The sequence below is a fragment of the Cajanus cajan genome, chromosome 3, assembly GCF_000230855.2.
Source record: "Cajanus cajan strain Asha chromosome 3, NIPB_CcT2T_4, whole genome shotgun sequence".
Lineage (NCBI taxonomy): Eukaryota > Viridiplantae > Streptophyta > Magnoliopsida > Fabales > Fabaceae > Cajanus > Cajanus cajan.
Window position 1 is genome coordinate 71,676,551 of NC_138519.1, and position 60,948 is coordinate 71,737,498.

Genomic DNA, 60,948 nt, shown 5'->3' on the forward strand with positions numbered 1-60,948 from the left:
TGTATTACTTTATTTTTTTTTATATTTCCACTTTTTAATGTCAATATTTAAATAATAGAATTTTCTTAATATAAAAAAAATGTACAATAATTTTTTTGAAAGTTAATTAATAAATTAAAAAAATTGATAAATCATTGACATAAATTAGAATGAAATGAAGATACATTTGTTAATTGTACAAGTTAATTTTTACCAATTAAAAAATTAAGAAATTTATAACATTACAAAGTAGATAGGTAATAACATATTTGTAAAATGGAACAGAAAATACAATTCAGTCATCAATTAAGTAAACAATAATTAAATATGACATAAAATAATAGAAATGAAAAATGTTGCAACTAAATAAAACATATTTAAATTACAATAATAAAAAAGAAAATAAGATAACGTAGTTTATTCAAATGAACGCTGAAAGTCATCAAATTTTTGTTCGAGGTCATCAAGCCTGTTATGTACTCGATCGAAACCTGTGTTAACATTGATGGTCAAATTATTTAATCCTTCTTGTAACCCTTGAATGCCAGTCCATATTTGGGAAAACATTTGACCATCATACTAGACTGAGGATTGTTATGTGATGTCGACAGGCTGCTCGTCAACATGGTCCTCAAGCATTGCATGGTCTTCATCTTCAACATTTTGGCCATGATCATGATTATCCCTGCCATGTAACCAAACCCCGTTGACATTCACGACATTTAATTTTTTCAAGGTTTTTTTATTAAAAAAATGTGCCCATCCTAATTCGACTGCAACATCAATTGATAAGTCTACGTCAAAAACAACCAAAATGCGTGAAATTAAAATGGGGTATGGAAGAGGCATCCCATTGTCCTTGCATTTGACCATGTGTTGCATGATATAATGGGGCCAGTTGATCAAAATGTTATTCTTTAAGGCCCATAACACAAAAATGTCTTCCTGCAAGAGTTGGGAAAAGTTACTTGATCGGGGAGCCAATATATGGACGTAGACATAATGTAGGAGTCTGTCGTTAATGTTAAGACTTCCTACATTTCTGACATTTCGGCCCTGCAGCTCTGATCTAATCATAGATGTCAGTGCTATGTCACGGTCAAACTGCAACTCCTCTAGGATTTCTGGAAATGCTAATTTTTGCCCCTAATACTTCAAACCAGCCAGAGTTAACCAATCAGATGGTTTTATTTTTATCTTTGTTTTGTTCACGTCACTATAGAGGAAACCAGCTTCAGATACTCTCAAGTTAGAATAGAAGACCTTAATAAGATCTTCAAAGAAATCACATTTAAGAGCCACAAAATGCTGCAAACCTTGATATTCTATATGGTGGAGAAAATACAGCCCTGATGTGGCAAAGTAGATAAAGTCCATAACCTTTGGATGAAGGACTGTCCTGTGGTAAAACTCCTTGCCATATTTAATCATCTGATCACGCTGACTGAAAAAACGTGTCTGATTTAGAACTTGTTCAATTTGTGGTAGTTTCGGACCAGCTGCTCTGTCCGAGGTGGCAAGATTTTTTCCTTTTGTTTCTTTTGAACTTCTTTTTCTTGAACCGGATGCCATACCTGAAAATTATATATAAAATAACCAATAACAAATATGATGTTAAACATAAGACATATTCCATAAAACATAATTGCAAGTAATAACATTAAAATGTGTCTTTGACCATTAATAAATACTTTTATAACATTATGGTCAAGTTTACAATGTTTAAACCATTATCAAAACATTACATACAATGCATAAAAAAATACAATAACTACGAATGACAAATCAACAACTTTCACCCATGAACTAACCAAATCAATTTAAAAAAAATATATATATAACTAACCATTGATCTTCAAAATCAACGAATATTTATTTTTAATTTATTTTATTTTTTAATTATTCATAAATATATATATATATAAATTAAATATTAATATTTTCTATCTTCTCACTTATATATATATATATATATATATATATATATATGAAAAAGAGTATTAAATAACCATTATTCATTAACAAATTAATGTGACCAGAACGGCTCGTTTCGAATCTGGAACGGCCGTTCTAGCCTCATTTGTCATGCTAAAATTTGATACCCAGAACGATCCGTTCTCAGACCAGAACAGGTCGTTCTGGGGTTACAAATTAACCCACAACGACCATATGTGAAACGGCCCGTTCCCAAAGTGGAACGGGCAGTTCTGAGTTTGCATATTGCTCATAAAATTGATTTTTGGAACGGTCCGTTTTGGGTTTGCCTGGAAGCGAAAATAGGCCAGCATAATCGATTATGCATGCCACATAATCGATTATGCATGCCATTTAATCGATTATGGGCTTGTATAATCGATTATGTGGCATGCATAATCGATTATGCTTCATTCCTACCGTCCCTCATACATAAAGAAATGAAATGAAGCTTACCTTCAATGGCGCCCCGTCGAGAATCACTGCAGCTACAACACCCTCGCACGAGCACACACCACACACAAAGCTTCCAAGTCTCTTATAAACTCATTTCAAACACTGTGTCATTGAAACGAAGGACAAACACCCGTGAACCATGGCAGAGATTCCTCTGCTGCATGGCACAGTCTCTGCATGCATGGAGGAGGGGTATTATCGTATTTTCTCAAATCTTACGTGGCTTTCATCTCTTTTCTTCGCTTTTGCACGAGGATGGCAAAGCAGCTTCTCCCGCTTTTCTTCGCCTTTCTTTCCTCGCAAATCAGCAGAAACAAACACACACTTTCTTCGCCTTTCGTTCGTCGTGAACAGTAAATCAGCGGAAACAAACACTACCTTATAAAGAAACTAGAGTTAAGAAAATTCCAAAAAAAAAATCTTTCTTATAATAATAACAGATCAAATATTATTTCTAATCGATTAGAAAATTCATCGTCAAATTAAGATCAAATAATTTTCAAAACGACACTTTCATAATTAATCCACGATCTTGTATTCAATACTTATAATCCTAAAGATAGATAATAAAAAAAATAAAAATTAGGGTGCAAAAATAGTAAAGTTTAATTTGTAGTGTAAAAAATAGGATTAGCGGTAAGCATCTTAATTGTTGAAGAAAAAAATAAAAGAGAAAATTAAAAAAAGAATAACCAACAAATAGTAGTTAGAGAGTAGAAAAATAAGAGGTGAATGAAAAAGAAAGTTTTTGGAATAAAATTTATTTAAAAAAAGTATTTAGGAAATTTTTTAAAGAAAAAAAAAAGAGAAGGGAGATGTATTTATTAAAAAAGGAAGTGTATATATAACATGTCTTGGAATAATCATCTCATTTTTCTCTCAATTGTTTAAGGGTTAAACGTTTTGGTTCACTCACTTTCTCATAAGTAAGTGTCTCACCACAAGCTTGAAAGGTGACTCAATCACTACTATTTATTTTTGAATACCTACAAGGATCACAAGGTCATTCTTTTGGTTGCAATGGGATCGGGGAGAAACAATATTAAAGTGAGATTGAAGAAAGAAAAGGATAAACAAAAGGCTAAAATAATGAAACAATTTAGAACATTCTTTTAAAAGTACAAAGGAAAAAGTGGAAATAATAAAAAAAAAAAATTATTATATTTCTGATCCCTGTAATTTCATAAATTTTATCTTTTAATTTTTGTAGTTAAAAATATTTTATTTTAATTTTTATATATAATTTTTGTTTCCTTTTAGTCTTTATTATCTATTTATATAAGGATTAAAAAATAAAATTTATAAAATTGTAAAGATAATATATATATATATATATATATATATAAACTAAAATAGACTATTTTTATTTATAGAAACTAAAACATAAAATTTATAGTAACTAATTAAATCTAAAGAAAATTAGAACTAACTTACACTATACCTTATTCTTTTCTTTCATTCTTTTTATTCTTTTCCTTCTCCATTTTTTTCTTCCTTTATTTCTTTTTCCTTTTTCTCTTTCTTTACTATACTTTTTTTTTCCTCAAAATTTTCTTTTTCCTTCGCAATACAAGAAAACTTTTACCACTTTATAATAAGCTAACTAATTCATACCTTAAAACGGGTACATCAGTTTTAATTCCAAGAAAAAACATATGATGTAAAAAGCTTAGAGAAGGTAAGTAAGAGATATAATTTAATTGATGTAAAAAAAAAAAAAAAAAGAAGATATAATTTAACAAAGTCTGAAGTTAGAAGGAATGTCTAATTTACCATAATCATGTTCAAGCAAGCAAACAAATTTTTAATTTGACTTAGGAATATCATAATATGCAAGTTCTGGGAGGCATACACTTAGAAATAATCACACTCAAAGAAATTCCATCGAAATAATACTCATAAAATAGGTTCAAACATCAGGTTTAGGAGCTAAAATTAAAATGAAGATCAAGAAGAAAAAAAATATTTTTGATGATTATCATAAATGCTCACAAATTAGTCTTGTTTATAAATTATTGTAAATAGGATTCACTACAATTGCCCAAATTCACTTCTAACATGAAAGAAGTTTTTGTTAGGCACAACCTTAGTAATTATATTATATGTGTTTGTTGATTATGAGTTTCAATAAATTAAAGTTGACAATCTTTCTTTTGAAACAAGGTCCCTAAAAAAATGATGTCTAATTTTAATATGTTTTGTCCTAGTTAGAATGCTAAACAAAAAAAAATTTCCGAAAAGTTTATAGAAGTAGTGTTATCACACCTAATAAGTAAGTTTTCAGGTTCAATCACATAGTTTTATGTTTTTGTTTCATCCAAAGGATTTGAATACAAAAAACATTAATTTCCCGCAATATATATATATATATATAGGTTGGCTCAAAACTTAAACATCACTAAAAATAAATCTAATATTTTCAAATCTCATGGCACCCCTTTATAATCAAAATAAATCTAAAAACATTTTGTGGATACATAAATTTACCTATATTAATTTCTTTACCTTGTCTGGTGGAGGAACTTTTAATGGTCAAGGTGCAATTGCTTGGAACCAGAATAATTATGGAAAAGACAAGCATTGCAAAAAGCTTTCCATGGTAAACAATGTGTCCATTTTTTAATATTTCAATTAGTACCGTATCAAGAATTTGAAACTACTTGATCGCATGTTCTATATTTTCTAATGTCTTTAAATTGATAAAAATATATTTTTTTCATAATGGTAAGTTAATTTTATAAAAGTGTCATTTTCAATTGGATGACAAAGGAGAAAAAAAAACAGGGAGATGTGTTTTGATTTATTTCATCAAATTAATGATTTAATGTATAAATTGATTTCATTTAATTTTCTTTTTTACAGAATTTCAGTTTTAGTTTCCTCAATAATACGATTATCCAAGACATAACATCAAAAGATAGCAAAAATTTTCATGTCAATATTTTGGGGTACAATAATATTACATTTACAAATTTTAATATTGTTCATCCACATCTAGTCCTAACACTAACGGAATTCACATTGGAAGATCAACTCAAGTGAACGTTAAAATAGTTATTAAATGATTGTTTTAGTTTATTAGAGACATTATCATATACTTTTTAGTTCGACGAAAATTTTATTCTTTTCCTAAAGATTTCTCTTATAAATAGAAGTAGAGAAGGAAGTAGTTAAAAAAAACATAAATTATCATAAAATTATTCTTCTAGATAGATCTTCTAAAAAGTAAGGTGTTTAAAAAATTTATTCATACAAAAATAAAAGACTGACACAGATATTATAAGTCAATTTTTTACCATCTCAAGATTTCTTCTGTAAAAGAGTTAAATGAAACAAAAGTTTCACGTTTTTGAATTAGAGACATTATATCAAAATGATGAATCGACGTTGATTATAATTCTTAGCTTTCCAAGCTAACGATGCGGATTCGATTGCTGCTATTACTAACGTCGCTTGGGAAAATATCCAAACGAAGAACCTGTTGAGGGTTTTACAGTTAGAAATTGCACACTAAATAACGCAGATAATGGTGTGGGGATCAAGATTTGGTCTAATACTCCATGAACTACCACAGTTACTGAAATGCATTTTGAGGACATCAAAATGGTTAATGTCATGAATCTTATCATTATAGATCAAGAGTATTGTTGTCCATGGAATCAATGCACCAAACAGGTAATAAGATTTTTAATCATTTAACTACAAGTTAATAAACATGGATATTTTGATTTCCAAAACAATTATACAACAAAATACTCACCTAAAATACTCAATGACTATATATTTTTTTTATTTTGAGATCTATCACGTTATTGTCAGAAAATTTCCTTAACTGTTACTTCTCTTTATTTGTGTTTCAATTATATGCAAAGTTCATCAAAAGATAAAATAAGTAAAGTTACCTTCAAAAATATTATTGGAACTTCTGCAACTCAAGAAGGAGTCGTTTTGATTTGTAGCAGTGGTATACCATGTGAAGATGTAATTGTTAGTGACATAGATTTAACATTCAATGGAACCTTACAGCCACCAAACTTGCCAATGTCAAACCCTTAACTCAAGGGAAATCACTACCATTGATAAATTCCCTAATGCCGAATCATCCATATATAGTTTAAAATATAATGACGAATTAAGCATACTCTTCATAGCAATAATTTCTCTTCAAATTTATATCTAAAGAGGATGATTGTCAGTTGTAATTAATCCTTTGCAAAATATCTTTTTCTTAGTTATGAACCTAGTTTTACTTCACAAATAACATCTAAAATTTAATTCAAGTTTAGGATGTCATGTATTATTTGGAAAAACTACATTTTCTTCTTCCGATAAATAATGTTGTTATGCTTCAATTTATTTTAACATAAATAATAATTTCAATAACATTAAACAACTAATAAAACAATTCTCAAAACAAAACAAATGAATTTACAAAACTTTATTGTTACACATTGTTGTAATCCTACAAACCCTTGATAATATACATATTTAATTTTTTTTAGTGGTTATGCATTTAATAATTATTACAAAAATGAAACAAATCAAATAATCCACAAAAAACCATTTAGTGAAAGGAAAACAAAAGAGATGGTCAACAACTAAAAGGAACCATAAAACAAAAATGACATATTATAACGGCAACAAAAATGGATTATGTGCAGTGCCTAAGTGTAAAATTTTAGAAGCAAAAATTAAGAGGGTGAAAACTACAATTTAGATTAAGATAACAAGAGTTAACATTTGATTAAGGAGGCTAGGTGAGTTAGTGACGCAGCATGTATGACTATGAGTGTTGTAAGTCCTCTTTTTTCAAGTCTCATAACTTTTTTTTTAATTATAAATCTAGTCAAGACTACATCTTGCAAGCAATAAGATGGAAGATATATAAAGTAGTTTAAATATTTTTTTAGTCGTCATAAAATTTTTATTTTATGTTTTTGTTCTATATTTTTTTCATATATATAATTTTGGTTCTTATAATAATTTCTCTATATCATTATTTACTGATGATGTGATATCTATTAGAATTAATTATATTTTTCATCATTTATTTTACGTTCATTTTTACTTTTGGTCCTCAAAAAAATATTTGACCAGTAATAGTCTCTAAAAAAAAATCTTGTTTATTATTTAGTCCCTCTAACACCGCCAAAATTTTACCAAAAAAAAACAACAAATATTTACGGAGTGAGATGAATAATAAAGAATAGGAATCCATCGTAAGAAGAACAAGTATAAACCCAAATCCACTCAAAATTAAATAACTAATACAATTGCAACAAAGAGCCAAAATCAGATAATTAAAATCAGAAATCCGTAATGCTTACCTTCTTCCTCACATGTCCCCTCCATCAACAACCCAATTCCGCAAATCAAAGGCAAAGAAGTAAACATCAAAAGACAAAGATAGGGTGACAAAGAAAGAAACATCGTGCGCTGTCAACTTCCATTAACATAAAATTTGGTTAACCTTAAACAAAGTGTGCTTATCAACTTCAGAGCAGGGACTAAAATACGAACAAAATTTTTTGAGAGACTTACGACTAGTTAAATATTTTTCGAGGGACCAAAATCAGAACTCAACATAAAATGAAGGACCAAAAACATAATTAATCTCATATATTGCGATAATTTTTTTTAATATTTTTAAATAATAAAAACTAAAATAAATATATTATAATATATAGGTAAGACTAATATCAAAAGTTTACAATTTCATAAAGAGTATAAAAATATCATTAAAGACTAAAATTGTGAAATAAAAATTTATAAAGACCAAACCTTAATCCCCAACTTGATGTTAGATTCAAATAAAAATGAACTTAGTTTATTTGCTTATTTATTTTGGGGAAAGGGGAGTGCGAGTATGGTGTATCCATCCAATTTTCTTCTTGAAATATGACAAACGTGAATTTTACTAATGTGCAAACATATTAACAATGCTTTGACAAATTTCACTTACAAAGGAGCTTTTGGGTTGGTCCAAACGCCAAGTCATGTGCATCTCTTCTATTAGCAAAGATATATGATGTTCTTGGCTTTTTGACCAAAGTGGGGTTCTTTTAAAAGTTTATTACGCAAATGAGGCTGTTTTGCAAGTATTTACGCCTTTGGGGTTGTTTACAACGATGTCGCTATGGGCAGTGTTTTAAAACCCGGACCGACCCGGCCGGTCGGACCGGTTGGACCGGGAACCGGTGGTCCAGCCGGTTCGAATCTGAAGTTGGATCGGTTATGCAGTCGACCCGTTTCAAACCGGATTGAACCGGTCAATTTTTCGGTTCAACCGGTGAACCGGTGGGTCAAACTGGTTCAACCACTTTTTTTTTATTTTAATTTTTAATTTTTTTAAGAGACCATAAATCACAAAAATAATAATAATAATTGAATCTTTTAATGAAAAAGCAAGGAGTCTTATAAATATAACAATGACTACTTGTTCTAATATATTTGTTTGCAATATATACAACTTAAATAACTTTTATAGTATATTATTAATTTTAAATTATATATTTAATAATGCAATATCTATGTAAATATTACATATATTATTTTGTGATATTAATTGCAAGCATATTATATATGTACATATTATTTATATTTTTAATTTGTATTAATATACCGTTTAACATGTAATTTTTTTATGTATTTTTTTACAAAATAAAAATAAAAATAATTTTAAATAAGATAGAAAAATTAAAATTTAAAATAAGATATGAATTTATTAAAATTTATAAGTATAAAATATATTTAATATAAATATTTTTTAATAAAAATCGAGTCATGCGGTTCAACTAGTGACCCACCGGTTCAACCTTTGACCCACTGACCCAGTACCTTAACCGGTTCGATGACCGGTCCGGTTTTTAAAACTATGGCTATGGGTCATAGCGACACCGGTGGACACGTGGCACATTTTTCTTTTTTGTCTTGGTTAGGCTGGAATGAGCCACATGAGTGTCGCTATGGGCTAGAACAGCACAGTTAATGGACTAACAACACTAATGTAACCCATAGCGACACTCTTTAAAGAAAAAAATTTAAAAAAAAAATAGAAATGTAAAATAAAAATAAAAAATCAATTATTTATTATATATTTATAAAAAGAAAATTGTTTTATAAAAAAGTAATTTTAAATTAAATTATATGTATTTTTTAAAAGAGGCGCTATGGGCCATAATACCACACGTTTTGTATTTTTTATTTTTGCAATAATGACGTTTTATTTTTAATTTTGCGTTTTTATATTTATAATTAAAAGTACAGAAACTAACTAATTTAAATAAAATTATATTATAATATTTTAAATTTTAAAAAAATTGTGGAAAAAATAAGTAAATAAAATAAAAACTTAATTTTAAATAATCACGTTTTATTTTTAATTTTTCGTTTTTATATTTTAATTAAAAAGTACTGAAAGTAAATAATTTAAATAAAATTATTTTATAAATATGTTAATTTTTTAACAAACAGGGGAAAATTATTTATTTTTTAAATATTAAATAGGTGTTGATATGGGCAGCGACACCATTCATTTTTTTTAAATATTAAATAGGTGTCGTTATGGGCAGCGACACCATTCATTATTTATTTTTTAAATATTAGCATTTCATTTAAAAAAATTAATTTTAAATAATCACGTTTTATTTTTAATTTTTCGTTTTTATATTTTAATTAAAAGTACACAAAGTAAATAAATTAAATAAAATTAATTTATAAATATGTTAATTTTTGAAAAAATTGGGGAAAATTATTTATTGTTTAAGTGTATTAATAATAATTTTATAATTTAATTTAAAAAAACAGGGCGTAAAAAACGTAATTAAATAAAATTTAAAAAAATTAAAAAGTGGTGTCGCTATGGGCAGCGTCACCACTTTTTTATTTTTGTTTTTTAAATATTTACATATTAGTTTAATTTTCAGAAATATGTTTATTTATATATTTATTTAATATAAATTTTATTTTATATATTTATGGTTGAATTAATTTATTTTATTTTTATGTATTAAATAGTTAAGAAAGTGGCATTAGGGTGACTTTAATTATTTAATTTTTTTTTTGAAAAATTATTTTGTTATATTATATAAATTAATTATAATATATATTTGATTAATTATTTTTTCAGCGTTTCATATTTAATAAATTTTCATGTTTTGAAGTTTTTTTTTAATAAATAGAAAAAAAAACATACAGGAATAATAATAAAATTTATATTATAAAAATAAAAATAAATAATGTCGCTATGGCCCATAGCGACACTGTGTCGCTATGGCCCATAGCGCCTATTACAGTATATATACCCCTCCCTGCAGTTACGTTTTGTTCACATTTGAAATCATCAAAAGTATATATATACTCCTTCTACAAGTTACGTTTCTTTCTGATTGAAATTTGTGAGTATAAATTTTGTGTTGTTAAAATATAAATTGTAGCTATTTGTACTAATTAATTTTATTTTTTTTTGCAGATATTATGGATCAAATGATTGCTTATATTTACACTGGAAAGATGTATGAAGGTCCTGAAAGCGTAACATTTGATGGACCAAGAAAATGAATGTATATTAAACGAGGTAACACTTTGGATATATTAAAGAGAAGGATTCACAAAAAATTTGGTCTTAACTCAAATCAAGTGATATTATTTGTAAGTTACAGATTTTTAGTTTCACAAGGTGATAACAACATATATTCTTCATTGGAATTGAGTGACGATGATGATGTACAATGCATGATAGAAGCATTTCAGAGCCAGAATGCGATGCCAATAATGGAATTATATGCCGAAATAGGTATGCAAGAATCTTCAACTTTTTCATTAGAAGATCACCTTTGATCACAAGAGACGGAGACGAAGATGAAGATGACGAAGCAGATGAAGACTTTCATGTTTCATTATCATATGAAAGCATTGATGAATCCAATGAAGATGAAATTGATGATTGTGAACCATCTGATAATGAGGTGGAGCCGGATGCTATTGTTAATAGTCCAATGGTTGAACCAATTTCAATGTATCCATCTACTGAAGGTAACATCTAAAAATTAAATTTGTGAATAATTTGTTATTTGTTTAAAATAAATTGTTGAATTTGATTTTATAGAAAGTATTAAAGTCATTATTATTAAAATAGGTGGAAGTCAATTTTGGGGTAATTTACCCCACTACACTAACATCAATTGGAATCATCCAGATGAAGAAGATATCCCAGGGATGGATCTGCGTAATACTTGGTCAATTGGCCAAGATTTATATGTGGGGTTGGAGTTTGAGAATAAAGATGCGGTTAAAAATGCAGTAAAGCTAAATGCAATGAGAATGCATCAAAGTTTTTATGTGGTTGAGTCGAAAAAGACCAAGTGGGTTGTTAGATGTCCAAATGCACATGATGGATGTGGATGGTACATGAGAGCAATTGAGTCAAAGAAATCTGATAAGTGGAAAGTGACTTAGTGGGGTGGACGTCATATGTGTTTGAACATGTCTTTGTCACAAGACCATGCTAAGTTAGATTCTGAGTTAATTGCATCATTTATACAAGGTAAGTTCTGCAAAATTTATAGTTTATATTAATAATAATTTATCTTACTGATTACTAATATTTAATATGTAGGAATGGTTAACCAAGATCCATCAATCAAGATTAGCCTTATCCAAGAGAGAATAACATCTCAAACTGGGTTTAAAATATCTTATAGAAAGGCTTGGATAGCGAAACAAAAAGCAATTGTTAACATTTTTGGAGATTGGGAAGAATCGTATGCTTATTTACCTCGATGGCTCCAATACATGAAAGAAATTGCTCCAGGATCATTTTATGATCTGTGTCATGATGAGTTTTTTGTTGGTAATCGTTGTGATCGTGGTTACCGTCAATTTCACAGATTATTCTGGACATTCAAGCCGTGTTGTGATGCCTTTAATTTTTGTAAACCGTTGATACAAGTTGATGGCACTCATCTATATGGCAAGTACCGAGGTACATTGCTGATTGCTACAACACAAGATGGTAATAACAAGGTTCTTCCTCTTGCATTTGCTGTGGTTGAAGGAGAAACATTACTTGCGTGGTCGTGGTTCTTGTCTCATTTGCGGTTACATGTTACAAATAAAGAAGGGATATGTTTAATATCTGATCGACATCGTAGCATTAAATCGGCCATTGACAATGAGACAATTGGTTGGAGACCGCCAAATGCATATCACAAGTACTGCATTAGGCACATTGCAAGTAATTTTAATACTCGATTCAAGGATGTGAAACTAAAACAAAAGCTTGTGAAGTTAGATACGTATTGTTATTTTAAATTTTTTAATCATTTCTAAAATTTTATTATGCATTATTTATAATTTGTATGCAGGGTATACACTGTGTAAACACATTTTTTATCGCAATTTGCAAAAGTTTTGTGAATCTAGCCCTGATGTTGAAAGGTGGATATGAGCGATTTCAAAAGACAAATGGAGCATGGCATATGATGCAGATGGTCGAAGATATGGTCATATGACAACAAATTTGTCTGAATGTGTTAACAAGGTTTTAAAGGATTGTAGAAATCTCTCTATCATTGCATTAGTTCGGTCGACTTATACCAGGTGCGCTGAGTATTTTAGTAATCGTGCTTTAGCCGATGTTTCATCTGGGAAAGTTTTCGTTTCAAAGTTGGTTGAAGCTTTGCAAAAAAATCAAGAAGAAGCTTGTTCCCACCAAGTTTGTAAATATGATGTGGAACTCCCTCTATTCCAAACATGTTGTGAAACATGTATATTTTGCAATGTCAATAAATCATCCTCAATGAGTCCACATGTGACACGCATAGCTGTAGAAGATAATGTCATCTATAACAAAATATAACAACATATTATTTCATACATTATATAAAATATAAATAAACTAATATAAAAAATTGTAATATAACACTAATAACCTTAAAAATTTTTTTAAATAAAATTAAATTACACAGAATTAAAATAAATCAATTTAAAATAAAATAAAAAATTATTTGTTACACAGAATCAAATTAAATCAATTTTAATTTTAAATAAATTTCTTATTTATTTTAATTTTTTACATACAATTATTTGTTAAATTAATTTATAACGAGTTTAAAATCATTACAGAAAAATAAAAACATTATATAAATAAAATTAAATTATACAGAATTAAATTCAATAAATTAAAATTTTAAATATTTTTTTTTTAAATTAAATTTTTTAAAATGGTATAAGCTATAGCGACTTTACAATCAGAAAAAAATATACTTAAAATAAAATAATTACACAGAAACAAATTATAATATATAAAATATAAATAAAGTCAGTTTTTATATAATTTATTTAAAATAATATAGCCTAGAATAATTACATAATAAAATTAATTAAATTACACAAACTAAAAAAATAAATATAATTAATTAAATTACAGAAACTTAAAAAAATAGAAAATACCTCTCTAACAAAAAATACTTCTGCGGCTCTGCGTATATCAATAAAATACAAATAACCTGACATAATAATTATAATATATAAAAGTAACTAAAAATTTAAAAATAACTAAATAATTTAAAATTAAATTAAACACAAAAAAAAAATGTTTACCTGATTTGGATGCTGGGAGGTGAAGGAGGCTCGCCTGAATGGGGACCAGCAGGTGAAAATACCCTTATATAGGGGTTAAAATATTTTTTTTTACTGTTTTACGCCATGTGTCAAATTACTATTGGCTAAATCCACAATAATTTGACACGTGGCTGGGGTTGTCAATTTTTTTAACCACCGCCACCATTTTTCACGTTTTATTTTTTAAATTATTAACTAAATTATTTTTTCCACATTTTAATTTATTTTATAAATTTCATATATTATATATTTTTCTTTTCTATTTTTTCTTTATGTTATATATATTTTTTTTTTTGTTTTTTATGCTTTTTAATTTTTAAATAAGTGGCGCTATGATCTATAACGACACTGTGTCGCTATAGACCATAGCGCCACTATTTTTGACATTTTTTTTTAAATTATTAACTAAATTAGTTTTTTCTACATTTTAATTTATTTTATGAAATTCATATAAATTTATGGCCTATAGTGACACTGGAGTTACGAAAATATCACGTATCATAGGTGTCGCTATAATCCATAGCAATACTGTTGTAAACTACCCCGAAGACGTAGTTTGTTACAAAACAACCCCATTTTAATAAAAATTTTTAAAAGTGCCCTAATATGGTGAATCACCCAATGTTCTTAGACCCAAGAAAAACCGCAGCATCCAATCAAGTTGTCAACCATAAACTCCCAATCAAAGACCCACCCACAGCACAATCTGGCACACTTATCAAACTTGATCAATTGCAATGTTCCCTAAGCGTTTTCGGGACCCCAAAACAGGTACCTTTCTTTTGTGCAGTACAGTAAATCATTTCAGCAGAACCCATGTTCTGCTCACAATGTGTTTGATGAAATGTATGAGACAGAAACTCGGGAATTTTCGTTTCGTTTCGTTGCATTTTCTTTATATACTCATCTACGAATGCAGGTTTTCATCTGCTGAGTTCAATGCATTCCAAGAAATACCTGAAAAATATTGGGCTGGAAAGCGAAGACTACTACTTTTTGAAACGTGTTGGGACGGGCTTACTTTGCACCTATGCCGTACTTGGGGCACTGTGGCTCTACAATGACAATTCATCACTGGGGTGGTGGAAACCGAAGGAGCATGAAGAAGCAGTGAAGGATTTCATTGCCAAGGGAAGGGTGATTGGAACCAGTATTGGTGCAAAAGTGATGGGTGAGAGTGATAAGGATGGAAACAATAACCAGAAGGAGCTGCAGGGCAAGAATTTTGATGAGGAAGCTCAGAAGCTGCGGTTGGGGATGAAGAATGAGGTCACAACTGAACTTAAGAAGAAGGGTTTAGATGTTGAATGATTTGTACAGTGAATGCCGGTGTCACTCCCCATGAATCATGATACATGAACTGATTGCATGTTAGGAAACTTATGCATGCTACATGGTACGTAAATAACTTGCATTTTTCTGTGTTAGATTAAACATGGAATGATGATAAAAGGGAAGGAATAATCAGTCTGGTCTTCTTTGTTGGTTGGAAGGTCAGTTTGTTTGCCCCAGCAATTTCCCTTGTGTTAGGCTTATAATACTTTTCTTGTGGTGTTTATTTTGATGTAATGTTAGTATCAATCAACTACAGATAATTTTAAACATGAATTTAAAGTAATTATTATCAAAGAAGTTAATAATTTTTAATCATATGACAATTCACACTCGATATTGTGGTAATCGTTTTTTGTAAGATCACAATTGATTTTATAGGAAGCCAATCTAATTGAATTTATTTAGAATGTATTAACGGTGTATCAAAATAAAATCATTCTAATTATGAAACAATTATTGCATGAGTATAAATGGTGTGGGATTAAAGGCTTGTTATTGTCTCGCTTCCCATGTTGGATTAAAGGCTAGTAGAGTGGTGTGGGGTTGATCAAAATTTGTTAAGCCGCCAGAACCTATGAAACCCGAAGGTATAAAATGAAGAATCGAATGTCCAAGGATCAATTACAAGTTTTATCTATTTAAAAAAAAAAGTAATGAATATGGTCGATTTTGGGTCAGCAAAAATGAAATCGTCGATACCCGAAACCAACCGCACCTCCTCAATCTTTCTTTTCCCTAACATTGAAAGTACTTTTTTCTGGCCTCTTCTTGTTTCATCTTCCTGAACTTAATCTCTTCTAGATTTTCTTTTTCTTCTTTTTCTCCACCACTTTGCCACTTCTCCTCCACTACTTGCCTTCGTCTTGTCAAGTCAACTCTCATTCTTGTTGTCACAAAGGGCAACCTTGTTATTGGGTAGCTATTAGGTGGGTTTTTTGTGTCTCAGTGATTCTATGGAGGAGGGTCGCTCTGTTCATTCCCTCTATTGTTGCTCTGCTTTGTTTTACCTCTCCCCCATCGTTGCTCCGTTATGTCCCGCCTAAGCGTGTCTTTCATTTCGTTTTCACAAAGTCGACTGATAAACTATCTATGTGAACCGAAAATACTTATGTTTAAACCTAGAGTGGTGAATGGTGAGTGCTATAAATGAAACTTTATTTTAGTACAGTATGTTAAAATCATTGTCAACAAAAATCGACCCCAAATCACAACGGTTATGATTATCTTACTTTACCACACTAAATAATGTGATCATATTTGACAATAATATATATACATATTATATATATATATATATATATATATATATGAGGAGGGTTTAAACGACACCGGTGTATCTTTTACTAAGTGTTACATCGTTCAATAACTTTATATTAAATTTGAATTTTGAAAATTCAACCGTTAGATTGAAAGTTCATATCTCTTAGATCATATATGTCAAATTTTGTTAAAATTGAACAACAACTTGAAGATAATCAAAGTATTCATATTTTAGTATATTTTGAAATGTATATATTACGTCAATTTTGTTTTATGAGAATGAAGTATCAAATCATCTTAGATTAATATAAAATTTGATATATATGATCTAAGAGATATGAACTTTCAATCTAACGGTTGGATTTTCAAAATTCACATTTAATATAAAGTTATTGAACGGTGTAACACTTAGTAAAAGTTACACTGGTATCGTTTGAACCTTCCTTTCTCTCTCTCTCTCTATATATATATATATGTATATATATATATATATATATATATATATATATCACAATTATTTTATATTTTATTTGACAATGAAACAAGATTTAAATTCAAGTAAATGTGAATTATTTAATGCCTTATTAATAATTAAACCAACATACAATGTAGTTATAAAGTTGACTTAAATAATTTATATAAAATTTTAATTTAAAATTATATTTAATTAATTTATGATGTTCAATCAATTTATAATTTAATTATTTTATTAATATTATATTGACTGTAATTCTTTTTGAGGATTTCTTTAAAATATTATATAAATTTTATGACATAATTATTTTTAAAAAAATTAATAAAAATTAAGTCATACTATTCAATAAATGACTCATCAATGTACCCCCTTAATCCATTGACTTAGTATCTAAATTAATTTGATGACCAGTCGTATTTTTAAAAAATTAGTGAAAGGACGTGCTTCCAAAGCAACTTGTAATTCAGACATCTGTTTTCAGCTTCATTAAGCTAATGGCTACAGCATTGTCGGAAGACTAGAAGAATGTGGAACAACTATAAAATCTGCTAGAAACCTTTCCTCATAAATGATGACCAATGCAAAACATATTATCATAACACCAATGAATGCTAATCCACCTTTGACGTCAGCAATATGATGACAATTTCAGAAACCAAAAGCTACAAAATCACTATATCCAGAACATTCACCTTTAACTGTACCAGAAACTGCAAAAATCGACTTTATCATAAATTGAAGTTCACCAAATATGAACCTCTAGTCTAAGGCCATTTCTAACTAAAATCCAAGCATCATATATATTATATTCAATTAGAAACATAGGTTAGCCACTAACTTATGATTATAATATTCCAATGGAGGGAATGAGAAACGAAGGTTAGTATTGCCTGCAGAAGTTAACTACCAACATAAAAATTTTAATATTCAATTGGAGGTAAACTAAATTCTCAGTCTGTCATCCGCAACTTCAAACCAATCAGATGAGTAAAGTAGTGAACAAACAGACTTACTAGCCAATATTATAACATTATACTCAAAGAAAAGTTATCAAGATACCAACAGCAAGCCAGATCCGTTGAAATGGTAGGTTGAAAAAAGCAACAGTCGCAAAAATAAAGGTTAAAAGACAATAATAAAACTATGGTTTATCTATTCCCCCATCCATAATAACAACTAGTAATCCATTTAAACGGTCCCAGACAAAGAATGCAAATGAATTATTTTAAACCATAAATCAATATTCTCTGTTTCTTAATGCCTGCAAGCCCCACATATCCCAACCAATGAAATACTGGTAGTCTAATAATGAGCAAGTACTAAAGCAACACCTAATAGAATAAATTATAGATACCTTGATTGGTGTCAATGGTTCCCAAAGAAATAGAATATGATCTGTTTGAAACTTGTAAAATCCAAAAGAACACAATGAAAATAATTCCTGGCAATGTTTTGGCCACATATCTTGCAAGATGAAAGTTGACACATCTACACCCCCTATCCTATAAATTTAACGAGATGGAAGCAAATAACATAATATCCTAATTTTGATTTGAAATTTCACTTGAAATTAATTTACAATCCTATATGACAATATTGTTATTATAGCAATCAAATAGGAACCATGAAACTCTCATAACCATACATCACTATTGCATCAAGAACTATTGGCTTAATATTCACTGCTATCTTAACAGGCTTAAAAAGATTTACCTACATTTTCCCCCGATTTAAAACTTGCAATAAATTATAACAAAATCAAATGTTGTAGACTACATCGCTGTTACATCAAGAACTATAACCTTAATACTCTCTGCTACTTGGACGGGCTTTAAAAGTTTTACCTACATTTTGCCCTGATTTAAAAGTTTCATGCAATAAATTATAGCAAAATCAAATGTTGAAGACTATTTTACTCCTAGCTGTGAAGCAATCAGAAATATACTATGCCAATAGTATCATGGTATGAATGCTTTATTCTGCTACCAACATCGTGAGAACAACTGTAACCAGACCGATTTCAACAGTTATATCTTTCCAATGCGATGCAAATATGCAATCTAACAGTGTGAAATACTTTATCTCAAGGAAAGAAACAATTTCATTATATATGTTTTTACACCCAGATACACTTCCATTAGTTACAGCCTGAAAAGAAACTTCTGGCTGTTGGATTTGAATTCTTTAAGCTACTCTTTGCAGACCTGCTTCGCCTATAGCTTCTCAACGGTGTCAAATAGAACCTTAACAAGCCATTGTCAACATTACTCGGTGAATACCTAACACTCCGGTTCCTTTGAAGCATAAACTTCTGTCTTCCATTCAAAACATGGCCTTTAGCCTCAGAACCCCCAATGCCGTAGACTAAACCCCCCATTCTACAAGGATCTCTACAACTAACACTATAGCTACGAATGAGCTTCTGGCTAACAGACTCACTCGCTTGTCCATTAACCACCCTCCTCAGCTTCTGCCAAGACTCTGCAATGGGCTTGTTAACCACATCACCACCACCTAACTCTCCTTCTCCCAACCTATCTTCTCTTCTCCTCTGCACTAACCCCAACTTACTCCACAACCTACCCCACTTGTGAAACTTGTTCAATCCCTTTTGATCATCCCCAATTGCAACATCACGACCATCAACCGTGGAAGCAGACCCCATTACAGTATCAGATTGAACATTATCCAACGCCTTCAAATTCGCATCCTTCAAATCATTCTCAGTGATCAACAGCTTCGCCCCATAGAACAACTCAGTGGTGGCGGGAGAAACCTTAGCATTAGATATCACTCTCAATTCATCAACATCCGCCATTATCGACTTCCGTCGAGAATTCGATCTATCGAAACTCCTCCTCCTCCTATGCCAATCCGAATAGTAATGTTTCGTTTGAGCTGAACCACCAGGACAACATTCTTCACCATTCTCCAAACCCGCTTCTTCTTCTTCTTCCTCAACCAAAACCCTATCACCAACGCGAACCATTGGGGAAACCCTAGGGTACCCTTTCCCTATCAAGTAACTATCCCAAGAAGCTCGAGGAGCTTCGAACGAAAACCGCGAACCATCCAAGGACAACCTCGGATCAGTGTCGCACGATCTTCTACCCAAAGCGGAGCCGTATTCTCCAACCTCCGATTGCGTCTCCCGCATTGTCCTAAACCCTAGCTTCTCGACCTCGACGCTCGCCGAACCAACGCCGACGACGGCGCCAGTGCCGTCGTCGTTGCTGCTGTTACTCTTCGGATTGTGTTTCCGTCGCCATTTCATCAATCGCTTGCTGAATACGGAAGCCGCGTCGCGAAAACTCGCCGCGATGTAGCTAAAATCTCTGCCTGTGTTCTTCTTGCTCCGCAATTCGAGATCTATGAACTCCTTCATCGTCTTCTCCTCTCCGGCGTCATCGCCGGAAACCCTAACCGCGTCGCCGCGGTCGTCCTCTCCGACTCCGACGCCGGCGGTGCCAGAACGGACCGAGGCGCTCCGATTCGGAGGGCTCTTGCTCTTGTCGTCGCGGTGGAAGAGGTCCGACAGCGAGCCACGCGGCGGCGGCAGTGGGACCTCGCAGGACCTGCGGCGGGGCTCCGGGGCGGCGGAGGAGGGAGCGCAGGCGGTGCGAGCGGAGAAAGACTTGGCGCGGCGGAGCTCCGGCGAGTTGGAGGATGAGTCGATGCTGGCGAGGCGCTCGCGGAGGCAGGAGGCACAGAAACCGGTGACAGGTGTGGAAGGGTGACGGTGACAGGTAGTGAAACGGTGCGTTTTGGAAGTCATGAGTGAGAGTGTAGTATTGGGATCATGATAGGTTAGGTAGCGCGTTAAGTGAATGAAAACCACTCAGTGACTCGCTCCATTGCCTGCTTCTTGTCCATATATACTATATTATATAGTCTTTTAAATATTAATATTTGGAAGGACTTTATTTTAAAAATAAAACTAAACTAAATTTGCATTTAATCACACTTTTTCTTGTTCCATATTAATTATCGCAACCCTCAGCTGATTGTCTATCATCCTATCCGATAATTTAATTACAAGGCATGGTTTAATAGAAAATATTAATTTTATTTTGTAACTTTTCACTTTTATCATTATTAAAAATTGTTGTTAGATAAATATTTTCTCTCATCTTTTAAACTCTTTAATTATATGTATAAAAAAAACTCTTTAATTATTATTTGTTAATTTTATATATTTTAATATGAAATAATATCTTTATATCTCACGTGAAAAGTCAGTGATAATTAATAAGGTTAAAATTGATATATCATCACATTATTTTATAAAAATAAAATTAATTAATATAATTTTTTAAATTGATTCATGTGATTCAATTAAAATAATATTATAATAAAAATAAGAGGGAGTAGTTTAAATTCAATTTGTTAATTAACTTATTAAATTTAGCTTATAAATTAAATGAGTTGCATTTGAAATAGATAAATAAATGAGTTGAAGTTAAATTATGAATAGTTCAAATTGTTTGATTTATGAATTGCTTTGACATATAAATATATAGTTGATTTTCTATTTAATTGAAACTTTAAAATTCAAGAAAAAAAAAAGACTTCAAAACTTAGTTACGAGTTCATAATAATAAAAAAAAGTGAAAACTTTAAAGTTTCATAATTATGAATTGGATTTTTTATTTTTTATGTAAGGTAAAGTAATTTTTATTTATACAAATTTTGAATGTAATTATTTTTCTTTGGAGTTATACTTTATACTCTGACAAAACTAATAGAATAAATTATGTTTTGTCTTTTTAAAAAATTTAAACAATTATTGTATCTAAATTTCATTAGTAAATTGGAACTTTGAAAATATAGGGTTCAAAATAAATTTTACTATTAAATCATGTGATTCGAGCTAACAAGCTTGAAATCGAGTTGAGTTTGGATTAAAAAAGGTTTATAATAAAATTGAGTCAAGCTTTGAACTCAGTCAAATATTATCGAATCGAGCTAAAATAAATAAGCTTGACACATTTTCAACTCTATTATTAAGTAAGCAATAATTTGTCTCAAGAATTATTGCACAAACTTAAATTGCAAATAGTTTCCCTCAATTATAATTACTTAACTAGTTCCTAGACATTAAGAGGATTATCTACCGAGCAAAGGAAGTGGTAAAGAAAGTTGTACCTGCCTGCACTCATAATGAAAGTGAAAGATTATTCTAGGACCTTAATCACTTGTGTCAATCCAAATTGGCTTTTTACCTCTTAGTTGATACAACCAAAAAAATGAATTTTGTTTATTTATAATTATTTTTGAATTTTTTGTCAAATTATATAAAAAAATATTATAATCTTAAAACTTAGAACTAAACCTTTTTTGTGGGATCGATAAATAATACTACCTTTGTCCTATAGTAAGTGTCATGATTGAAAAAATAAAAGTTTCAAAAAAGTGTCATGTTAACTTTTCAATGTAATATTAATCACCTATTTTTCATTCGTACCCCTCGTAATATTCTTTAAAAATTGATTTTGTGTTGGTACAAAATTTAGGTGTAATTTTTTAAATATGATTAGTGTCATCTTCTAATCAAGACTGAAGTTTTACCTCAATAATATACATTTACATTTAAGGAACTACACATAAGTTTTTTCTTGTGTTGCATTATTTTTAGTACAGAAAAATAATCATAAAGTTAATTTTGTAAAATTACTATTTAATTTTATCTATTTGATAATTTTTCTTGTTCTACGTAAAGTTATTATAATTATTTGAACCAAACAATTCAAATCTTATTTAAATTGGTTTAGTTAGTTAAAAAAATCAAAATTGGTCAATAAATTTTTAAAATTCAACCTGAACCAATTAAATATGAGTGGTTCAAACAATTTAATTCATAAACACTCTTATATCTCACAAGTTAAAATTATTTTATACAAAAATAGAGTTAATGTAAAACTTAAATATTTTTTTTTTATAAATTAATTTATATACAAACTAGTTATAACTTAAAAAAAAATATTTTATTTTACCTTCTTATATTCTTATTATATAAGTAATTATCCAGAAATTTATCTCAACAAAGCATAACTAACCTATCCATTCGAGTTTGCGCCCAATTTACCATCAAGATTTGAGTTTTACTTGTTGCTATCCTATGAACTTATATCTCAGGTGAGTAAGTTGGTAGAGTTAAAATCGAGTTGAACCGAATTTAAACTAGGTTCAATGAAAAATTGAATCCCTTTTTTTTTTTTTTTTGCCTAATTATTGTAATTAATGATTTATTTTATTCTTGGACAATCATAAATTTGAAAACTACGAATAATTTGAATTATCTGTCATATCAATGTCACTTTGATACCTATATTAGATCATCGAATTTTTTTGGGGGGTTCATTAGATTCTTGAATCTGATTTCATATCATTAGCCTACATATCCATTTCTATATGATACGAGTTCACAATACTCTTTTATTACATAAAGTTTATGTAGAATTCAATAAATGATGAGTTTGACCTCTTATTTAATATATTTTTAATAGTATTTGACTCAACCCTCTTAAATAAGATTTTACATTTAGGTTTTTTAAATTGAAAAAAATAATTAAAATGAAAGATCTACTAAGTATGAGCATTCAAATTTTCTGAAGATTCGTTATTAATTATTATAAAAATGAATACATCTATTTTACGAGATTTGTGAATAAAATCTTTAAAGCAATACTATAACGTTAGAGATTTAAAATGTAATTTGTCATTGAATTAAACAAAAACATTGCTAAAAGAAAAGTCCAAGCAATTAAATGACACTTGAATAGTGTATTCCAAGGTGAAATTAGGGGGACATCATTAGCACCACCATTGCTGTCTACTGCGTGGCATGTTGGGGCATGCGTTGGAACGAATAAGCCCAAAAGAAAGAAGATAAGATAAGGGCTGCGAATTGCGATCCACCAAACAAATCTACGAGGTTGCACATTTCCCAAAGACCTTTTGCAAACTAGATTATTGGAACTTGAGTACACAATGGTCCAGTTGTCCCACTCGCTAGTTCTTCTCATCATACTCATATTAACAATAGAAAACTAGATCATGTAATTTATAGTATTAAAATTGGCTTAAATATGTTTGAATTAGTTGGATTTTCATATTATTATTTTTTTAAAAAAATTTATTTAAATTATTTGACTAATATTTTTTTTTTTTAATTTAGTACTTGACGTTAATCTTTTCTGTTAAATGATGACTACCACATCATCACCTAGTATGCCATGTTAATACTCATGACCACTTCATTTTCCACATAAATTGCCACGTCATATTTGAATTTTTTTTAGAAAATTAGTTTTTCAAACCCCCCTCATTCTCCTCTGCCACGTGCAATGCCTCCTCCAGTCGCGGCAGCGCCGCCTCGCCATTGCCGGATCGGTCCTTCAGGAGCAACACGACGTCGTTTTCCGCGAAGAGGACACGGACGACGACGACAAGTCCCAACAGGACGAAGAATATGAAAAGGATGACGACGAAGAAAACGACCCCTCTTTCTCCGACTCCGCCGCTCTCGTCGTTACCGTCGCTTTCCCCGGTTTCGCCGTCTCCAACGGCGCCCCCGCCCCGATGTCGGCGCCCTCCGCTGTAATACCCAATTTTTTTATCAAGGGCATTTTTATAAATTTTCTTAAAGATAGAGGGTGTTTGGGTAACTCGGAACGGGCTGTTCCGAAAGCGGAACGGGCCGTTCCAAGCACCAAAAAGAAACTAAGTTTAAAGATTGAGAACGGGACCAGAACGGGCTGTTCTGATTTTGGAATGGGCCGTTCTGGAAGGAGAATGGGCCGTTCTGGAAGGAGAATGGGCCGTTCCGGAAGGAGAACGGGCCGTTCCGGAAGGAGAACGGGCCGTTCCGGAAGGAGAACGGGCCGTTCCGGAAGGAGAACGGACCGTTATGAATGAGTATCAGAACGGACCGTTCTGATTTTAGAACGGGTCGTTCTGCTTTTTGGGAACGAGACGTTCCAAATTTAGAACGGGTCGTTCCAGTTCAAAAATTTGCGTACATATGAAGGATTCGGAACAGGCCGTTTCGAATTCAGTACGGTCGTTCCGGGTAACTCAAGTTGCCTATAAATAGGAGGTAGGGGGGGTGAAAAATTATAACTGGAGAGAAGAGAATCCTAGAGAGAGAAAGAAAGAGAGAGGAGGAGAAAAGAAAAGAGGAGAGAGAAAGAGGAATCCAGTAGAGGAGGTTCTGCCAGGGGAGAGAAAAGAGGAGGGAGAGGAGGAGATTCTGCCCGAGTTTCGGTCCTTGTTTAAGGAGAGAGGTGGAGATTCTGCCCGAGTTTCGGTTCTTATCTAAGGAAAAGAGAGGAGGAGGTTCTGCCCGAATTTCAGTTCAGGTTTATCCAAGTAAGGGTAGTGCTTATAAAATTAATCTAGTACATATGAACATGATAGGAATAGTATAATTTTAATATGCTACTTTATGTGGAGATTTTCATTTCACATAGTATAATTTGGATCAATTGATGGTTGTTTTAAATATTTAATTAATTATATTATTATTATATTGACAAATTGGCATGGTTATGATTATGTTTAATTATGGAATATGCTATGTGTATGTGGTTTGGAAAAGTAAATAGGACTTAAAGGAGTAAGGTTATGGTATGGATAGATCTCTTGGTGAGATCAGGATATAATCTTTGGAAAAATATGGAATTTGGGAATCCCATGGTGAGGATTCCAATGTGGAACTTTTCCAAAGATTATATGATAAACCACTTCAGATGTTAGGTGGATTCTGAAGTACTCCTCTAAGTATTCTATTTGCTACCGGTATGGGTCTAGGCCGAGTCATACCGATGGTTGAGGTGGCCTCACCAGGGTTACGTGATGACGTAATCCAACTGTATATTTTCCATGAGAGGTTAGGTGTGGGACATGGGTTGATGACATGTTTTACCGTATCAACACTTGGTTTGGATGGTGTTGAGGCCAACATTTGGTTTGGATGTGTTGGTTACATCATGGATTATACAGTGGTGTGACTTAGTTTTGGATGTGGAATATGTATACATATGGTATGGATTGTATACATTGGTTATGGATTATTTTATTATCATAAAATATGTATACATTGGCATGGACGTGTATACATTATATTTTGGGTTGGTCTATTTTTAGCTTGAAAATGACTTGGTCTGGATAAATACTGTGAATAAATATCTGTTTAATGATATTTTATTATGATGTACTATGGTTGGTTTTATATGTGCTAACCCTTATATTTCCATGATGTGGATTGTGATGATCTCACTATGTGGGGGAGCAGATCAGGTATGAGGCTTTGAGATAGTAAGGAGTCTTTTGGATAGCTGCTTTGAGAAGTGGCTAGGTTTAGAGCTTGACCAGCACCTAGGATGTCTTATTTTGATGTTTTCATAACGTTGTAATTACATTATCTTTTTGGATTACTGTATAACTTTACTGAGGATGATAACTCTGTTATAAAAGATTATGTTATATATTTTGGAAACAATTTATATGTTATTGTATATTTACACTCTAGCGTTGCTGGCTTTTGCTCTATTTTCTTTATTTTATATTATTTTATTTTGGTTGGTTATTGATGTGACGGCCTAGGGTGGGTCGTTACATCCGCCACCACCGTCGTGGTCGCCAACTCCTCCGATCTGAAGCGGCAGCGCATGGACCAAATCAAGGAGAAGAAGCCGCTGGACGACTCGCGACAGCTCTTCTAGCGGCTGTGGATCGACGAAGACGAGATTAAGTAGCCCTGATTCTATATCACATTCTTCAGAGAAAAGAACTGTCCTTTCTTTGAGTCTTCGTAGGGAAACCTGTAGAAAATAAGAGACGAGTAATACTAAAAATTGTGTGAACGTAGCAACTCACTGTACTTTCATTGAATAAGAGATGGCCTTTAAATAGCCATTGTACAACGTACCGAATTAACAAAACGATAACAAAATATCTTATCAAAACAGATCTTATCAAAAAACTATCTTATCTAAAATGAAACAAGCAAAACAGATAAACTAACTCGGATATCTCTAAAATTTAAGATTATCCAACAAAACTCCCCCATAAGCTTAAATTTCTCCTTCTTCTTTCATTCCGAGTAACTTCCTTAACTCCTGAAATGTTGTTGCAGGCAATGGTTTTGTGAAAATATCATCTACTTGCTCTTTACTTCCTACGTGTTCGAGATCCACGCTTCCTTCTTTCACCTTCTCCCTGATGAAATGAAATCGGACGTCGATGTGCTTACTTCTTTCGTGATTGATTGGATTTTTGGCTAACTCGATTGCTGACCTGTTATCTACTCGGATCAACACTTTCTCAGCTTTCATAATCTCCAGTTTGCTTAGCAAGTTTCTAAGCCAAACTGCATGTTGGACACTCCAAGATGCTGCTACATACTCGGCTTCACACGTCTCACTCTTCTCAATTGATCCGATCTCCTCATCCATTGTTTTCTTCCATCTCTCATCAAGTACGGCCTCTTTAAATTTTATATCTTCTGTTCCTGTCAATAAACATACTACATGTAACTCGTCAGTGAAGTTGTAGATGTCTTGCAAGCTCCGAGTTCTAAGCTGCTCAGGTTCATCATCTTCCTCAGAATGCTCATTGGTCCTATCCGAGCTTCTCCCTATCATCTCCGAGCTCTCCCTCTCAGAGTTCGAGCTCCCCGAAGTCTTTTCAGAGTTACTCTAGCTCCACTCACTTTCCTCATCTACTTGGACATCTCGACTTACCAGAATTTTACCTGTAACATGGTTGTACAATTTGTAGGCTTTTGCCTTTTCATCATACCCAATCAAAATATACTTCTTGCTCTTATCATCAAGCTTCGTTCTCAGCTGAGCTGGAACATGATCGTAAGCAAGGCTTCCGAAGATCTTGAAGTGATGTATACTCGATTTTTGTCCACTCCATGCTTCTTGAGGTGTCACATCATCCAATTTTGAATGTGGGCACCTGTTCTGTATATATATAGCACACTGCACTGCCTCTGCCCAAAACTTCTCAGGCATATTCTTCCCTTTAAGCATAGCTCGGACCATATCAAGAATAGTCCGATTCTTTCTTTCAGCTACTCCATTTTGTTGTGGTGAATATGGAGCTGTGAAAAAACGTTTTATACCTTGCTCTTCACAGTATTCCATAAACTCTGCCGATGTGAATTCTCCACCTCTGTCCGACCTCAAAGCTTTAATTTGCTTGTTAGTCTCTTTCTCCACCATGACTTTAAACCTTTTAAAAGCTTCAAATGCCTTTGATTTTTCTTGCAAAAAATATACCCAGGTCTTTCGAGAGAAATCATTTATGAAAGAGATGAAATATTTCTTACCACTGAAGGATGCATGAGAGATCGGTCCGCACAAGTCAGTGTGTATCAGGCCAAGTTGCTCCTTTGCTTTGTACTCGGACGAGCTCGGAAAACTTGTTCTTGAATGCTTTCCGAGTACACACGCTTCACAAAACTTCTTGTCAAACTCAACACCACGTAGTTCGAGCACCAACTCCTTCCTTGATAGCTCGACCAAGCCTCCAAAGTTTAAATGCCCAAAACGAAAATGCCACATCATGGCTTCATCCTTCACGTCCAGCTTCAAGCACTTATTTTGAAGGATGTTCAGCTCCAGTTTATACATCCGATTCTTTTTCATCTCTACTCGGGCTACTAAACGATCATGCTTGTCCTTCAAATAAAGTACTCGATCCTTCATCAAAACCGAGTTGCCTTTCTCCATCATCTGCCCCATGCTTAAGATGTTGCTCTTAAGTTCGGGAACGTAGTAGACATTCCTTATTTCTCCAACTCGTCCATCCTTCTACATATGCTTGATGGTTCCATGCCCTTTTACCGCCACCTTGGAATCATCCCTAAATCACACGAATCCAGCCTTCACCTTGATGAGTTCGTTGAAGAAATTTTCTTCTCCACACATATGATTGCTCGCTCCAGTGTCCAAATACCAGATCGAGTTGTTTAAGCAACCCGAATCAAGCTCGGCCTCTGACTTCTCATCTGAGCTTGGAAGCTCAACTGCTGATCTCTCCATGCAACTCAAGTTTAGCTCAACCTCGGAGGCATAACTCGGACGTAGCTTGGTCTCCGAGCTCTGCGTCATCATCAAAATTCCTACTTCCTCGTCCTCTTCTTCTGTGAGAAGATTCTTCTCTTTCTTTTCACTTCGGCTTTTAACTCGGCAATACTTTGCTATGTGACCGTATTGCCACAGTTGTAGACATTTGCTGATCTGCATTCCTTTGCGTAGTGGCCGTGTTTGCCACACTTATAACATTCCACCTCCGACCTTGGCTAACTTCCTTGGCTACGATCACCTCGTCCTTGTCCACCTCCATGATCACCTCGTCCTCTACCTCGTCCTTGATCACTTCCATGATCACCTCGTCCTTTACCTCGTCCTTGACCTTTTGAACTTCGGCCCTGAGTGTTCCGAGTTCCATTCAAATCAAGTTGCGCCTGTAATGCTTGATCAAGAGTATCCTTCATCTTCCTCCTCCTTTGTTTGTGGGCTTCGAGTGACCCAACGAGCTCTTCCACTGAGAGAATTGATAAGTCCTTTGACTCCTCAATTACGCATGCAATACTCTCGAAATCATCTGTAAGTGATCTCAAGATTTTCTCCATAATTCTACTTGCTGGCATTGGCTCTCCATTCCTTCCGAGTTGGTTAGCCAACTTCTCCACCCGAGTTATGTACTCGGATACTCGTTCCTTATCCTCCATCTTCAAACACTCAAACTCTCCTCGAAGAGTTTGAAGTCGAATCTGTCTAACACGGTGGTTACCTCTGTGCGCAACCTCCAAGATCTTCCATGCTTCCTTTGAAGACGCAGCGTTTGCAATCTTCTCGAAACCTGATTCATCCACGACATTGTACAGAAAATACAAAGCCGATTTGTCCTTTACTCGTGTCTTTTCCAATGTGGCAATCTAAGCCACAGATTGGTCTTCGTCCTCCTCGGGTTCTTGGAACCCCTTCTCCACTATGTCCCATAGACTTTGGGAACCCAACAGGGTCTTCATCTGTAAACACCAATTATCATAATTAGTTTTCTTTGACAGTTGTGGTACGGTCATTCCATTAACAACCTTCGCCATTACTCTCTCCTTTTTTTTTCAAAACACACACAGGCGCACACTGCTTTCCTCTCACACTCGGCACTCAGAGCATAAAACTCTGATACCAATTTGTAGAAAATAAGAGACGAGTAATACTAAAAATTGTGTGAACGTAGCAACTCACTGTACTTTCATTGAATAAGAGATGGCCTTTAAATAGCCATTGTACAACGTACCAAATTAACAAAACGATAACAAAATATCTTATCAAAACAGATCTTATCAAAAAACTATCTTATCTAAAATGAAACAAACAAAACAGATAAACTAACTCAGATATCTCTAGAATTTAAGATTATCCAACAAAATCGGCCTGACAAGGAGGCTAGAGGAAGGAAATTGCTCAAGTGAGCTTGAAGCAACAAGGGCAATGGGTTCAGTTCCCACGCGGGGCAAAACGTTCATAAGTAGAGCTGCTCCTGTAATTCCAGGGAGATAATGTGTTTTTGAATCAGTTCTCAAAAGCAAGAGGCACAAACAACAAAACCTCCGGGATTGAAGCTTTTCATGTCGGGGTGAGGTCAATTGAGGGTTTTGGGTCTTCGGGGTGGCGGTGGAGAACAGGTGCGGGCGGGGAATTGGAAGGCTCCTGATGGATCGGTCCGGTGACTGCGAGGCGACGCTGCGGCGGCTAAGGAGGCGCTCCGCGCGACGGAGGAGAATAAAGGGGGTTTGGGAGACTAATTTTTTAAAAAAATTTCAAATATGACGTGGTAATTTACGTGGAAAATGAGGTGGCCATGTGTGCTGACATGGCATACACTATTGGGTGATGATGTGGCAGTCCGTTTGCCACATCATCATTTAACAGAGGAGACTAAAATCAGGTACTAAATTGAAAAAAAAATATTAGTCAGGTAATTTAAACAAAAAAATTAAAAATAGTAATCTAAAAATCGAGCTAATTCAAGGTAGTTTAAACATAGTTTTAAAAACCGGACCGGTCATCGAACCGGTTAAGGTATTGGGTCGGTGGGTCAAAGGTTGAACTAGTGAGTCACTAGTTGAACCGTATGACTTGATTTTTATTTATTTTTATTAAAAAATATTCATATTAAATATATTTTATACTTATAAATTTTAATAAATTCATATCTTATTTTAAATTTCAAATTTTATATCTTATTTAAAATTATTTTTATTTTTATTTTGTAAAAAATATATAAAAAATTACATGTTAAACTGTATATTAATACAAATTAAAAATATAAATAATATGTACATATATAATATGCTTGCAATTGATATCACAAAAGAATATATGTAATATCTACATAAATATTATATTATTAAATATATAATTTAAAATTAATAATATACTATAAAAGTTATTTAAGTTGTATATTATAAACAAATACATTAGAACAAGTAGACATTGTTATATTTAATAAGAATCTTTGTTCTTCCATTAAGAGATTCAATTTTCATTATTATTTTTGTGGTTTATGGTCCCTTAAATTTTTTTTAAAAAGAAATAAGAAAAAAAAGTGGTTGAACCAGTTTGACCCACCGGTTCACCTGTTGAACCGGAAAATTGACCGGTTCAATCCGGTTTGAAACGGATCGACTGCATAACTGATTCAACTTAAGATTCGGACCGGCTAGACCATCGGTTCTCGGTCCAACCGCTCCAACCGGCCGGTTCGATCAGATTTTTAAACACTGAGTTTAAACATATTTAATTAAGCCATTAAAATTTGATAAATGCTACAAGTATATTAATTCATCTTTATTAGAAATTATGTTTTTTTTTCCTCATCTTATTTAATAAGTCGCTCTTACATTTATAATTTTTTTTTAATAAATTTAACCAATAGTAAAAAGTGTATTTGAAAATTCGTTTGCATTAATGCAAACAGAAATTTACACATTTCTATGCATTAAAATAAGAAACAAAAATTCTTGTCTTTTCCGTTTAACATGGTTTTGTTGATTTTCAATGATAAACCAAACATGTACAATATGTGTGTTAGATAACACATATTAGACAAAGTGTTTCTAGTACTCCTATTAAAATTAAAAAAATTTAACAAAATAAATTTAGCAACACATTCCAACACATTTTTTAAGCATATTTTTTTTATTGATCGAAATTCTAAAATTTTGTGAGTACCGGTTCTTATTTAATTATTCTCATGATTTATTAGTTTTCAATAAATTTTCAATAATAGAAAAGTATATATTCCAACAAGTGTATTAGAAAAATGTTGTCCCATACTGACTTACATTGGAGATAGGATAAATGATTTATAATCCCACTAAAAAATCTCAAAGAGATTAATAGTTACCTCTTCTCTTATATGAAGTAGTGCCTTACCCTAATTTAAAACTTCAATTATTAAAAAAAAAAAATTAAAAAAAAAATTAAAAAAAAAGTGTTGTCCGTACTCATCTTATAACAATTTATATTCTAAGCCCATGTCAAGAGAGGCCCAACCCAATAATAACAAAAGGATAGCATACATGCAGGACCAAGCGCCACACAGAATCCCTTTTCAGAAGGCAAGCAAGCACTATAGTTGTAAGGTCCCCATGTCCATCATTTTATGTAATTCAGTATAAATTACACCAGTTCTAAATCCTTGTACATGAGTTAACATAGCTATTCCACGCTTTCATTACAGGACTTCTATTCTAGTTTTGCCATGTTTGAACGATGAGATAGAGATAAGGAAGAGGAGTGATAAACTTTATTAGAGTGAGTATATAATAGCTTTTGAGGTGTAGTGTATTGGTATGTTTATATATGTGCCTTCTTATAAGCTTATTTGATTTTCAAAACAAGATTCTGGTTTTCTGCAAAGGCTCTAAAAAGATGTTGTGTTGTTGCAAAACAAATTAATGGCTGATTGTTTTTAATTACGACCTTACTGACACATAGTCACATACTAATTATTTTCTGATATATAGCATCAAATCAACTAACAATATACGGTTATTTTCATGCAATCAAAAACTTAGAAGACGAAGTTAAAATACAATAATAACTAGTAAAACCAGTTAAACCGTAATTGTTTACTTTTGGCAATTCAATAAGTTAGACCACTAGTTAAATTCAAGACATAAGCATCACATGATTTTACTTATTGGAAGTTATTTTAGAGATTCAAAAAACCTCATGTTGTCGACCTGTAGCTTGACAATGCCTATTTCCATACACAAAGCACCTTAGAATTTTGGTTAATTTCTTACTTTCTTTTCATATTAAAGAATATGTGCAGAAAAATAGAAGCCTAAACCTAATATACTTGAAATCTTATCACCCCATTGTCAAAAATAACAATCATTTGACTATTAATTGCATCCGCCCAAGAGAAAAAAGCATCTGATAATTAATATGTACAAAGATTTTATGTCTATATCAGAAAACCTACCTGTGCATCTTAAAACAATACATAGAAGACTGATCATCAGGTTTATAGAAATATAAAAGTGATAAATCAGGTATCCTAAAATTAACATCCATAAAACTAAAAAACTATGATTTCTTGCCAATTGTACTTACACGTACCCGGTTCAATTAGATCTTGCATAGATGTCCAAACCTCCAATTCTCCCCACAACAGTAGCAGAAGTTGCATCCACACCTGGAAAAGACAAAATTGGAGTGCACAGTCACTTTTCATTTTTTTTTTTTATCAATTTGGACCAAATTTAGAAAAGTTTTTTAAATTTTTCAATAAAGAAACTCTCAAAAAAAATTCTAAACTTGTATTTAAACATGTTCATAATCATGTAACAAAAATTACATTAATTTGAGTCAAAAGGCATTAATAAAATGATCAATGATACATAACACAACCTGCAAGTAATATGTTCACATCCTTCACGTCTCTGCACAAACATATTGCACTGAGGACATTTCTGCCAATTTTCCCCTTCTGCCAGCTTGAAAACTTGTTATCCAACTCTTTTTCATCCATATTCGTCTTCATTTGGAAATCCTGACAACTCATGCTTCCATGCCAAGGGACCTTACACTGTGCACAAAATAGCCTATGACAAGAGGGGCACTCAGCACTGGTCACAACTTCTCCTCCATCATTCACCAACAACACAGAACAATCCTTATAGGGGCAATAAGTCTTCTCCAACCCAACAAGCAAAGACTCGCACCTCGCAGTTTCCCATCTAACAACAACTTCAGCGGGCAAAATGGCGTGGAAAAACTGAGGCTCCAATTCCACATGACAGTTAGGGTATGGACAATTCACCTTGAGAATGTTCTGGTGTATTTGAGTAGCCACATGTTTGGATATGCAGAGAGTACAAAAAGGGTGGTTACACTTGCCATGTAACATATCAGATACCGGTTTGTAATCAAAACATATACCACAGACGAATGGTGAGCATAGAGCAGTCTTCTCTTCATCATGATCATCTTCAAGGGAGGATTTTTTCTTCAACAAATTTTTAGCAGCTGATAAGCACTGAGGCTTCACATCTGAGTTTTACCAAGATCAGAGGTTAAAAACCTAGCCTAGAAGAGAAAAGACGATTTTTTTAGATACACCATGGTATCCTTAATCAGAAGTTAAGAACTAAAACTCTAGCATCACCAATAATAGATCCATTTTTTAAGTCTCTCAATGTCACTTAAGATTTGAAAAATTTTCCTATTTTTGCTTCAATGAGATATTCTTATATGAATTCTTAGAATAAAAACATATTCTTATTTTTTAAACCACTAGATTGCAATGGGATGACTCTCACATGTAGAATCGGTTCTTAGCAAAAAAAAAAAAAAAAAAAAAGAAGGAAGAAATGAATCCATTATGAAACATGGATAAAGTGGATTACGACCTCAAATTAAGTTTTTTCATAGAAAAAGTTCTTCAATCCTAAGTGAGGTAAAGAAATCCATAAAAACTGCATTAAGAATACAAAATAGATTCTACTATTAGAAATGCTCCGATGATTTTTATATAAAAAAAGGCTTTTAAATTGTGTTATTCACGTCAACATGTAACAACTATAAATTTTATAAAAACCAGTTCTTATATTTAAGAACATAGTTAGAAACTCTATTGAGGAGATGACCTAACCTAGAAAATCAATAAGATCAGCTTAATTGATAGATAAAATAATATACATAAATTTAGTGGTGGATTCTAACCCTAACCTGAAAGAGAAAAAGAGAATGAAGCTAGAAGGGGTAGTTAGTTACCGATGGAATCAAAGGAAATGGAAGGAGCACCGTATTCGGGCTTGGTACGCTTGGTTTGGATGGCGGTGTGAGGGGCGTACTTGCGCTTGAAAGGTGTGGACTCTGTCTGGGATGAATACTGTGCTTCCTTTCCCATCGCCACAAACCCTAGATACACTCTACTCAGTCACCAAGATGATAACTGTAACCGATTGAGTGCATGGAATAATAAGGTTTTTGATAACGTACACGTTGTTAAAAATACAAAGGTTTAATTATTTTTTAAATATAATTTCACGTATTTTATATTTTAATTTTTATAGTTCAAAATATTTAATTTTCATCTTTACACATATTATTTTGTTTTCTTTTATTCTTTATCGTTTATTGTTAAAGAATAAAAAATAAAATTTATGGAACTATAACACTTCAAAAGACAAAAAAAAATATAAAAAAATTAAACATTTTGTGTACTACAAGATTTGATATTCATGTAATGCATAATTTATTTTGATTAGTTGAATAATTTGGTATTCAATTGATTATATAATTAAAAATCGACAACAATAGTTAATATAAAATATAATAATATTAAGATAAGTAAAAAATAATGTTTAAAAATAAATATATACTAATTTGTTATTATAAATTTTTGAAAATTTCTTTGTAAATAATATTAAAATATATATTAATTAATAAGGACGTGAATTTTGTTTTTCTTATAAGTACATGTAAAATTTTTTTGATAATTAGCTTTTAAACCCAAATAATTAAAATGGATAAAATATTAAAAAGTTTAAATATTAAGAATTTGTTATCTTTTGATCGAAAGAATCATTTTTATACCGGATAAAGATTCTTATGATTAAATTCAAATATATTTCTTATATGAATGACAAATACATTTAATCTCCATAATTCTATCTAACAAATATAGTCACCTTCAAAATGATTAATTATTATGTGCTAATTAATGTTAAGAAGAGAATTTTCAAAATAGTATTTATCCAATTTTTTCTCTTATTTTGCAGATTTCTGCATAACTATTGAATTTTGTAGAAATATAATAATCATCAGTAATTATTAAAATATTTTTAACCAAATTTATCTTTGGTATATTTTTTAGAATTATTTTCAATAACAATTTTTTTATAATATTACAAAAATATAATAATGATTAATAATTATTAAAAATTTGTTATGTAAATTTTTGGATTTGACTCCTCTAAAGTGAGAAAATTTTACTTTAGAGAATAAAATACAATAATAATAATTGATTAAAAAATCAACAATAGATATTATAATTAATATGTATGGAATTTATGGAAAACGTGTGTGAATATATCAAAAATTTGTGTTTTATAGAATATAATTGATATAAACAATTTATTTGCTAAAATTAAAAATGTTTTACACAAAGTTGTACATTAATTAAACTTAATTGGTAGTGCGGCTTTAAAATAGTCATAGATTTCTACTGAATAATCAATTAGTTTAGTTAAGAAACAAAGATAAATTTCTTAATACAATTCTGGAAAACACAAAACTGTTGTGAAGGGTTTAGCTTAGAAACTACACATCTCCATCTTTAATTTCTAACCCTGTACGAGCAAAGGTCTTCAAACCCCATGTACTCCTTCTTTTCAACCCTTTTAATATTGAAGTTTGCTATGCCTACTCCACCTGTAATTTGGAAAAGAAAAAAAAAAAAAAAAGTTAAGTCATTGTAAATTTGTAATATACTACTTGGAATGTGAAAGCATGTGTTTTCTCTAAAGTAATTTTCTTTTTGAAGTAAGCAAGTAAAAATGTATGCTCACTATTTGTGTAATTTGAAATGCATTGTGTTATTAACTCATCATCTTATTACCAAATCATGTTGATGAATGAGATGGTGTGGCAAAAGAATAAATTATTATTAAATTTTTGTATAAAAAAAACTACTTTGAAAACTTTTATCATATGAGTATATTCCAACTGATTCAGCCTAAATTCATTGATATTTTATTCATATTTTTTACTCACTATAACCAAAAGCAAGACAAGTTGTCTTTTGTATTTTAATAAAATAATGAGTAAACAGCAGCCACAAGTTAGTAATATAGTACTGATACAGTAGTACCCCTGATCACTAAAAGGAAGAATCCAAAAGAATCTCCGAAAATTGCACTTGCCACTCACAAAAACTGTGAGCGCAAGGATGAAAATGATCAAAGAGGTTCTCCCCAGTATAGCAATAAGCTTTCTCACCAAATGCTGCCCAGAAAGTGCAGCAGCAGTGGCTACAGCTACAAAGTAAAGTGCTGCATGATAATCAAAACATATTAGCAAGTAATTTAATTTGTACTTTTAGTGTAACAACCTCCTTCTTTTAGATTTTAGTTTAATAGTTATCTAAATAAAAGATATCATCTTTGTTGTGGAGGTCGGTCCAACTTATGTTCGATCTACCCCTTTAAAAGATATAACTAGTCAGGATTTATCTAATATGAGTCTTAGATAAAACCGAATTAAGGTTTTACGTTAAAAAAATAGACTTAACACATGACACATGAATTAACAATGACAATAGCCATATAACATAACTACGTAACAAAACTTTTTCGCATAAATCACCTTATATAAAGAGACTCCTACACTATGTATTCACTCTCTTTTGAATATACTTGATCTATATACTGAAGACCTTGTAGTATCACCACAAGAACTTGGTATCGCCATCACCGGAACTGCCACCCCACCATCGGAAACATAATCCTCCACTATATTTCACAACAGTCTGGTATAAAAGTCAAGTAATTTTGCATGACATGACAGCTTATGATAATATTACACTATTTATTCTGTCACTACATATATTATTTATTCTTTCTTTTAACCAAGTAATTAATCACTTGGGCCTAACTATGTGTCTGCACGTGGAAATGATAGAATTACTCCTCTAATTCCTTTAATTTATGTCCATTGATCCGTACTTACCGTAAGGAATCGGGAAACGTTTGAGAAGGTAATATTCCACCACTGACATAGATGCAGAAAATGTCATTGCAAAAGTGGATGTAGCACTTGAAACTTTGGTAGAAAAAAATCCCAATGAGTGAGTTCCAGGTGGACCAACATTAAAATAGTCATACAAGGATAAAACGTACGTACCTGAGGAGGAATTCCTAATCCAATGAAAAGGGGGTCCCAAGATGAATCCTCCACCAAGGCCAAGCAAACCACAAATTATGCCAGCAAGTATGCCACAAGTGCAATATAGAATTATTTGCCGTTCACTCAAACGTGTTTGTTGATCACCCTTTGAGGATATCACTCTCTGCCCTTTGTATATAGAAGCACGGCTTCATATAAAGTTGTTCCAACAGTGACAGGGACCTGAAACACAAGGGGACAAAAAGAAAACAATCATCACCATAATTGATAAGCTAAATTACTAAAAAAAAAAAGTTTAATATTGGTCCTTTCGATTCAATTGAGACTATGACATTAACTCTATGAAAACGTGGCACAATAATAAAATGGCACATACTTGTCATGTGTACAAGAAATTAAAGTTGCTAATGTCAATTGAACAGAAAGACAAGACTAAATTGAACTAATTAAAAAAAAAAAAAAGATTAATTTAGCCTAATTAAGATTATAGCATATGAAAAAAAATTGATATTATATTGGTGGTTCAATGGTTCAGGTTCTGCATCCAAATTTGAAGTTAAGGCCAAATCAAAATCTTGATGTTCAACACTTGATTTCATAACCCCACATTGGCTTGATTAAGTTGGAGAGTGGGAACTATAAGAAAACTTTGATTTCTAGCCGTTAAGAACATCGTTGCTTATAAGCAACCTCCACTAAACCTCCACTAGAGATGCTCTTAATGTGTAGTAGTGTGTACCTGCAATTAGATTCAATACCCAATACATAGCTGAGCAATTTGTAATGTAATTCTGTTTCAAAAAAAAAAGGCATATATTAGCATCAATCTAAGTTCACCAATGATCTTCAATACATGCAATAAAATGAAAAACTGATATACCGAAAAACAAATATTTAAATTAATGTACCAAAAATGTTAATTAAAAAAAATGAGTTGAAAAGCTCATTAGACACTAACTTTTCCTATCTGTAGTGCAAGTATCAAGATCCACACAGTTACAAGAAGTCCAAGTTCCTTCCAATAAATATTGTCAATAACAGAAACCTGCAGAGCAGTTTAAGATTTTATTAGAAAGAATAGGCGTCGAACACGGAAATACTAGCAGCAACAATCTGCATTTTCCACTACTTTTTTCCTTGGTTGGTTGGTATTTGTTTGACTTCCATTGACCGTGTCTTCTGTTTGAAGTTGTGCAGCATTTTATCGGTTCTTCCATTATCTGATTGGACTGAAAATTAGCATGACATGCTTGATGACTGCTATACTAGTTTATATCAGAAAAAAAAAAAAAAAAAATCAAAACACTTACCATTTAGCCGTGAATTCTGCCTAGCTTCCTGGAAATACAATTTGGATGCATTAAATCAAAGCAATAAAATTCAAAAAAAATAAATAAATTATGTTAATATTCAATTTAGTCCATGAAAGTGACATCTTGAATTGCTTTGGTCCTTAAAAAGTGCATGTCTATGTTAGTCCTTTAAGGGATGTATTTGTTTACAAGTTGAACACTTATAAGTAGGATAAACTTGTTACCAAATTGACACTTTTGATAACCATTTATATAGAAGAAATATTTCAAGGATGAAAGAACACAAGTGCTTTACTTTCAGAGACTAAATTGTGTATTAATTCAAGTAAATTTAATTTATAAGGATGAGGTATGTTTAAGCAACCTTCATAATAATGGTTTCTTTTTTCCATGTTTGGACACCCTTTAAGAATGCATTGACTGAAAGGCCTGTTACACATCCAGAGTCCAGACTACATCATATGATAAGTAAGCAAAGAAAAAAAAACTAGAGCACAGATTCAACCTTAAGCAATTCATACCTATGAAAACTACTATTAACAAAGTTGTTAGCATCCAGTCAGGGAAAATCACATTGAAAGCAACTCCAATACTGATTCCAAGCATCAACATTGGTTGAAAAAGAAGTGCTAAGTCATAGTCAATCACAGGCATGTCAAGAGTTGGGTGTCTTTGCCTCAAATTGTAGAAAACGGTTGCTCCCGCACCACCCGTAATCATGCCTTCAACAAAAAAAAACAGAAAAATACAGAATTCACCCATATAAGAAGTACAATATGATCATGGACAATTCAAAATTGACAACATGCTCATATTGTATCTAATTTGAGTAACCATGGTCAGAACAAGCTTAAAACTTGTTACAATCACAAAGCAAATATGTGTTTTTAGTAGAGTTTTACAAAGGATATTTTGTCCTTTTTGGTTTAATTATTTTGATATTTAACATATACACACTACAGAAAATGAGTGCACATTAGTCCTTGCCAGTGTTTAACCTTTTTTGTTTTCTATTAAGAATTATATTTGTTACATAAAATAAAATAGAAGCATAATACCAAATTATTAGTTTTTCTTTTATGTATTTTTAGTTTCTGTTAGCTTTTTTTGTTTTAGTTTTAGTTTAGTTTTATTTTCTGTTTTGTACAAATAGGTATTCTTTTCACTTTTGTAGCCAATCTATCATAATACAATATTTTTCTTTCTTTTGGTTCTCCCTCTCTTTTTTTTCCTTTTCTTTAAAACCTGTTATGGTATAGGAAAGCTCTGCTGCGCATCTTCATCAGTTTCATGGATATCGACTTTACCTTGGAGGACATGAAAGACCCCCACAAGTCCATACTACATTCATCCCAATGAGAATCCTTCAATGGTTCTTGTATCTCCACCTCTTACAGATACCAACTATCACACTTGGTCTAGATCAATGATGATGAGCTTGTTGACAAAGAATAAAGAAGGTTTCATAGATGGAAGCATTCAAGAACCAAGTGCCAATAGTTCTATTCGTGCATTCTGGCAGCGCTGCAATACTATGGTTCTTGGATGGTTAGTTCGTTCGATAAGTGCAGAAATTGCCCAATCAATTATATGGAGAAGCAAAGCATCAGAGGTTTGGGCAGAATTAAAGGAAAGATTATCACATGCAGATCTTTTTAGAATTTCAGAAATTCAAGAAGAAATCTATAGCCTTAAGCAAGGTGATCTATCAATTACAAAGTATTATACGAGTATGAAAACCTTATGGGATGAGCTTGAAATCTTGGATCCTATACCCACCTGCATATGCAACGCAAAGTGCACCTGTGATGCTCTCATGAATCTCAACAAGCATAGAAATACTAAAACTACGGTGAGATTTTTGAGAGGTTTGAATGAGCAATATTCCACCGTAAGGTCCCAACTCCCAAATCATGCTCATGGACCCTCTTCCTCCCATCAACAAGGTATAGTCTCTTGTTGCACAGCAAGAAAAACTAACCAATTAATTTGGTATTAAAGCAACCTTGAGATAGGTTTCTTTGTGTTCGATCTTCAAAGTCATTTTTTAGAGGACAAATTACTTATTGTAATTTTGCACCTTTTCAATTCACCCTTCTATACTTTTCGGTATCACTAATTTTGCTTGTTATACTTTTCTTTATTAGTTTAACCTAAACGTTAAAGAATAATGTTTGATGATAAAAAAAAAAGTGTATAAAAAACAAAAAATTGACAAAGGATAACATTAAATGTAATTTATTCTTCTTTAAAAATCAAATTTGGTCAAAAAGAAAACAATCATCACCATAATTGATAAGCTAAATTACTATAAAAAAAAGTTTAATTTGGTCCTTTCGATTCAATTGAGACTATGACATTAACTCTATGAAAACGTGGCACAATAATAAAATGACACATACTTGTCATGTGTACAAGAAATCAATGTTGCTAATGTCAATTGAACAGAAAGACAAGACTATATTGAACTAATTAAACAAAAAGATTAATTTATCCTAATTAAGATTATAGCATATGAAAAAAAATTGATATTATATTGGTGGGAATTAACAATAATTTGGCATTTGTTTGGGATTTAAAAATTTCAGAAAATAATTCGATAACTTTGGGATTTAAGATTTATTTAATAATCCAGAGGTTAAGTCATAAATAATAATAATATGAGATTTAGAATTTAGGATTTATTTAATTATATTCAAGAAATATTTCAATAATTTGGGATTTAGAATTTATTTAATCATTCAGAAGTTAACTTGGAGATAATAATAATTTGATATTTAGGATAATTTTATTTAATAATTCAGGGGAGGAAATAATCCAAAATTTTAAAATTTTTGGGATTTAGGATTTACTTTAAACATTCAAAGAAAATATAATTCAAATTTATTTAATCATTAACAATAATTTGGGATTTTCAATTTATTTTTATTTAATCATTAACAATAATTTAGGATTTCTAATTTGGGGTCGGAAATAAAAATAAAGAGATTTAGAATTTAGGATTTATTTAATTATACTCAAGAAATATTTCAATAATTTGGGATTTAGGATTTATTAAATCATTTAGAAGTTAACTTGGAGATAATAATAATTTGAGATTTAGGATTTAATCATTAATGATAATTTAATGATTAACAATTATAATTTGGGATTTCGGATTTAACAATTTGGGAATCATCAACAATAATTTAGGATTTCTAATTTGGGATTTCGGATCTAAAAATTTAGGATTTATTTAATCATTTAGAAGTTACCTTGGAGATAATAATAATTCGAGATTTAGGATAATTTTATTAAATAATTCAGAGGAGGAAATAATTTATTAATAATTTATTTCATCATTAATAATAATTTAATCATTAACAATAATAATTTAGGATTTCTAATTTGGGATTTTAGGATTTCTAATTTGGGATTTTAGGATTTAATCATTCACAATAATTTAGGATTTCTAATTTGGGATTTTAGGATTTAATCATTTCTAATTATAGGGATTTGATAATTAACAATAACTTGGGATTTAATCAATAAAAGCATTTCTAATTTGGATCATTTCAAATTTGAGATTTAGGATAATTTTTATTAAATAATTCATAGGAGGAAATAATTTATTTAATCATTAATAATAATTTAATCATTCACAACAATTTAGGATTTCGGATTTCGATTTTGATCATTAAAAGGATTTCTAATTTGGGATTTCGGATAAATCATTTCTAATTTGGGATTTCACATTTAACAATAATTTGAAATTTCAGATCTAACAAATTGGGAATCAATAAAAGACCACGATTTTGATCATTAAAAGGATTTCTAATTTGGGATGGGATTTCAGATCTAACAAAGACCAATAAAAGACAACCCTAAACCCTAAACCCTAAACCCTAAACCCTAAACCCTAAACCCTAAACCCTAAACCCTAAACCCTAAACCCTAAACCCTAAACCCTAAACCCTAAACCCTAAACCCTAAACCCTAAACCCTAAACCCTAAACCCTAAACCCTAAACCCTAAACCCTAAACCCTAAACCCTAAACCCTAAACCCTAAACCCTAAACCCTAAACCCTAAACCCTAAACCCTAAACCCTAAACCCTAAACCCTAAACCCTAAACCCTAAACCCTAAACCCTAAACCCTAAACCCTAAACCCTAAACCCTAAACCCTAAACCCTAAACCCTAAACCCTAAACCCTAAACCCTAAACCCTAAACCCTAAACCCTAAACCCTAAACCCTAAACCCTAAACCCTAAACCCTAAACCCTAAACCCTAAACCCTAAACCCTAAACCCTAAACCCTAAACCCTAAACCCTAAACCCTAAACCCTAAACCCTAAACCCTAAACCCTAAACCCTAAACCCTAAACCCTAAACCCTAAACCCTAAACCCTAAACCCTAAACCCTAAACCCTAAACCCTAAACCCTAAACCCTAAACCCTAAACCCTAAACCCTAAACCCTAAACCCTAAACCCTAAACCCTAAACCCTAAACCCTAAACCCTAAACCCTAAACCCTAAACCCTAAACCCTAAACCCTAAACCCTAAACCCTAAACCCTAAACCCTAAACCCTAAACCCTAAACCCTAAACCCTAAACCCTAAACCCTAAACCCTAAACCCTAAACCCTAAACCCTAAACCCTAAACCCTAAACCCTAAACCCTAAACCCTAAACCCTAAACCCTAAACCCTAAACCCTAAACCCTAAACCCTAAACCCTAAACCCTAAACCCTAAACCCTAAACCCTAAACCCTAAACCCTAAACCCTAAACCCTAAACCCTAAACCCTAAACCCTAAACCCTAAACCCTAAACCCTAAACCCTAAACCCTAAACCCTAAACCCTAAACCCTAAACCCTAAACCCTAAACCCTAAACCCTAAACCCTAAACCCTAAACCCTAAACCCTAAACCCTAAACCCTAAACCCTAAACCCTAAACCCCTAAACCCTAAACCCTAAACCCTAAACCCTAAACCCTAAACCCTAAACCCTAAACCCTAAACCCTAAACCCTAAACCCTAAACCCTAAACCCTAAACCCTAAACCCTAAACCCTAAACCCTAAACCCTAAACCCAGTATGTAAATTCGGATATGTAAAACACAGTATTTCCATCTTTTGTGAAATTGTAGAAAACAACACAACCGAATTTCGGATATGTAAAACCGAATTTCGGATACGTAAAACCGAATTTCCAGTATGTAAATTCGGATATGTAAAACAGTATTTCCATCTTTTGTGAAATTGTAGAAAACAATGACACAACCGAATTTCGGATATGTAAAACCGAATTTCGGATACGTAAAACCGAATTTCCATCTTTTGTGAAATTGTAGAAAACAAGGACACAATCTAAACCGAATTTCGGATATGTAAAACACAGTATTTCCATCTTTCGTGAAATTGTAGAAAACAAGGACGCAGCCGTACGGACATGTAAAACACAGTATTTCCAATCTTTTGTGAAATTGTAGAACACAAGGACACAAACGAATTTCGGATATGTAAAACCGAATTTCGGATATGTAAAACACAGTATTTCCATCTTTTGTGAAATTGTAGAAAACAAGGACACAATCTAAACCGAATTTCGGATATGTAAAACACGGTATTTCCATCTTTCGTGAAATTGTAGAAAACAAGGACACAACCGTACGGACATGTAAAACTCAGTATTTCCAATCTTTTGTGAAATTGTAGAACACAAGGTACGGATATGTAAAACTTTCCAATCTTGGGAGAAAAAAAGAAACAGTATTTCCAATCTTGGAGAAAAAAAGAAAAGGGGATGCAGATATTCAATTTCAACTAAATGAAATGTTTGGAAACACGTTAGAAAACGTATTCAAATTCAATTTCAACTAAATGCATGTTCGGAAACACATTAGAAAACAAAAAGAATCACATCCTATTAACTTCTGAAGTTATAGGTGAAAATCATGTCGACAAGGTGCAACCAAACACATTATAAGTAAACAAAATTTCATACATATAAAATTATGTGGAAATTCGTATTCCCCCAACCCCAAACCCTTTCGTGCTTTTTTAAGGGGTAATTATTTTGCGAGCCTTTTCAACTTACTTTTAAGTCAAAAGTTTGCACGCATAACAAAAGTGTTAATTAAAATCAAAACACTAAAAAAATATATAAGCACATGCACTTAATTAAGGCAAAAACAAATAATTCTGATGAGAGGAAGAAAAATGAAACCCTAAGTTTATATAGACCTGCATTTTGACTTCAGTGACAGCTCCTTTCTCTCTCCAATCAAAATTCTCTGGCAGGTCATCCACCTCAAGCGGCCGCGCTACACCATTATTCGACGGGAAGCCGCCATTGACGCCGGTATAGAACCGCTGAAACTCGTTCTCGGTGAGATCGAAGAACTGCGTGACGCCGTGGACGGCAGTGGGGTCGAGCGCCTGGTACTCCGCCGCTCTGACCAAGTTGTGTGCGAAAATCCCTAAACGGCGCAAATACTCTTCCCTAGTGGAGTACCTTTTCCCGTAATTCTCCATGAAAACCTTGAACTTCTTCTTCGTGCGCAGAACCTCGTTGTCGCCAAGCCTCAGCTTCGTAGCCACGTCCTGAATCGTGACTTGGTGGCTTTCTAGGGCAGAGAAAGAGTGAAGCAAGAGACGGGGCCACCATTTTCGTGTTTCAACTTGATCTTCTTCTGCCTCGCTTTTAATGGTGTTTTCTTCGGTCACCATTCTAGGTTTGGGAGAGTTACGTGGCGGTGTATCGGAGGGTGTGTGAGTGTAAATTACTAGTGCATGGAAAGGTGGCAGCATGTGGTGATGAAGCTCGACATGCAGCGTGACACGTACGTGGCTACGGATGACAAACTAGATAATGTTTTTTTAAAGATGCAAAAAAATATACAAGCTTAGTTATATCTAAATCTTAATTCCTAATTTTAATTTTAATCTTATGTTAATAATATTAAATTTAGGATAATGTTTTATCTTGTTTTTCTGCCCTAGATATATTTTTTCAAAATAATAATAATAATAATAAATTATAAATAAAAAATATACCAACTTATAATTACTTTTGTGTGTGTTAATTTTAGTCTTAATAATATTAAATTCAGGATAGCCTTCTAGTTATATTTTTTTTTTTGTTTATAATGCAAATATAAATAATAATTTACGAATTAGATTTTCTATTTGATAAGAATTGTCTACTGAATTTTGTGACTCCGTTATATTGAAAAATGAAAATCATATAAATTTAGTCGTTCTTGTATGAAACTCCTATATATCTCTTTGAATGAATGATGATAACACTTTTGTAAATCCAACAACATCAAGGAAGGAACTAACATCCTACTTGGAGTGACGAAGACATCCATAATTTCATTTACCTTCATTTCATGAAGTAATGTTAGTTTACATTACTATAAGTTTATAAATAAGTGATTAGTTGGAAATTTGCATGAAGTAGGAAAAAAATAGAAATTAAATATAAAAAAAAGATAGTGGGAGGGAGAAAGTGGAAGAGAGTGGTTTTAATAGTGGGAGAGAGAAATTGGAAAAGAGTAGTTTTAAAGTTGTTGTAAGGATAAAATTGTCCAAAATTTTTGGAGAAAAAAAAATCCTAGAATTACCATTTATATATCTAATATACCTTTGTTGTTAATCTATAGCCATTTGACTTCCATGCACGAGTTTATAGGGTTTGTGGCAATGGCGAAGGAAGCACAGTTTTCATTAGGAACTAAACGCAAGTACGTACGCCGATCCAGCCGCACGGAGTTCGCCTTCGCCAACCACCATGCTCACAAAACCGCCGTTAGCGCACTCGCTATTCCTAAAACCGGACTAGGGGTAAGACTCTGAAACCTCAATTTCAAGTTCATCAGTTAAAAATATTTTCTCTTCATAATTTTAATAAAGCAAAAGACCACATATATTCGTCACTCACTGTTGAATCGGATGAGGGTTTCTTATATAAGTGCATTCTGATTTTTTTTTCCGCGATTGGAGTTCAGTGACTTGATTTTCACGTGTAGACACAAGAATCAACTTTTAAAAATATATTAAGAACTCAAAATGAATTCTACATGATCACTGCCTTCAATTCCATCGATAACTAAGTACCCTTTTCTGCTTCATTCTACTTTTTCCTTTTTGGCTAGGATTTTAAACTCCCCGTGAACTCAAATGAGAAGCCTCATCACTCAGCAGCTGCTAAAATTTTGTTCAAGAACAAACCCCGTCTTGATCATGATCATGATCACGGTGAAGCAAAGAAGAGTGGTCTGTCCTCGAAATTCCTTTGTGATATATGTTTTGATTACAAACCCTTGTCTGATAGGTTCAGAAAAGGCAAGTGCAACACTACAAGAATGTTTCAATTTAGAGTCGGCCAAAATCCGACTCTAAATCATAAAAGCCGACGCAATATTGTCGGTTATTCGTCGGTTTTAGGCCGACGCTAAATAAGTCGACACAATTTTTTTTGTGTCGGCTAAGCCGTCACTAATAAATTTATTTATTTTAATTTTTTATTGTTGATTAAGCCGACACTATGTTGACACAAATTTTATTTTATTTTTTTATTTATCTTCTTTTTCTCGCTTATCATTTATTCGTTCGTATTTTTAACATTCCTGGGACTCGATCCGTGAACCTTGAGGTCTTAAGTGAACTTGATAACCAAGTGTACTAGAACACATTATGCGTATATAACATTGAAAAAATTATTTTTATCTATCTGAAAGCACGTATATTATTTAAATATAACGTCAGCTTTTCCGACGTTTAAATTTATTTTAAGTTTAGCGTCGGAAAAGCCGACGCTATTCTTTAAATATAGCGTCGGCTTTTCCGACACTAACTTAATTTAAATTTAAATTAAATTAGTGTCGGAAAAGCCGATTCTATATTTAAAGAATAGCGTTGGCTTTTCCGACGCTAAACTTAAAATAAATTTAAATTAAATATTTTAAGTTTAGCGTCTTAAAAGCCGACGCTATATTTAAATAATAGCGTCGGCTTTTCCGACGCTAAACTTAAAATATTTAATTTAAATTTATTTTAAGTTTAGCGTCGGAAAAGCCGACACTAAATCTTAAAATAGCGTCGGCTTTTCTGACACTATTTGCGTCAGCTAATAGCTGACGCTTATTTTCCGCCGCTTATTCAGCGTTTTCTTGTAGTGCAAGCACCCCTTTTGCACTACCTGCATATCCAAATACGTGGCTACTCAAATGCGCCAAAATATTCTCAAGGTGACCTGTCCAAACCCAAATTGTTCTGTGGAATTGAAGCCAAAATGTTTGCACACCGTTTTGCCTAGGGAAGTTGTTGTTAGATGGGAATCTGCGAGGTGTGAGTCTTCAATTGCTGGGGAAAATAAGACTTATTGCCCCTTTAAGGATTGTTCTGTGTTGTTGGTGAATGATGGAGGAGAAGTTGTGACCAGTGCTGAGTGCCCCTCCTGTCATAGGCTATTTTGTGCACAGTGTAAGGTTTCTTGGCATGGAGGGTTGACTTGTGAGGATTTCCAAAAATCCAAAGGGAAAACACATGAAAAAGAGTTTGATAACATGTTTTTGAAGTTGGCCGAAGAGAAAAATTGGCAGAAATGTCCCAAGTGCTCTATGTTTGTCCAGAGAAGTGGAGGATGTGAACACATTTCGTGCAGGTTATGTCGCATATATATAGTTCATCTTTTAATTGTCACCGATTTTGTCTTTCAATTGCAGTGCAAACAACACACTCTTTTCCATACACAATTAAAATTTATTGAAAATTACACAAGTATGAAAGAGTCCTTTACTGTGAGAGATCTATCAAAAATTTTGATTTTCAATAAATTTCAACTGATCACAACAAGTTAGTAAGTGTATTTCTAACGCGTATCATCTATGTAATTTATTGTTACATGATAAATAATAATGGAAGTTTATATGGAAAGTGATTGTATACTGTGTCCAATTTTGTCTTTTCAGGTGTGGGTGCCACTTCTGCTACGGTTGTGGGGAGAAATGGATGTATGGACATGTATGCAACAAGCGTTGATCCACTTGAACCGGGTACAATTGGAAAGAAAGAAAAGTGTTGAGTTTAGTGTTTAAGTATTTAACAATTGTCGGTTGTAGACTTGTAGCCTTTTTAAGGATACCTGGTTTATCACTTTTGTGTTTCTAAAGTTCTAAACAACAAATTAGTCTTCTACATACAAGTTATTTTAGGTGTGAGCTTTCTGATATGGACATGTAAAACCTTTGTGCATATCAAATGCTGGTTTCTCTTTTTGGTGTATTCAATGATCATATATATGATTGTCATGTTTGACAATAGGGTGATGAGATTTTAAGGTGTTGTATTAGGTAGGCTCCGATTTTTCTGCACATCTTTAATTAGAAGAAACTAAACAAATTTTTAAGGTGCTTTGTGTCTGTTAGATCGCGAAGAGATAAAAACAAACAACGCAATTTGTTTGGAAACAGCACAGCCTCTTTTCAGAGTCTTTATATTGTGCCTAGCATCCTGTTTTGAAAATCAAATAATCCTATAAGAAGGCATCTAAACATATCATTTTAAGAAAATTGTTAAACATTTTTTTCATATAAATATTTTAGCCTCCCATTTTTAAAATGTTAACTTTTGGTTTTTCTTTTGTTAAAATATGTCAGATTTTATCTTTCTCACTAATTTTTGTTAATTCAATTTAATAGTTATATTTCATTAGTACATTATTTTTGGACACCAAAAAATTGTTGTTTTAAAAATGAGGAATTAAATTTGATTTTTTTACATATTTATGAAAAGAAAATGTTAAACCATTTTTTATTAAGAGGACAAAAATACTTAATCCTTCTAAATTTTATCTCATGAAAATAGAGACTATATACAAACTTTAATTTTATTTTAATTAATATGTAAATTTTTATTTTATGAAGAAATAAACACTATAAATTTTAATTGTGTTATGATTGATTTTTAATTTCACCTTTTTTTTTACAAATAAACATTTTGATTTCAATTTCTAGTAAATTAATTCTTAAAATTTGCCTCTTATTGTAAATATAGTTATCTCTTATATTTTATTGGCCACGGGATTAAACAATTTTTTAACACAAGGGATTAAATTATTAAAAATATATATATATATATATCGATCATTATTGATTTTACATCACACTCACTTATTAATTTTATTTTTATATATAACTTTTCTATATATTAAAAGTTAAAACATCATGAAGTTCAGGATTAAAAAAATCTAATAAAGACTTCATTATTATTTTTTCTTTCTTTCAAAATTCATATTTTTATTATATTTGAGAAATATATAATAGTTACAAAAGAAGAGAAAAGATTAATGAATGATTGATAAATAATTTAACTCTAAAATAATTAAAAAAATCGATTTTTAAAAATGAGAAATACTAATTAGAATGAAATTAAAGTTGAGAACATTTATTTGTAAAAAAAGAAAGAGTAAAATTTAAGAATTAATATAAATAAAGTTAACGTTTATGATGTCCATATAGAGCTGTCAAAACGGGTAACCCGGCCCGGCCCGGCCCGGCCCACCACGGGTTGAGCCTTTGGTGGGCTAACCCAACCCGGCTCGTTTATTGGTGAGCTGGAAAAAATTGAGCCCGGCCCGGCCCACCACGGGTTGGTGGGTTAAACGGGTTGGCTCACCTAATTTAAAAAATCACCTAATTTAAAAAAATGTAATCAAATTTAATGCCTAATCCTGCAAAAATAGTATGCACATAAGCTTTTCTAGAGAAAAGTAAATAAATTCCTACACTAATTACATAATTTGAAGAAAAAATACATAAAATTGAGAACCTATGATGGTCTATGAAGTTTTATTTGACCCAACCCAATAGCATAAGTTTTTTTTTTTTTTTTATGGGCTGGTGGGTCAACCCGGCTCACCACGGGTTGAACCCGGGTGAGCCGGGTTGTTAGTGGGCCGGGTTTAAAATTGGCCCACACTGAAATTTGCAAATTTTTTTTAGCCCAACCCGGCTCGAACCCGTGGTGGGCCGGGTTGGCTCACCGGGCTGAGCCCATTTTGACAGCTCTATGTCCATATATAACACTGTAAATTGTATTATTGTTTATTTAATTTTATTGAATAAATGATTGATATGATTTATTTTTTTAATGTTTTAAAACTCTAATGATGTGTTTGGATGGAGAATTTATATAGGGTAATTCATTTATTTGAAGAATTTCAAATTCTTTGAGGTGAAATACTTTGTTTGGATAAAGAATTTACAAAAAATTTGAAATCCAAGCATGTGTGAAATTCCTTCAAATAGTAGAATTTCAAATTCTCCAAAAAATGGGAGAATTTGAAATTTCTCATATTTTTTTTTATTTCACCTATATATTTTATCTTATCTCTTCATTCTTTTAATTATTGGATATTCAAAAATATTTTTAAAATTATTAAATATTATCTAATATTAATTTTTAAAATTTTTAAATATTTAAAAATGGATTAATATTTATTTTTATAAAATTTAATTTTAAAATCTCAACATATAAATATATTTTTAAAATCAATTTTATTATGGTAGAATTAAATTATCATATATTCAACCTAACAATTTAAAATTTAAGAAATTTGAATTAACTCATCCAAACAAAATATTTTAAGAATGATAGAAATTGAAATCAAAGTAATTCAAATACCAAGAATTTAAAATTCCTTGAATTTGTAAAATTCCTCATCCAAACATACCATAAGGATTGATGTTGTGAGTTAAGGTCATTATTGGCTAAGTTTGGTGGATGATATATAAAGTTTTCTTAAGACTTGAATTTCATAAATTCACTTAGAGAAGTTAGAGAGATAAACTCCGAATTCAAAGGAAACCATTCTTCCTTCTAACTTCATGGAGTGACTCTGATTCTTCCTCGGAGCATCATTAGTAGGAGTTCGTTTGAGATTCGAAGTTGAGAAGTAGAGAATCAGAGGGAGAAGTTATCATAGATAGTTCAAGGTTTCTTGAGATTCTTTTGTGAATGCATGTTGAGTTGTTGATGATAGAAAATAATGGCTCAATCCAAGAAGGGGTGAATTGGATTCAATGATACTTAAAAAATTTATCAGAATTTAAGAATCTTTATTTCAATTATAACTTTTCTAATGCAAATTTTCAATGAAGTTTCTTCAACCTCTTGTAAATGGGAATGTCTCCTATATGAGTTCTTGCTTAATATTTATTGAATTATGTTTAAGAACAACTAATATGCAGTGGTTATATTTCAGTTTAAATCATTTTTAATCATACAAACATATTAGTCAAGACCAACCATTTTCACATTTAATTAAAGATTGATCAATGTAAGAGATAAGGATGAGAGAAGAGTGCAAAGTGTTTTATCCTAGTTTAGCCACTCCACATGTGACATACATCCGGTCCTCAATCATAACTTGATCAAGATTTGTTCCACTATCTCAATGAATAAGTTTTACAAGCATGCACTAGTGCAAAAAAGGTAATTTACGTCGGTTATTTTAAGTTTTTTACGTCAGAAAAAAGGGTCAACATTAATGCGGGAGACGTAAATTTATGTCGGTTGTGATAGCTGACATAAATTTATGTTGTACATTCACAAGAGCCGATGTAAAAAAGTTGTAAAAAAAAAACATAACGAGTGCAAGCAGGACGACCCGTTCTGCAAGTGCTGCAAGCAGAACGACCCGTTCTGCTTGGAGATCCACTCAAACGCGGAGAATTTTCTACTTGATATAACTAATATATTAACATAGGATGATCCACCCAAATGCGAAGAAGAGGATAATATTAACTAATATATTAATAGATCAATACATACATTTATTTTCAACAAATTAACTAATATATTAAGAAAGGATTTTCCAAACTAACCTCAAACGCGAGCCCAATGCAATCGGTCAAAAACTCAAGAACCACACAAACGCCCAAACGTACACTCAGATACAATACACTCAAACAAAATGTTAACTCAGAAGACTCGATTTGCACATATACTCAAAGCTCTGTTGTTTAAATATTGACGCACGTGCGAAGAAATTTGAAATTTGTAGATTTTTCAATTTACGTCGGCCCCTATGAGGTCCGACGTAAAAACTTTATTATAATTACAAAAATGTCACCGCGTTTTTTTAACGTCAGATTTTTCTTTGTCCGACGAGAATACAGTGACGTAAATTTCATATTTTGTACTAGTGATGCCACACATGCACACACTTCAACACTCAAGATAAACACTTTCTTGAACCCAAGAAAGCACTTTTTGTAGAAACCCACTACAAGAATTCCTTACCACTTGAGACACTTACTCAAAATTTTCTTAACACATTACACAAAAGTTTAAAGGAACGAATTCACCAAAGAAGCTGAACAAATCAGACTGTGAACTCTTAACCAATTTTAATCCTTCTTCCCAAGAATGTAGTGATGATGATGATTTCTCTCAAAGCATTTTATAAAATATTTTTCTTCTTGATTTCACAAAGAAAACACTCCAAGAAGTTCACAAAGACTTCAATAATAAATCCATTGTTTACTCTCTTTTATTCTTTGTACTTGTTTCAAAGTGTGAAAACCATTTATAGAGTTTTCCAGACCTAGATAATCAATTATTTTGTTCTTCATGAATTCTGAAAATCACTTAAGAACATAATAAATCGATTATTTTGCAGGATAATCAATTATTCTAGAGAGCACCTTTTGGAATAATAAATTATTTCACAAATAATCGATTATTACAGTAAGGTTCTTTCAACCTCTTGTTGGAATAATCGATTATAGTTAGTAATAATTGATTATTTTGAGTTAGTTTTCAAAAATTCGATTTCACACTTCAAAAACTTTCCAAGTTGTTTTTAAACATCATACTCACTCTTAGACAATTTGGATTAAGATTCACTCATGTACAAAGCACACAAATGTATAAACAATAAACTCAACAAGGCAACTCAACATATAAGAACACATAAACTACTCCCATTAAATATTGTATTCTTTCATGATCTTCATGTCTTCATTAGCTTATGTCCTTTGTTATCTTCAAAACTCTTAGAACTTTTGTTATCATCAAAACTCTTAGAACTTGATTCACCATCCATGAATCTCAACAATCTCCTCCTTTTTTATGATGACAAACTAATATGTTTTGCTCAAGTAATTAAGAAGATCTCAATATAAGTAGTTTAGCCTACTTGTGCCTTGTTATTATTCAGACTTGCAAAACAAATTCAACCTTTCTCCCCCTTTGGACAACATCAAAAACATACAATAGAACTAATAAAACCAATATGTCCAATTTAGAGAGACAACATTGCAGTTTCCATATGTATATATGCACAAAAATGTTAGTCCAGCATTCATACCAAAGATTTTGATACATAAGAAAACACAACATATATGTATCTAACATTTCATACATAATTGATTCCAAGAAATGAGTCAAGCATGTTCCCATGAGCATTATTTCAAATGCACTAGCACATATAACAAATATTAAGCATAGCAAGTGTATCATTTTAAGAATCACAAATTTATACCAATGCTCAAAACAAAATAACCATCATCTAGCCAATATCAAACAACAACCAAATTTTAATTGTACTAGGATTAAATTGTTCCAACATCAACCAAATTAAAGCAACACTAAATTGTTTAAGACTTAAAACTATTACAACCAAATTGAAGTACTTAAAATTATAAATTTTAAAGACTGAAATTAAAACTAGAAACTCCTAACAACAGAACAATAGCCAAGCACATTACTCTGAGTCATCTTGAATCCCCAATTGAGCCTTAATTCTTGCAATCTCATGATCTAGGCTGTCAAACCAATCAAGAATGCCAGAATGTTGTGACTCATGCTTCCTTGTCTTCTCCATGACAACATCAAGCTTGTTAATCATTATTTGCTGAAACGGAGAAAATGCCTTAGGCACCGATTCCAATTCTTGTTATGGTTCAGGTTCCACTTGAGGTGGCTAATCCTCATCATGAGATGGAACACCATCTTTATCAGTTGTTGGTTTAGGTGTTGGTGGAACATCACCTTTGAATATCCACTTGTCCTCTTGCTTCAACATCCCCATGTGATGTAGAGAAGATTTCTCAATCTTTTTTGAAGTATGGAGAATAATCTTTTTCTTCCCCTAAAGATCTACCCCTGCATTCTCAAAATCTTGTCTTGTGGGTTTTCTTGTCCAACAACTTGTGTCTTGTGTGACAACAATTTAAAAAACTCATGGCACCTTTTCTTTGCGTGTAGTTGGTGGGCAAGTTCGCAGGTTGATACGATTGCCACATTCATGGTTAAAGCAAATGATTTAGAGGATTTGAATTTTAGAGTATTGGAGTATTTATACAAAAGACAACCAGTTGAGTTTGTGATGATTTTATGGAGTATCTGTTTTAGCAAAAATAATAAGTTGGGAGAAACAATAACTTGGGATATAAATAATTTTATTTTCATGGCTAAAGAGACCCTCACGAATTGGCTTCAAGTACAACAACCTACAAAATATCCAACTTTTGTTGCACCATCCAAATCTACCATCCATTGGTTTCCTCCTCATTTTCCGGCATTAAAGTGTAATGTTGACGTGACTCTATTCCCTTATAATGGCACAATTGGTATTGGTTTGTGTCTACAAGATCACATTGAAAATTTTGTTGGAGCCTAGACACACTACTTTCACTTTATGCCTCAATTACATGAATGTTGAGGCGTTCACAGTTTTCGAAGGACTTCTTTGGGTTCGTGATCAAAGTCTTAGTACTATTTTTGTTGAGACAGACCATTAAAGAGTGGTTGTTTGTCTCAAATGTTCCAATATTAGTTTCTCTGAATTTGATGTTTTAGTAAACTAATGCATCAAAGTGTTAAGTAATTTAACAAATTGTGATATGTTAGTTTTATACAAAGATAGACTAATTAAGTGACTCATACTTTGACTAGAGTAAATGAATTCTATATTGATTTTCATGATTTCAATTACATTCCTTCATGTGTTGTTCAAAAGATTCTAAATGAAATACATTGAATATATTTTCATAAAAGAAATATATAAGACATGTTAATGCAATATTTTTCAAAAAATTTAAGGAGAGTCATTATAGAGGTAGAAAAACATTCTAATAATTTCACAAAAAATTATGGGTGTTACTTGTCATTTTACTTTTTTTTTATATTATAATAATTTTTTTTATTTATTGATAATTTATTTTAATATATTAATATTTAATATATGAATAATTATTATAAATAAAAATTAAATGGCTAAAACCCTATTTTGGTCCCTTATAATTTTTTTTTGTTTCAATTTAGTCCCTCATTAATTTTTTGTCTCAATTTGGTCCCAAACTAATTAAGTGGTTTCAATTTAGTCCTAAATTTATTAATTGGTTTCAATGTGGGACTTTCCGTCCAAATTGCTTTAACGGTGTTAACTTTTGGCCACGTGGACGCCACGTAGATGCATACGTGGCATCCACGTGGATGAGAATTTTTTTGAAAATACCTGGACCCAGAACGGCCCGTTCTGAAATCGGAACAGGCCGTTCTGGGTGCACTTTTGGTGTGTTAATTTTGCATCCAGAACGGCCCGTTCCAAGTGCAAAATTAACACACCCAAAATGTACCAGAACGGCCCGTTCCAGTTTCAGAACAGGCCGTTTCGGTTTTATTTTATTTTTTTATATATAAAATATTAATAATTTTATAAAATATATATTATTAATTATATTTTAATTATGTTATTATATCCAATAAAATAAATATATTAATATTTTTTTTATATTTTATTTTATTATGTTTATCTTATTAATTTTTATCATTTTATTCCTTTAATCTTAAATAAGTTGCAAAAAATTATAAAGTGATATTCCTTTTATCTTATTAATTATTATATTTTTTAATAAAATTAATTAAGAATATTGGTTTAATTGCATTTTTTATCCCTCAAATATTACAATTGTGCAGTTTTGTGATCTCCAAGATTTTAATTGCATAGTCCTTAAAGAATTGAAATTGCGCGCTTTTGGTCCTTCAATTTTTAGTTGAACAATTTTAGTCCCTCAAATATCATAATAGTATGATTTTTGTTTCTCCCATTAAAAATTAATAATTTTAATATATATATATATATAATGTTTTAAAATTAAATAATTATTTATCTATTCAAATTAACGTATATTATAATTTTTGATATTATATCAATTATTATTAATATATTTATAGATAAACTAATAATTTGATAAATATAACTTGTTATATATTAATATACTTTTACAAAAATATAAGTATATTAATTAGAAATATATATATGATCTTATATATTTATATTTTTGTAAAAGTATATTAATATATATTAAGTTATATTTATCAAATTATTAGTTTATTTATAAAAAGGGTAAAAATATTATTTATATTAATTTATCAGTAATATTAAAATACTAATAATATATAAATTTTATTTATTTAGTAATAGTAAATATATATCATTTGATACATTAAAAAAAATAATATACGTTAATTTAAATAAACAAACAATTATATAGTTTTAAAATATTATATATATATATATTAAAATTTTAAAATTATTAAATTTTTAATGAGAAAGACTAAAATTCCACAATTATGATATTTGAGAGATTAAAATTGTTCAATTAAAAATTGTGAGACTAAAATTACACAATTATAATCTTTTAAGGACTGAAATTACTCAATTAAAACCTTAAAGATCAAAATTGCATAATTATAATATCAAAAACACAATTAAGTAAAGAATATTTTATTCACAGTTCTGGAACGGGCCGTTCTGAAACCAGAACGGCCCGTTCTGATTTCAGAAAGGCCCATTTTGAATCAGAACGACCCGTTCTGATTTTAGAACGGCCCGTTTTGCTTCACTGGTGGTGTTTTAATTTTGCAACTAAAACGGTTCGTTCCGGTTTCAGAATGGGTCGTTCCGAGTCCAGGTCTATTAAAAAGAATTTTCTCATCCACGTGGATGTCACGTATGCATCTACGTGGCATCCACGTGGCCAAAAGTTAACTCCGTTTAAATAATTTGGACGGAAGTCCTACATTGAAACTAATTAAGTAATTTGGGACTAAATTGAAACTAATTAATTAATTTGGGACCAATTTGAAACCAAAAATTAGTGAAGGACTAAATTGAAAAAAAAAATTTATAAGGGACAAAATAAGGTTTTAGCCAAATTAAATTAAATAAGAAATTTAAAAACATCATGTAAATATATTATAGAAAAAAACTCTTGCATAAAATAACGGTTGGTATTTAATATAATTAATTTGTATTTATTATTTTCAACCAATTTATTAGAATTTGTGAATTTAGATGAGCAATGTCTTACTTTGATTGTTTAATTTATGAATTATTTTAATTCTAGTTTATAAAAAGGGGGGGGGGGGCGGGGGAAGAACGAAAGAGCGGCGGCTACCGAAACTCGAAAAGCAAAAAAGGTTAACGATATCCCGATCCGCGCATGCCTTTGGAAACGATATTTAGCCGTTGAAATCCATCTATCGACGTTCATTAATTGTCCATCCATCAGTCCACGGATCGCAAACTTGAACCGTAGATTAACCTTAAAATCTAACGGCCAAGATCAAATTCGAAACACGGAGGAAGCCTCTTCCCGCTCCAATAAATACCCCCAATCTTCTACGCAAACTTCATCACATTTAAAACCAAAGCCCCAAATCCTCAATTTAGGTTTCAAAGCAAATTAACCTCAGAAGATGTCTGGTCGTGGAAAGGGTGGAAAGGGTCTGGGCAAGGGAGGTGCCAAGAGGCACAGGAAGGTGCTTCGCGACAACATTCAGGGCATCACCAAACCTGCGATTCGTAGGTTGGCGAGAAGAGGTGGTGTTAAGAGAATCAGTGGTTTGATCTACGAAGAGACCAGAGGAGTTCTCAAGATTTTCTTGGAGAACGTGATTCGCGATGCTGTCACCTACACCGAGCATGCTAGGAGGAAGACTGTTACTGCCATGGACGTTGTTTATGCGCTCAAGAGACAGGGAAGGACCCTCTATGGATTCGGAGGCTAAACAATTTGTTCTTTTCAATGGCTTTGATTCTGTAATGTAGGATGTTTCTCTAGTTTTACATTGGATAATAGTTGTATAACTACGATTGGAATTATATCCTGTAATGTTTCTTCATTAAAGATTATAGTTCAACGTTAAACGTTTTGTCTTCTCCTGCTAATTTAACACTCCACAGTGTCATTTTCTAACAGTTCATCGATATATTTAATGATCTCTTGATTGTTTCAGTTATGTTTTTGGTGTAATCCACTACTAAAAGTATTCAAAGGATCGATGTTCTTTATTGATTTCTGTTTTGTGTTGCCTTTGGTTATTAAGGGAAAATCAGATGACTACATCTCTGTTTTTAATGCCATGGTAGGGATGTCAGGACCGTGTCACCTGTCTCGCCTCGGTGAACTCTTTTAAATACTAAATTTTTTTAGCGCTTGCAAGGAATCATTGAAGACACAGGAATGTCTCATGAAGATGAAAACCTTGGCTGAAATGTGGGAACTTGAATATCAGAGTGCGCAATCTCAACTTTTGATCTAAATATACGAACCGTCGTTGGATTTGATAAGTGAAACCCAGTTGGGTGCAGTTTTCTACGTTTGAAAACAGAACAGAACAACTCAGCTAGGATTTTGAAACCTCACTACTAATGTTTTTGTATTGTGGCTGCTAGACCAAACAATTGAAGGAGGCGATAAAGACGAGGAAGTTCCAAAGATAGGTCGGTTAAAAACAGTCGTGCGTAGTCGGATCTAAAATTTCAATGATTTTTTTCAATATAATTTTTACAATTCATAAAATATATTAATATATTTAATTACAGTAATTATTATATTAATTATAAATACTAAGCAAAATCTTATGTGATTATCTTATAATGACTATTTGATTTTATTTTAGGTGTTGCAAAAGTTTAATTTAATTTAAATTAAAAATATATTTTTAATAATTTTTTTTATTTTCTTGTTCAATATTCATATTTAATAAATACTCAACTCTTTCATTAACTATATATAAATAC

The 60,948-nt window shown here is 31.7% G+C and overlaps 7 protein-coding genes and 2 pseudogenes across 11 annotated transcripts; 5 read left to right on the top strand and 4 right to left on the bottom strand.

Moving 5' to 3' along the window:
- Nucleotides 1-11,892: 11,892 nt before the first annotated feature.
- On the top strand, nucleotides 11,893-12,856 carry LOC145956446 (uncharacterized). Its single transcript, XM_083072045.1, has 3 exons — nucleotides 11,893-11,953; nucleotides 12,026-12,643; nucleotides 12,774-12,856. Exons 1-3 carry the CDS (start codon nucleotides 11,893-11,895, stop codon nucleotides 12,854-12,856), a joined length of 762 nt encoding a protein of 253 aa, XP_082928171.1.
- Nucleotides 12,857-14,616: 1,760 nt separating this feature from the next.
- LOC109800584 (uncharacterized) lies at nucleotides 14,617-15,681 on the top strand. The gene is made up of 2 exons (XM_020361365.3): nucleotides 14,617-14,802; nucleotides 14,951-15,681. Exons 1-2 carry the CDS (start codon nucleotides 14,769-14,771, stop codon nucleotides 15,340-15,342), a joined length of 426 nt encoding a protein of 141 aa, XP_020216954.1. The 5' UTR covers nucleotides 14,617-14,768; the 3' UTR covers nucleotides 15,343-15,681.
- A 3,497-nt stretch (nucleotides 15,682-19,178) lies between these two features.
- LOC109796526 (protein OCTOPUS-like) lies at nucleotides 19,179-20,956 on the bottom strand. The gene has a single exon (XM_020356195.3). The coding sequence runs from the start codon at nucleotides 20,874-20,876 to the stop codon at nucleotides 19,239-19,241; it is 1,638 nt and encodes a 545-aa protein (XP_020211784.1). The 5' UTR covers nucleotides 20,877-20,956; the 3' UTR covers nucleotides 19,179-19,238.
- Nucleotides 20,957-32,263: 11,307 nt separating this feature from the next.
- Nucleotides 32,264-36,123, bottom strand: LOC109795345 (E3 ubiquitin-protein ligase RSL1-like; annotated as a pseudogene). The gene is made up of 3 exons (XR_014432612.1): nucleotides 35,413-36,123; nucleotides 34,048-34,689; nucleotides 32,264-33,832 (listed from the first exon to the last, which is right to left on the bottom strand). The product of XR_014432612.1 is annotated as an E3 ubiquitin-protein ligase RSL1-like (transcript).
- A 722-nt stretch (nucleotides 36,124-36,845) lies between these two features.
- LOC109797753 (sulfite exporter TauE/SafE family protein 3) lies at nucleotides 36,846-46,691 on the bottom strand. 2 transcript variants are annotated; one of them, XM_083071214.1, is made up of 8 exons: nucleotides 46,089-46,691; nucleotides 40,382-40,582; nucleotides 40,225-40,289; nucleotides 39,858-39,885; nucleotides 39,677-39,776; nucleotides 39,506-39,592; nucleotides 39,287-39,338; nucleotides 36,846-38,769 (listed from the first exon to the last, which is right to left on the bottom strand). In XM_083071214.1, the coding sequence occupies exons 2-6, from the start codon at nucleotides 40,578-40,580 to the stop codon at nucleotides 39,544-39,546; spliced, it is 441 nt and encodes a 146-aa protein (XP_082927340.1). In that variant the 5' UTR covers nucleotides 40,581-40,582; nucleotides 46,089-46,691; the 3' UTR covers nucleotides 36,846-38,769; nucleotides 39,287-39,338; nucleotides 39,506-39,543. The 2 variants fall into 2 exon arrangements, with proteins under 2 accessions (XP_082927340.1, XP_082927341.1); XM_083071215.1 differs by having other exon boundaries at nucleotides 39,677-39,767; nucleotides 46,089-46,689.
- On the top strand, nucleotides 41,230-41,859 carry LOC145956447 (uncharacterized). Its single transcript, XM_083072046.1, has one exon. It carries the CDS (start codon nucleotides 41,230-41,232, stop codon nucleotides 41,857-41,859), a length of 630 nt encoding a protein of 209 aa, XP_082928172.1.
- LOC145949353 (putative cysteine protease RD19D pseudogene) lies at nucleotides 46,026-46,574 on the bottom strand (annotated as a pseudogene).
- A 284-nt stretch (nucleotides 46,692-46,975) lies between the features above and the next one.
- LOC109800848 (RING/U-box superfamily protein) lies at nucleotides 46,976-50,447 on the top strand. 3 transcript variants are annotated; one of them, XM_083071216.1, is made up of 3 exons: nucleotides 47,004-47,693; nucleotides 48,005-48,125; nucleotides 49,823-50,239. In XM_083071216.1, exons 1-3 carry the CDS (start codon nucleotides 47,526-47,528, stop codon nucleotides 49,933-49,935), a joined length of 402 nt encoding a protein of 133 aa, XP_082927342.1. In that variant the 5' UTR covers nucleotides 47,004-47,525; the 3' UTR covers nucleotides 49,936-50,239. The 3 variants fall into 3 exon arrangements, 2 of the variants coding, with proteins under 2 accessions (XP_082927342.1, XP_029126591.1); XR_014432613.1 differs by lacking the exon at nucleotides 48,005-48,125 and having other exon boundaries at nucleotides 46,976-47,693; nucleotides 49,823-50,447; XM_029270758.2 differs by lacking the exons at nucleotides 47,004-47,693; nucleotides 48,005-48,125 and adding an exon at nucleotides 48,883-49,515 and having other exon boundaries at nucleotides 49,823-50,438.
- Nucleotides 50,448-59,542: 9,095 nt separating this feature from the next.
- Nucleotides 59,543-60,072, top strand: LOC145955872 (histone H4). Its single transcript, XM_083071217.1, has one exon. It carries the CDS (start codon nucleotides 59,622-59,624, stop codon nucleotides 59,931-59,933), a length of 312 nt encoding a protein of 103 aa, XP_082927343.1. The 5' UTR covers nucleotides 59,543-59,621; the 3' UTR covers nucleotides 59,934-60,072.
- The last annotated feature ends 876 nt before the right edge of the window (nucleotides 60,073-60,948 follow it).

Bases quoted from the DNA above. Each gene is read 5' to 3' on its own strand.
- LOC109797753 (XM_083071214.1), bottom strand. From the start codon at position 40,580: ATGATTACGGGTGGTGCGGGAGCAACCGTTTTCTACAATTTGAGGCAA. The intron at 39,886-40,224 runs GTTGCTTAAACA...TTGTATTTCCAG, and splicing joins AAGAAACCATTATTATGAAG to GAAGCTAGGCAGAATTCACG. The intron at 39,777-39,857 runs GTAAGTGTTTTG...GCTAATTTTCAG, and splicing joins GCAGAATTCACGGCTAAATG to TCCAATCAGATAATGGAAGA.
- LOC109800584 (XM_020361365.3), top strand. From the start codon at position 14,769: ATGTTCCCTAAGCGTTTTCGGGACCCCAAAACAG. The intron at 14,803-14,950 runs GTACCTTTCTTT...CTACGAATGCAG, and splicing joins TTTTCGGGACCCCAAAACAG to GTTTTCATCTGCTGAGTTCA.
- LOC145955872 (XM_083071217.1), top strand. From the start codon at position 59,622: ATGTCTGGTCGTGGAAAGGGTGGAAAGGGTCTGGGCAAGGGAGGTGCC.
- LOC145956447 (XM_083072046.1), top strand. From the start codon at position 41,230: ATGGTTCTTGTATCTCCACCTCTTACAGATACCAACTATCACACTTGG.
- LOC145956446 (XM_083072045.1), top strand. From the start codon at position 11,893: ATGTCTTTGTCACAAGACCATGCTAAGTTAGATTCTGAGTTAATTGCA. The intron at 11,954-12,025 runs GTAAGTTCTGCA...TTTAATATGTAG, and splicing joins AATTGCATCATTTATACAAG to GAATGGTTAACCAAGATCCA. The intron at 12,644-12,773 runs GTAATTTTAATA...ATTTGTATGCAG, and splicing joins CTGCATTAGGCACATTGCAA to GGTATACACTGTGTAAACAC.
- LOC109796526 (XM_020356195.3), bottom strand. From the start codon at position 20,876: ATGACTTCCAAAACGCACCGTTTCACTACCTGTCACCGTCACCCTTCC.
- LOC109800848 (XM_029270758.2), top strand. From the start codon at position 49,079: ATGCGCCAAAATATTCTCAAGGTGACCTGTCCAAACCCAAATTGTTCT. The intron at 49,516-49,822 runs GTTATGTCGCAT...TTGTCTTTTCAG, and splicing joins TGTGAACACATTTCGTGCAG to GTGTGGGTGCCACTTCTGCT.